This window comes from Condylura cristata, unplaced genomic scaffold, assembly GCF_000260355.1.
Source record: "Condylura cristata isolate star-nosed mole 26May11 unplaced genomic scaffold, ConCri1.0 scaffold00020, whole genome shotgun sequence".
Taxonomy (NCBI): Eukaryota; Metazoa; Chordata; class Mammalia; order Eulipotyphla; family Talpidae; genus Condylura; species Condylura cristata.
Window position 1 is genome coordinate 17,459,951 of NW_004567121.1, and position 71,845 is coordinate 17,531,795.

The 71,845-nt window shown below is 46.0% G+C and overlaps 1 protein-coding gene across 1 annotated transcript; it reads left to right on the forward strand.

The window, feature by feature from the left end:
- The first annotated feature begins 18,946 nt into the window (after window positions 1–18,946).
- LOC101620011 (chromosome unknown open reading frame, human C2orf91) lies at window positions 18,947–47,158 on the forward strand. Its single transcript, XM_004695965.1, is given in 7 exon segments — window positions 18,947–18,955; window positions 41,957–42,004; window positions 42,006–42,040; window positions 42,042–42,098; window positions 46,098–46,107; window positions 47,058–47,085; window positions 47,088–47,158. Coding segments are annotated over 7 exon segments (258 nt in total).
- Window positions 47,159–71,845: the final 24,687 nt, after the last annotated feature.

Below are 71,845 nucleotides of genomic sequence, written 5' to 3' on the forward strand. Positions count from 1 at the left end.
TACTAACTTTGTGTTTTATCTGGAAGGATTTGGAGTATTCTCTCGGATTGAGTATCCTTATTAGCAGATAATTAGTATGATGTATATGGGATATTTATTAATTTTTAATTAAAATACTGCTTTAGAAAGGGAACTACCTCAGCTTCCCTCTTCTACTGTTGTCATACTTGTCATAGTGTGAACATCTTCACTGAGTCAGCCTCTGGTTTGAACGACTTTTCACATGTATGGATTCATTTAATCCACATGAACCCCTGGCAGGTGGTGATTATCGTTCCCATTTTACTGATGGTAACAAAGTTGAGTTCAGAGAAGAGCTGAGACTTAGGCATAGGTAACAAGATTAGTCTGTGCAGGAAGAAGTAAACCCACCGTCTTTTTTCCTTCCTTGCAAGAACTCCAAATGTCACACCAAGTGATTCCTTGAAAATTTTGATGGTGTTTTCAGTGTTCTGAAGAATCTTTTTAGCAATTAAAAAAAGTCAGTGTCTTCAGTGGGAAGTAAAAAAAAAAAAACACAACAAGAGTAACCATTAAAATTTCAGTGATACTTTGGGGTCAAATGGTTTCTTAGGCATTTTCAGTTATATAAATACTTCATTGATGGCAGGTTGAGCAATTCAAGGGACGAGATTCATGACTTATTTATGTGCCACTGATTTTCTCCCCTCAAGACTGCACTATTATGTGGAAAATTATTTCAGCTGTTTAAGTCCCATTTGTGTCTTCCCTATTTTTAGAAAATAATGATAAGCATTTGCCAGCTAAAAGGGTCTTCCCTGTCTCTCTTCTGAATGAGGTCTCTCTTCTGAAAGAGGAACTTTTTACAGTTTTTTTGTTATCAAGTTGTTTTGTCATGTTGCTTTTTATTTATTTATATATTTACTTTTTTAAACTTTTATTTTTTATTTTTTATTTTTTTGCATAGAAGAGCTGGGATGTAGGCTAGATATGGTGGGAGGAGGAGAGCGTTTTTCAGAGATAGAGTAGGGATCAGAACAGGTAAATTGACTGAAGTGCACTGCTGAGGGGAGTAGTGGGCAGGTCAGGAGAGGTCTGTCATGCAATGTGGGTCCTTGGCTGTAGATTATGCAGCTGGTGCTAGCTTGATAGCTCAGAGACTTGAACCCCTGCTCTGCCAGGGAGGCCCTACAAAGATTTTTTTTAAAAAAATCTTTAGCCACTAAAAATCATATGACATTAAAAAAAAAGTGACTAGAGGTTATATGTCCAGAATAGGTAAATTGTGGTGTTTTATTCTGAGGAATACTATATAGCAAAGTGAACGAATTACAATTGTGTACATGAAAAATAGATATGATTCTCATCAATATAATATTGAGCAGAAAGGCCAGACACAAATGAGTACATACTGCTTGATTCCATTTCATCAAAATGTAAAATAGGTAAAACTCATCAGTGATGTTGGTGTTGAAGTCAGCCCTTGGGGGATGGAATGAGGTAGTTATTCCAAGGGCCAGTCGGGGGTTTTGGAACTGCTCTGTTTCTTGAGTATGCTTACATAGATGTAATTCATTGTGTCCATTATACCCTCATAAAATGTGGAAAAACAACAACCCTGCAGGTGCAGTGGGATTTGGGAGAGCCTGGGTCACTGTCAGGCCTCCTGGCATCCTTTGCTTCAGACAGATGGCAGCGCTTCTTCAGTTCCGTCTCAGACTAGAGACGCAGCCAGTGGTGGGAAGGGGTCTTGGGCAGGATCCATGGAGACAGCATGAATGGTCTGTAATTATACTTTTCCTTTTAGAAGAGGCATTTTTGCCCCCAAAAGAAAGACTTTAAATGATAGTTCGTGTAAGAGCCTCCTTGATCTCATCTACTGGAATCCTTCTCTCACTGACAAATGTGTGTGACTAAGCCCACACATCTATCCCCCGCTCAGCATTTCACTCCTGATGGGGAGGGACTTTGGCATCCAGAAGGCTCGAATTCCTCAGGACTGGTCTGCTTCTCACTTGCTTTGTCTTCTTGGGCACAAGCAGCTCTCTAAGCCTCCATTTCCACCTCACAGACAGACACAGAATTAAATGACACTTCCTGAAGGAGACATGTCTAGCATAATACCTGACAAAGGAATAGGCATTTGACAAATTGCTTACCTGGTCTCTAATTTTTTTACTCTGCATAGTAGGTATTTGTTTAATTTTACAAACCAGAAAACTGAGCCTGTATGTAGCAAGATCACCTCTACCTGGCACAGTAGGGTTTGAACCCTGCCTGTCAGCTCTGGACCCACGTGCCTAATCATTCTGATATGTTGCCTCAGACTCTGTGGCTGCAGGAACCCAAGGGACTTCAGACTGGGTAATTTTCTGGGCTCCCTGGCTGCAGTTTTTGCAAGCTCATCTCCCTTCCACCTTCCTCCCCATACTACAGCCTGTTTCCTCCCTTGCCACTGTGTCCAGAGTCCCAGGAGTCCACAGGTCATTCTAACTGTGCTCTGCTCTGGTGTTGCTCTGATTGCCCCTCTGGGCTAGGAGAATATAGTGCCCGCATATACTAGGCTCCGTGTATCTCGCGTTGTCTAAGAGGCACTAAGAATATAGTGCACACATATACCAGGCTCCCTGTATCTCGCGTTGTCTAAGTCCAGACCATAGGAATACCAGTGCTGTTGGGCAGGTATTCCTGCCCAATATAATTATATAATTGCCAGGACCCAGGGCAAAATAAAAATATTTTAAGATAGTGACAACAGAACATTAAACCAAGCATAGTCTCTTCTGAACATGAGACGGGACACAACCCCTCAAATTCTAATCTATTAGATTGGAGGCCTGAGATTTGTGACATGGGTGGGGAACTGGAACCCACTAGCTAGAATCCCTGATCTCCTCTAAAGGAACGAGATTGCCAGTGAGGTCAGTGGACTGTGCGTACTCAGTGCTTGAGCAGAAAGGTTCGGTTCCTGCGAACTTGCAGTCCAGTGATCTATGCCTTTGTGGGGTCATTAACCTCAAGGGTTCTGTCTCTACTGTGTGGCTCAGGCTCCAGGGCTGTGACCTGGCTGATGGTGTCAGAGGGTAGGGGCAGGGGAGTCGTGGGGTGGAGATGAAGTAACTGGGGAGTAGCTTGGGAAGCCAAAGGCAGAGATGAGGGGGTGCTTGGGACCTGGACTTTGGAGGAAAGAGGGAAGTCAGGGTATGAATATTCAGCCCAGGACTTCAGGAAGCTGGAGCTGGTGACCCACATATGCTCAATATCAAATGGCCAGTGTCTTCTAGGGCTCTGGAGGCCATGACCTAGTCTCTGAGATGGAGTTTGGGCCATGCCAGTCCAAGAGCACCCTACTCCCTTGGGTCAAAGTGGGATGATGACTGCTCTCTATCGTTCAGCAAGCTCCTAGATATTCTGTGTCCCAGGAAAATCCTTGTGTGTTGTTAGCACCTCTTCCATTCCCCTCCACTCCCAATGTCTTTGTCCCCCCCCACCCCCCAGACCATCTCTCTGGGATAACTCAGAGGAGGAAGAGCATAGGTTTCAGCATTAAAAGAGCTGAATCTATTCTGGTTTGGCCGTTTACTAGCTATCTGACCTCAGTCAAGTGATGGATCCGAGTTTTGGTTTCCCTATTTAGAAAGAAGGCTAATGAAAATATCTGCCTCGTAAACTGGAGGAAAGGATTAAGTTAAAAAATATAGCCAACGTGCCTGCCAGATACCAGCTGTTCAGCACAGTGTTAACTGTTAGTGTAGTAAGAGTGTAGAATTAGATAATCGATGCGGGTAGGCAATGCACTGGATGGGGATAATACTTTCAATTACAAAGTTTAGGAATAAGACTCAAAAGAAAGTAGTGTGTGTGTGGTATAGAAACTCCTAGCATAGGGCCGTGGGAGCAAACATGTAACCCATTTGTTCATCTTCTCTTCAATTGTCACTAAGTGTTCTGTCATGTACTTGGGATTTCCTTAGGTCCTTTCTTTCTGGTGCTTCTGGAGAGTGTATATCTGATGATTCTCTAGCTCTGTGAGCAGCCTGGTGAGAGGCTGGGCATGTGCTTGGAGTCAGACATATTGTAGGCAGAACCAGAGAGGAGGCAGCCTAGCTGGCCTACTCTGCTCCCTGAACCATGTTTCTGGCCAGACACCCCAATGTCTCTGTGTTCCACCTATCCTAGACTAATAAAAATCCCCATGCTCCTCAAACCTGTGCCAAAACAGGTCCTGAGCAATCCACCCGTTGGCCAACAATGCAGACACACGAAGACAGTCAGGCCTTCTGCCACATCCTTCCTTTTCCTCCCCTCCACCTGACCTTACCCCTTCCCTCTTCATGTTCCTTCCAGCCTTTGCTTTTTTCCATTCCTATTTAATGCCCAGCCTGTCCTATTTCTCCAGATTTGAATTCAAACCACCCCTTTCCTCTCCAGCTGACACCTACACTGTGGCAGGTCTCTTGTGCTCTTCTGAGATCTCTGGAGTGTGTGGAGCCTCTTTTGACTAGAGGAGTTTGCCAGCCATTCCATTCTGGTGAGAGCAGATGTGTCGGGCTGGAATGCAGGCAGTTCCCTTGCCCTCAGGCTCCGAGATGCCCTTGAAGTGCCCTCCTGTTTGCCCTCCTTCATCCACACAGAGGGCCGCAAGGCTCTCGGGTACAGTGAGTCAGGCCTCGTCTCCGCTGTTGTTTATGTAATCCTTCCCTGCAGTAACAAGGTGTTTACTGTTGCACAAACACATTTTGGTTTAACGGCTGACAGTAAAACTGTCTGATAAAGTTTGATTTAGCGAAAGAAAGCAAAATAAATCTGGGGGCACAGAGAACTGTTGGGAGGAGACTCCCAACAGTTTGCGGAAGGGACAAAGGAGGAAGGACAAGGGAAGCTGTCCGAAAGCCCTTCATCATTCTTTCTGCCAGTCATCTGTATCTGACAAGAACTCCCCGGATGGCTCCTCTGCAGGAAGATGCGCCCCTGGACGAGTGAGCTCCTGGTCCTGGCATCTCTTGGCGTGGCAAAGGTTCTGGCTTCTTCCATTTTCAGCCCTCATGAACTGTCTGCATCCTTCAACATTTACTGTAATTTGTGGCTCCCCCAGGGAGGCTCCCCTGATTACCCCAATTCAGATAGATCAGACAATGTAGCTTGAGAGAAAGTTCCTCCAGCTAGACTGATCTAGGGATTAGATCTAGTTCTGGGATTTACTAGCAATGTGGCTTCAGAGAAGCCATTTTGCTTTTAGGGACCTCAGGTCACTTAATTGCAAAGGGCCATGAATGTGTTTAAAAACATACAGTGCTTGGTTTGTGATAACCACCTTTTTTTTTTTTTTTTAAGAAAGATTTGCTTATTTATTTTTGCACAGAACTGGGTGCAGGCCAGAGGTGTGGTAGGGGAGGGTGAGAGGATTTAACAGGCCAGACAGACTGGGGAGCAGAACAGGTAGATCTATTGCAATACACCGCTCAGGAGAGACAGAAGGCTGCTACACCACTTGGGTCAGCTCCCTGGCCAGGATTGAACAGAGGCCACTGTGGTGAGACTTGACTCCTAGGGCACTGGAGAGCCCCTCATATCCACTGTTAAGATACTCCTGTCTTGCTCTCTGAAGTCTCAGGAGGCATGTACTGGCTGTGCCCACTCATGCTCTCCTCACAGAGGAAGGCAGTGTGAGCATCTGTTCTTGTTGCATTATAAACTGAAAGCTGTTGCTTCTCTGGGGTGTTCCCTACTCCTGATTAGTGTGGGCCTAGGGTAAGGCAACATTCACCCATGAAATATTTTTTGAACTTTTTATTGAAGTGCAACACATATGTAGACCAGCATACAAATCAAAGATGGCTTGATAATTTCACAAAATGAACACTTTCATAAAACCACCCTGATCACGAAACAGAACATTTTCCCCGCTCCAAAGCCTACTCCCTGATACCCTTCCAGTTAGTACCTGTTAAGGGTAACTACTGTCTTGATTTTACCATGCATTTGTTCTGTTTTTGTAGTTTACACAAATGTATATAAATAAGTAAATGTGTATTCTTTTGTATCTGGCTTTTTCCACTCAACATTGTGTTTGTGGAATTTATCTATTTTGTTGCATAAAGTGGTAGTTCTTTCATTTTTGCTGATGTATAATATTTCACTATTTGAACATACCAGGATTATTTTTCCAATTGCTTTGTGATGGGTCTTGTGTAGTTTTCAGTTTTTATATGTCATGAGTAGTGATGCTGTGAGTAACTCTTGTATTTTGGTGAGTTTCTGTAGGATATAGACCTAGGATAGAATTATTGGATCAAAATAAAGGTCTGTAGCCTAAAGAGTGACTTTAGAAGATATTGATGAATAGTATTCAAAAGAGGAGATGCCAGTTTACCTTCCACCCAGCCTTTGTTATTTTCTGTTTTTTTTTTTTTTTTAAATTTTTACTTATTCTAAGGAAACTGGAGAGCATTTCATTCAGTTATTGAACATTTGTATATCCTCTTTGTGAGGTTCTTATTGAAGTATATTATGCAATTTTAAAAAGTGGATTTGCAGAAGTCCTTTATATACTCTGGGTCTGCATCCTTTGATATATCTATATTTTGCAAATATCTTCTCCTGCATTGCCTGCGGATTACCTCACCACTCTCTTTTATTTAAGGAATAGAAATTCTCCCTCTTCAAGAAATATCAATTATTTAAGTTTCTAGGGGATATACTTTGACAGATTAAAATAATTTTTTACACTCCTGACGGAATCCATTCTCTCCTTCCGAGTCACCCTGTTTTCCATGTTCTGTGTTGTATTTAGGGGGAAATGAAAACTTGCCTTTCAAGGAAAACCCTATAGTTTATGCCCAAACTGTTTACTATGAAGCTCTTTCCACTGGGAAGTGTTGCGTTAGCTCCCCTGATTCCTGGGCCTGTGACCTGCCAACACTTTCCCATTTTCCTGGAATCTAGTTGAGTGAATTAATCTTCCCTCTTCCACTTCAAATCTGATCAAATCACCCAATAGAATCCCCAAAATCAACAAACATATGAAGAGTTTCTGCAACTCATTAACTAACCAGAGAGATTCAAATTAAAGGAATAATGAGATATCATTTTACAGCTGTTGGGCTGGCAGAAATTAGAAAGCTGGATAACACCAAGCGCTTGCAGGAATATGAGGATGGAAGAATATGGGAGTGTAACAGGACAGCCAGCAGATGTTACTGAATGAAGACTGTCCCATGTGTCCCCCCTCCACCACCTCCTTCTCACACAGATTAGCAAGGGTTTGGTGGGATGTGCAGCACAGCATTGTAGTGTGGTGGGAATAGATGACTGTCACTCCTAGGGGGATGAATGGATGGGTTAGATGTGGTAGTGTGTACCAGCAAGCATTATATAACAGATGGAAAATATGGATTGTCCATTCAGTCACAAACATGGATCAAAGAGAAGAAGGTACACAGCATATTATCATTTGTAGAAATTAAAAATACTTGTGCATAGAAGATAAGTGTTTTTGTGAAAATACAAATAACCAATGGTTGTATGCATGTCAAATACATGATGATAATTGTCTGTGGAGGGGTGGGAGTGAAAAATGTGGATATGAGTGGATTTTTAAGAAGGCTCATACCCAAACTTCTCTTATTTAATGCATCTACTGGCCCCAACTTAAAAAAAAATCACCTTCTCCATAATCTCTTCTGCTCCCCTGGCCCAAAGATCTCAGCTTTATTATCCATCTGTCTTCAGGTCAGGCTCTTTCTAGTCATATCTGACTGATACAACTTGACATTTACAAGTATACAACTTCACATTCACCCTGACCAGCCTATGGCAACGACTGACAGGACTAGAGAGAGGGGAACCAGAGGACTTGAGAAGAGATTCTATTATCCATGATGTCTGACACCTGGGATCTGATCAGTCAACATCTGGGCAGCACCAAAAATATTTTGTCTCTGCTACTTGCTAGCTAAGCAAAAATGCCTTTGCCTCTCTGAGTTTTGATTTCCATCTCTGTCAAAATGGAGATAATGATTATAATTCCTCTTTCATAGGATTAGAGGACATCATTTCTGTGGAAAGTGTTTTGTTAACTAGAAAGAGTTACCCCTCTGCAACGTGAAAGTGTGGAGAATAGAATGTAGGAGACTCAAATCCCAGCACTTCTGTGTACTAGCTGTAGAACTTTAAAGAACAAGCATCCCTTAGCCTCAGGTTTTAAATTCTGTAAAATTAAAGACAATATTCTGAATCTTACAGAGTTGTTGTGAGGATTAATGACGATATGTATTTGGTACATAAGATGGGTCTTTAGAAAATGGGAAGTGTGTTACTCCATTCATTAATTTATTCAGTGAATACTTGTTGAATGTCTACAATATGCCAGGCAGCATCCTAGACAACGAGGATCAGAGCAGTGAACAAAATAGACAAAACTCCCCCAGATCCTTATTTTCTGGTCTGCGAGGAGAAGGTGCCAAACAAAAACCAAAATTAATAAGCTATGTAGAATGCTATGTGATCACAAGGCTATGGCAAAATCCAAGTAGGAAGAGGGATAGGAACACAAGGGGTGAGATGGAAGAGATTTCCTTTTTCCCCAACGTCAGTAGAGGTCAGGGGGAAAAGCTATCCGGGGAAGGTGATATTTGAGCAAGACTTCAAGGAGGAGGGAGAGCAAGCCTCGGGGAAGAGCAAAAGTCTTACTTACTAGTGTGTTCAAGGCACAGAAAGGAGGTCAGTGTGGCTGGGCTGAGCTCAAGGAGGTAAAGGCACAATGAAGCTCATGGTATAAGCCCTGATTAGAGATTGCTATAAATAAAAATTTGCCTCACAGGGATATTTCAGAAAAGGAAAAAAGGTGGGGGGAGTTGTGATTTTCAGGTGAGGCTGGTGGTATATATGTATGGTTACCTAAAATATGTCCCCAAAACGTAGCAACTTAAAGCAATATTTATTATCTCACAGTTTCTCTGGTCCAGGATGTTGGACACAGCTTGGGTCTCTCAGGTGGCAGCAATTAAGGTAAAACTGGGATAGCAGTTGTCTGAAGGCTTGATGGAGAGGGTCTATGGCTAAACTCACTTGTCACTTTTGGTGAAGTTCAGTTCCTCACAGGCCGCTGACCAGAGTCCCTGTCAGAAGCCACCTGTCAGCCTCCTGTAGTTTAGCTCACAACATATAGCTGGCTTCCTTCTGAGAGAGCACGCCGGAGGAGGAAGCCACAATCTATTAATAATATCATCCTGCGTGTGCCATCTCATCACCTCTGCCTCCGTCTATTCAAGAGAAACAAGTCACTAAATCCAGTCCTCCCTGGCTGATGTAAATACCTGGGGAAAGAAGCCAAACCCTGTCAGAAGTGAAGGCGACTACCGCAGGGAGCTGTGGTCTCTAGGTGCGGTGGAGTAAGGGTGGATGAGAAATTATTGTCCAGATTCAGCAGGAACATTTGAGACTTAATTCATCAGCACAATCCAGTCATACTTTCTACAAGGATAAGGAGTAATTGAATAACTAGGAACTCTCTCTCTCTGTGTTATCATCTGTCTATCTGTGGTACCATGTGGCCCTTGCTAACCTGGCTAATTGGGCCCTCTGGCTGCTCACGCTGGGACTAAGTTTCAACTACAGGGGCAAAGGCATTATCTGTGTGCATCCACGTGTGCTCATTTTCTGCGTCTGCATCTTGGGTCCCACCTCTTCTGTGGGCCCAGAGACCCCGGGGTTCACCTTTCCCTGCTCCCCCCACTCTGCCCTTTGTTGGGAGGTCACGTGTGAGGAAACAAGCCCCACGTGGTTTTAATCATTTTGCTATAAAAGCCGAGCTGCTCTCCGCTTTGATCCAGGCTGAGCTGCTGGAGGAAGGGCTGGGGGCCGGGCTGGCCTGTCCACTGAGCGCTCTGTACGCTGCTCCCACATCAGACGGCAGCTGTAAAAAGGAGCACAGCTCATTAATTCTCCCTCTTAACCAGGGCACCTGACAAGAAGTGACTTTGAAAACCCGGAGGACGGATGGGCGGGCGGGTGGGCGGCTCTTGGGCCATGCAAGGAACATCTGTTTCCAGGTCCCTGGCTGTTAAATTGACATCTTTTTATTTGAAACGTTTCTTTTATTTCCCAACTTCCTGCAATTGGCAAGGTCTCTGTGCCAGGGAGTAGACTGTCATGCCTCAGCGGGCCATCTGAGCCGAGTGGCCTCCCTGTCCTGCAAGGCAAGTCTGTAAGTGCCAAAGCGGGCAGCTTGGCACTCTGTCAATTATTAAACCTATGTTTGTGCAGAGAACATCAAACCCCATAAAAAACCAAAATGGCCTTGAAATTGAAAACCCTGTGAATGTCTGTGAGCCTCCATATGAGAAATATTAGTGTTTCAGAACTAGCAATTCACTGGGAGCCTGGTATTTTCCATCGAGTCTCTTCTCCTTGGGACCCAGCAATCAAGTTCCTTAAAAAGAATGTTCCAGCCCCTGTGCCTCAGTCTTCTTCCAGGATGCTGAGCTCACTATTGGTGACCATAGGTTCAATCTTTAACCTTGCCCTGGCAAGGCTCATTAGCAAAGACAGGGCTACCCTTTTCAAGGTGAAAGCTCAGAGAATGGAGTGTCAGAAGTAGATCACACTATTGATCTCTACTTTGTCCTGAAGGCCTTCGGGTCATCTTGGATGCCCGGCAATCTGAGTCATGTGCCCTTTAGCCTCAAGGTCCATTCTTGGCCCCATGGGTTGCTGTTAGCTAGACAGACAGCAGTTAGTCAACATTGGAGAAATAGTGGCATTGCTGATACCCGAAGGAAGGTCAAGAGAGAACTGCATCTCATATACCCTTTGGTGTACATTTGTGTGTGGTGCCAGGAGATATGAGTCTGAATGTTGGTACCTCTGTGTGAAAGCATCAATACTATGATTTGTGTTTCTGATGTGTGTAGATAGTGTACAGCATATCTATATCAGAATGTGCTTCTCCATGTTAAGGAGCTGCTGGGCCTGAAGTGATGGTACATTTGTGGGATGTGCAGGAGTATTGGAACTTCCTTACTTTCATGTTTTCTGGATGTGCAGAGATGTCCCTGTGGGTTCTGAGGGTTCTGCTTTACCAGTGACTCTCTATTTCCCATCTGCCATTCTTTGAAGCTCCATTAAGATGGTAAGCTCCATTAAGACTGTAAGCTCTTGAGTCCAGTGGTCAGGATTAGAATCTTGGTTCCATCTCTTCCTAATCACATGACCTTGTGTTAGTTGCTTAATCTTATACCCCAGTTTCTTTATCTGTAAAAGGAGAGTAAAATGTCAATACTACCAGAGCGAAGAGGCCTATAACAACCTCTTGGTTCTGTGACCAAACATGCAAAGCACTATGAAATTACTTGGCACAGAGGAAGCATTTGATTAGCTATCACCCACCTCATCCATGATCACATCGCTCCCACAGCTCATCGCAAATGCTGTACTTCCATTATGCCATATAGTTTTCCATTTTGTGAATCTCTTCATCACATCATTAATCCCATCAACTTAGTTACCCCAGTCCCACTGTCACTGCTGTTGCACACTATCCTTCCAGTCCAGGTCACCAAATTAGGGAATTTCCAGAAAGGTGAAACTAGCAGGTGTGCCCCAGCTGAGATGGGTCATGTGGGTGGCAGAACCAGCATAGAGAGGCTCCTTGATTTCTCAGCTACTTGTGTGGAGAACAAGAACAGGTGAGCGGAGGCAGGAAGGGAGCTGCCCAAATTGACCCCTGAAGTGTGTCCCCTTCCTTCCTCTCTCCCCCCTCCCCACTTTGGGTTTGGGATGAGGAGGGAGACCCCAGGGCAAGGCCTGTTGTCTGTTCACTGCCAGCTTGGGAATATTCAAGAAAAAAGTCAACATCTTGGTCACTTTGGCTTTTCCATTCTAATTTGAATATATTAAAATGCAACCTTCCAGCTGTGCAAATCCCCAGACCACTGAAATAAAAGGTTTTTAACTCTAACCATTAAAGATTTAACTAGCCAATAAATCTAAGTATGTGGGGGGTTGTTACCAAACATTTATTACATTGCTCTTGCTTTTAACTTAAGAGCAAATGCCAAGTATGGACTTCCAGGAAAAAGACATTCCCTTATGGTCAAAACTGATGTTAGTTCCCATCCAAAAAAGCAAGAGATTCCTGTCTCCAGAAGGGTCCACTCACTTTCCTCCCAAATCCCTTTAGGAGTTAAAAAGGCTATATCAATTTTACAAACCAATTTGCTTGCTGCAAAAAAGGCCTATAATAGCCTCTTGTTACCACGGTCAGAACATGACTGACTAAATTAATCCAAAAGTCTACTTTCAGTTTGAGCATTTTGGCGCCGACTTTTCCAGAACCAGATTTTATAAAGGCACAAAGGGGATATAGCTGTAGTGAAGAAAATCACAAGGTCTTTCTCTTTTAGTATCTTCTCAGCGAGTTGGGTCATCGATGTCTTGGATCACAGTGCTCAGTTTTGCCGTTTTTGCCTTTAAGGCGAGCGAGAGATCTGCTAGTAGTGAAATATTGCTTTCCATTTACACAAATGTAAACGAATAGAACTTAACATATTCATCCTGGACTTAGAAAAATGAATAGAAGCCAGATAAATCTTGGCCATTAAAAAAAAAAAGATCTGACATACATGTTGAGTTATACCAGCCAACACGGGGACAGAGCCCCATTCCAGATGTGCTATTTTCCTGCCCATTGACAGTTCTCCAACCAACCCCAGCAGTAAAAAAGTCCTGACGTGGAGTTTTAAATCTGGCTTAGACTGCTTTTTGCCCAAGAGGCCTGCTGGGTAGGTCCTCTGCATTTCACATCTCACAGAATAAACCAGTGAGCCCTGTTTGTGGGAAATACATAGTAAATCTTGGCTTTTGCGCACAAAACTTCCCTCTGGAGCATTTTTCACATCTAAATAGGAGGTGAATAAAGTTGATAAGCAGTTGTTTTTTAAAAAAATGATTTTACTTTTGGCTTGGTAAGTTTGAGTTCCAGTTTCTCAAGTCTGTGAGACTTACTCTCTGCTCCCCAAATAAGGGAACAGAATGACAATGATAAAACACATAATTTTCCATGGCCGGTCCAAATTGCAGGGGGCACTCACCTCTGCCTTTTGACTAGCAATTCCTCCACGTCTCCCTGACAGCAGCAGAGAAAGGGATATTGGCTGACTTGACAGTTCTTCTATCGAATGGCTCTCCAACTGCATCACACGCTCTTTATTCTATTGATACAGCCCAGAAGGAAGCGTGAATCCCAGGGCCCAGAGCTGCATTTCCTCCAAGGGTCCTAGCAGTATAGCACATCTATACTTACATGGCAGGGAGCATAAGCTGCCTGTATGTAAAGCCTCTCAGATGGACTGGGCAGTAGAAGGACTAGAGAGATCATTTTCAAAGCAAACTGGAGCAGATAGGAAACACTGGCTGATTTGTGAAGAATCTCTCTTAAATCTAGGAGGCATATTCTGAAACTCCAAAGCCCTATTTCAGTTGGAAGAAGTGATGCCACCTCTCGGGGCTGGGGTGGTTTGCTGCCCTCTGAGGTTTCTAAATAGCAAGGATCTTCAATCCATGTGGACCTCACAGGGCATCTCACACCAGCTTCTCCCTGGACCACTTCCACTGACTTTGCTGTGCCTCAACCTTCTCAGATTTTCACACCAAAAGAGAAGAGCACAAGAGAAATCGCTCAACTGTCATTAGATAGTATTGTTTTCTGGATAGTAAACTGTGTTGGAAGAAAGACAAGCTGAATCCCTTGTACCTGTATAACCTTGTTGTGGGGGTATAATCTTGGTGTTCTTGGAAAAGAGATAACCTGTTTCCTCCTAAGAGAATTATAGTTGCTTGGGAGATTTTCATTTCCTTAATTCATTAATCTATTCATATACCAGTTCATCCATTCACTCCATGAATATAGCTGAATGCTTTCTGTGTGTTTCTCTGCCGGATATTTGATTCAAGGTTGTAGACAGAATGGGACCCAATGTCTGGGAGACATCAGAATCCTCTGGAAGAAGAGTGAAACTTGACTTTATGCTTAGCGCTGACTGAGTGACCCACCTCTGGATGTTCAAAAACAGGGGGGTCTTGTACACATGGCCTTCCCTTCCGTCCATCACCCCCAACTCTATGGTCTCCTTCACCTTCTGTTCTATCTAAAGAAAGGAGATGAGGACTATCTTCCTGGTTGACTTCCTAGCCCTTTGCTCCTCCCAGAGCTCTTTGGCTTATCCTAGTCCAGTTGTCAAAACTGAGTCCTCCTATTCCTTTCAGTTTTTGCTCCCACCTTCTACAGAAATTCCCCTACTGCAAAATTCCTGTCTCCTGACTCTGTTCAACATTTCTTGCCCACCAGCACATCCGAGGTTCATCCGCACACCGCATACTGAGCGCCTTTGCTTCTCAGACTCTCCATGGGATGCAAACTTGGACCTGAGGGAAGGCACCAGCTCTTTCTGCCCAGGCGGAGACCATTCCCTTCTTTGCCAGGACATCGCCCCAAATATGTTTCCTTGCGTCTTCTTTTTCCTTTTCCCTGCTGAAAATAGCCACTTAACGGACTGAAATGGGCTTCATGTGCTTTAAGGGGTTTATTAGTTTTAAAAACTATGTTCTCTGTTTGGAGGGAGGGGAAACAGCCGCCTTCTTTTCACATTACGTCAATCCACAGGCGTCTGTAATTTACATTTTTTTAACTCAAATGTTCAGAATAATGGAAAGGCTGCTTGAAAAAAGCAGATGAAATAAAAGCTGGGGGAAATGTGTATTATACAAAAACCAGACCTGTTAGCCTGAGGCGAGACACCCGGATGACCTGGGGAGCTGATTAATGAGGCAAGCCAAAGGAAGCCCAGGTGAGGGCGGATGCCATGGCTTCTTCACAGTCACTGACGCCCTGGTGCTGCCATTTCATTTCCCATGCACGACTTCACGGATGGTTTTCATTGGGAAATTTCTGTCCTGGGAGAAAAGAATCCTGAGCCCTAGATGTTGGGCAGGTGGGGCAGCATGGAGGAAAAGCGTTTGGAGGAAGGGGCCCTCTACAGTCTGTCTCCCATTCTCTTAGTTCACCAAGGCAAAGTCTTTTCTGAGCCAGTCTTGCCCTATTGGGTCTGTTGTTTGTTCCCTTTTCCCTCATTCTCTGAGAAAAAGATGATGACACTCGAGAAAGACATTATTTTCAGACCATATCCTAATATAATCACTTCATTAAATAAATCATTTTATAAACATAAAACCCCCAACTCCTTGTTACAAATCAAATATCTGTTTATAAAATAATTTAATTTTTTGGTACATATAGTTTTTTCTGGGTAATACATGTCTGAGTGCCATGACATTGAACATTCTTTCGATAAATATTTTGAGAGTTTACCATCTACCAAGGGGATTAGGCTATGAGAAACCAGGAGCCCGAAGCAGACAAGGGGCTTGTTGTCGATGCTGTCAGGGCCCACAGGTTGGACAAGCCCTCAGTGGCGGGTGATGAGATCCCTGAGAGCTGAAGTCAGGTATTACAGTAACACTGTGGAAGGAGAGGGACAAGGATGAGGGCCTAGAAAGCTGCCCAGCAGAAGAGACTTTAGCTACCTCAGAAGTAGTAGGAGGTAGTCAGGGAAAGAGTCTTCAGAGGGGACTCAAGGCAGAGGGGAGACTGTACTCCTGGGCCCAGAGGCAGAGGGCACTGAGAATGTAAATTCTGTTCCATGGAGGACCAGCGACTGGACTGAGATGGACCTGGGGGGAATGAATCTGTGTGTGTGTGTGTTATTTACCAATGCAGGCTCTTTCCAAGGTACTTACACTTCATTCTGTGGGCAGTGGAAGTTTTTGAAGAGTTTCGATGGAGAGCTTACATTGCAGAAACACTTCCAAACAGTGACAAAAGTGGCTTTTGAAACTTTAGTCCCACTCTCTTTTTAGATGATGAAATTGAGGCTCAGAGAAGGAAATAACCTCTTTTCCTTTTACTATCATCATGACTGGCTGGTATTTGAGAGTTTATAGACACCAGTACTGTGCTAAATGATTTCCCTGCCTCCACTTCTTCATCTTCACATCACTCTGCAGGGGAGGGATGGGGTTACAAATAACATCCCCGTTTTACAGATGAGGAAAATGAAGCCAGGTAAGAGGAAGTAACTTGTGCAAGGTCACTCAGCTATGGAATATCAAAACCACTGTTTGAAAAAAGGCTTGCTTGGTTTCACAGTCTTAATGCTACACTCTGCTTTTCCAAGATTCCATAATTTATGGCCAGTCTAGACTCTAAACCCAGGCCTCCTGACACCAATCTGCCCCAGCGGGCTAGCTGCTCACAGCATGTATCAGGTCCACCTGCTTTCATCTTTTCTTTTTTTAAAAATTGTCAGCGGGTTACGTAACTGTCTAATTCGGGGAGTTTGACTTCATGTTGTCCTCACCTGCCTCAGTTGGCCCTGCTATTGCTGACTTTGTATCTCTAAACATGCCCTCTTAGCTCCCATTCTTCTTCTATCTCCTTGTATGCATGTCAGGAAGATACAATGCCAGCGGATAAAGTCAGCATCCCAGGGAGAACGAGAACTGAACAAAAGCCGGGGTGGGGAGAAGTTCTGAGCAGTGGCTTACCCATCTTTGTGGGCTTCCTACTTCATTAGTTTAAGTACATTAGTGTGGCAACAGGGCTAACCCCTTCTGGCCCCATCGATGAACTGGACTGTCCTTATGGTCAGCAGCCCTCAGGATGAGGACCTCCCAGGGCTGGTCATTGTCGGGCCAGCTGCCACTGGGACTGCCACCTTCAGGTTCTCTGGGGTTCTTGGCTGCCTGGTCTGAGGAAGTCCCAGACACTTGTCATTGCTTCTCAACTAATGACCTCCTGGCCTGGCCACATCTCAGCTAATTTCTGCAATTAGGGAAGCTTGTTTTCAGAGGCTGAAACAGGAACTTTTCTGAATTAGCTTTTATGGTTCAGAGCCTTTAATTTGAGATTTAAAAAACATCATAGCTGGCCAAAACCAAATAAACTGCAGCTAATGAAATTCACAGAAGTGCTCAGAGAATGCTTCTCACTGCTACTCCTGCATGATTTATTGACAGCTGGTTGTAAAAACAATCTTATTAAAGGTCATAATGTTGGTTAAAAAAAAAACTTTAATTTATAGCATAATTAGGCTTCCTCCAATAGCTCGGCTGCTGGGGCTGTCACTTAGGGCTCCGAGGAAGCACTTGGTGTTTTTCATTATATCACAGCGAAGGAGATCCATGCTCCTCCAGGGCCCACTGACTTTCTCTTTATGGCCCTTTTATTGCTGCTAAAATAGTCAAAACAGGGGGTTGATTAGAGCCCACTGATGCCTACTGATTATGGGAACACCTCTTGAAGGGGGAGGAAGAAAAGGTGGGAGGGAGCGTAGGACTTTAGGGTGTTCCTCTTGACAGAAAGGGATAGACTGTGAAACTTGCCTGGGAAGTGTGACCAGGCTTCCCAGCTCTTCCCCAGACACTTGTGGATTGAGGGCTGACCTCAGGCAGGCGGGGCTGGGGTGATAAAAGGCATGTGGAAGGTGCTAATGCCTTAAGGAAGAAGACAATCCCAGGACAGGATGTGTATGGGAATAAGAACCTTAAAAATGCTAATGGGTCCCTAGGTGGACCACAAGCGTGAAGCCTGATAGTGAGGGAAGGGAGGGGGAATGGTGGAGGGCAAAGAGTAGAAGGTCTGGCTTGAGCTGGCCCTGCAGAATGACCCGGAGACTGAGACTGCCAGGAACTGAGACTGCGGAAAGCTTTGCTACCGTGGTGGGGGCGGGGAAGGCAGACAGGTCCTGTCTCCCTTTCCCATAAACACTAGGCATTGTGTTCTGGAACCTGGGCTTGCTTCTGGGGGTGGAGGTGGGGGTTGGGGAGCAAGTGGGTTGTGCTCCTGGAGTGTGCGGGCATCACCCAATGTCAGCACAGCTTGCGGGATGGGTGATGATGCTCAACTCTGACCAGAGATAGCTCCTTACCCCCAAGCCCTCATTTTATTCCCAAATCTGAGTGTGTGTTAATGATGTGGGGGGTAATAGGGCCATTGACACCTTTGCAAAAGGTGTCAGGGCACAGAAAAAGGATGGCATCTGCTGGGCCTAGCACACAGGAGACTAGCAGTGCAGGAAATAGAATCTGATTTGTCAGCATCAGCTGTGGCCTTGGTTTCTTTTCAGAAGGTGTTGTCCTCTTGGACAAAGAAAGAGAGCAAGAGTTTGTTCTCCTAGATGTTAGTAACTGAACTTAGTGAGTCAAAGGATAAATTCTTGAAATAACTAAGCACTAATAACATCCTGCCCCTTTAAGTGACCGAAGCTCTAGTGAAGGGGTTGTTGTTGGTTTGAATTCACTTCTACAAAATTTGGATACTTTCTAAATTTGCTTTAATTTTTTGAATCAGAAAAAAAAAGCCTCTTTAAAAAGGAAGGTGGCTTTTCCATGCACATGGTGCTTAAGGGGATTGCTTGGAGTGCTGGGATCTGGAGTCTGGGATTCCTGCAGCCCCTCACCCCACTGGCCTGCCTGGGCCTGCCATCCCTGCTGGGGCTAGTATCTTAACCCTTGTTATTTGTCTTTCCCACTTGATTGACAGTCCACTCTGGAGTCACATTTATTTTCCCAGTAGAGCACAACTCTGGGCCTGGGGCTTTCCTGGACTACTAGCCTTCCCTGCCACACATTCAGCCTTGCACCCTGCAGGCTGCAGCCTGGGCATCCCTGACTGGATGTCCAGGGGTGGGAGGAGGAAGAATATTAGGTGAAAATGAAACTTGCCAATGTCTCTTTAAAAATCTACTTTTTCCCTGTGGATTTTCCTGTATTCTCTTTTCTTAGAAACTGGCAACTATTCATTATCTAGAAATTGAAGATAATCCCATTTCCTGAAAACTCTTGGCAGCCCAGGGTCTGGAAGAGAAGGGCTTCTTAAGAACTTTCATTCCAGTCTGCTGTTTGCTGAGGAAATAATTAAAATGCCACCATGTCTCAGGTAGGGGCTTCCAAGATCTAGTCCTTTCCAAATAGATTTCTTATAAAATCTTTCAGCAGGGATGACAGTCTCCGGTCAAATTTTTCAATAAAGGACAAATTTGGTCAAGGCACATTTCAAGCCACCAATGGCACACAGCTGTTGGCCAGGTCATCACGGTGTGGAGTGGTGGCAATTCTCTCCCCAGGAGTCATTCCTGTTGCCTGTCCTTTGACTTAGGATGAGGTTAGAGGTGGAGCTACATTCAGGCTGAGGTGGTGTAGGATTTGTTGAGTTGAAGTACGTTGGTGTCATTTTCGTTATCTTGTTTAGTGTTGATGTCAGGTTGGAAGAGGTCTGGGTTTGAAATGGTGCTGTTGTTAGCAAACAGACTGCGAAGCAAGTGAAGTTTGGCTTTAAGTTGGATCAAGGCCTGGTGCAGGGCTGGGGGAGTGTGTGGCTGCTGCTGGTGCCGTGTTAGTGTTGGCTTATTGTTGGGGACCCTCCAGCACACCACAGTTTTTATCCTTTTTGTATGGCCGAGGCATGCAGTTTGGACAGGATGAGATAAATACATATTATTTTCCTTCTGGTATTGAAGTGCCAAATAGGGACTTCAAGGCACCCTTCTGGGAAGATTGGTGAGACTCCCTATTGGTTTCCGTCTTCAGATTTCTGTGGAGGCAGGAGGTTGGGTAAAAGCCACTGGCCCTGATGTTTGTCTGTTCTCCTGCACTTCTAGCAAGTTGGACAGGACTGTAGTCAGGAACTGAGGGCACCCTCTGGCCAGAAATAAACACCACTGGATGTACCTGGTGTCTCACTGACTGCTTTCTTCTCATTTGAAGCACTCTGTAGAAATACCTGAGAGTGGCAATCAACCACTTCCATTTTCTGCCCCCAGAAGGAGACACGTGGGCAGCATTCCAGACCATTCCTGGGCTATTTTGGTGGAAGTGTACTTGCAGACCCTGATGAAGAACCCACATGGTCCCCAAGCCTGGGGCCTGGTCACCCACAGACATCATTATGGACCTGAATGCTGCCCCTTTTGCTTTTGCTCTGGCCAAGGCCACCGTTTCCCACATTCTAGTCATGTTCACAATACTCTAAAAATCAGCCTCTACAAGCCTTCAAAAAATTTGCTCATGCTCTCCATCAGCCCAGAATCCTGTGCTCGTGCCTCTTTCCTCTATGAGTCCACTCATCTTCCAAGAGCCAACCCTTGTGACATTTATTTGTTGCACTTGTTTGTTTATGGGTTAAATGCAAGGACTCTGTCTTATTCATGCCATCTCCCCCATTTTTAGTCTGGATCTAGAAGAAAGTGGCCATCAAATCAATGTTTGTTAAATCCAAATGAGTAGGAAAGGCCAAGCCATGGATGGATAGTGTTATGAAACAAATCATTTTATGAAGACTGGGGCCATTTTATACAGCAACCTCAACTCCTCCATACTTCAAAAATCTTCATGAATTTTTGATTTGTTCCCTTCATTCTCAAAACTGAAATCATGGAATCTAACAAGTAATGATTCCTAGGTGCTGTTGAAAGCTTCACACACTGCCTCAGTGTCACTGACAAATGGAACAGATACAGAAAGGGACTCATTTTTATTTTCACTAGCAGTACATTTGGTTTTTAGACAAAAAAATTTGGCTCCAATAGTTTTGTTTTTGTTTTTTTTTTTTTAAGATTTATGCATATAGAACTGGAGTACAGGCCAGAGGTGCAGGGGTGATGAGGATTCACCAGGGACAGAGTAGGGAGCGGAACAGGCAGATTGACAAGTGCACTGCTGAGGGGAGCAGCGGGCGGGCCAGGAGAGTGCTACAGGCCATCTCCCTGACCTGGGTGGAACTCGCACTGGAGCAGTTGCAGCCAGTTGCTGTGCTGCGCTTTAACCTGCTGTGCCACCAGGGAGGGCCCTAGTTTTTGTTTTTAATTGTTGAATCTACAACCTTAGTATGTCCAGATTTTTAAATATACTAACTCATTGCATCCATTCAACAACTCTGTGAAATAAGTACAATATTTATTCCCATTTCATAGATGACAAAACTGAGGTCCAGAGATGAAAAGTAAGTTTTCAAGGTTTCACAGTTGGTGTCAGGTGGAACAAGGGTCTCAAGCCAAAATATTTCTTATTTTTATTACTCATCTCTGTTCTTCCCTCATAAAACTACCATCACTTAAGCCCTCAGTTTTTGTGCTTCTTTCCTCATAGGCTCTCTAGCCAATACCACCCCCTTCTTCTTCCCTGGATACTTCAGCCAGGGGTGACCTTGCATAAGCATCCCATCTCTGAACCTCTTCCTCAGGTGGTAGGGTACAACTTTGCACAAGTAGAATTCTTGTCTGTAAAGGTGCATTTGTATGATTCTCAATTAGTCACTTAGTCATATAAATAGTATTTGCATTGCTTGCTTATCTGCTATCCGAGTTCTGTTTCTTTCAGCCTTGCCTCCACACTCCGTTCCCTTCTTCTTGCTCTTGCTCTGGTATCATTCTGTTTCGTCTTACAAGTTCTGACAGGCAGCTTACACGTTCCATGAGTAAGTGTAGAGAAGGCTTGTAGAACAATGTGTGTAATTTCTTACCAAATGTGTAAAAATGGATAACTTATATGGGTGCATATATCTGTGCATGTAATTTATATGGGTATTATATGTGCGTGTCTAATATGTGTGCGGTTGTAACTCTGTACTGGAGTGGCTCCACAGTATACACCTAACTGTATTCTAGCATTCTCAAATGTTGTAGGAAATAAGAAATTCAGCTACAGCGATGGCCACGGGAGGGGCCGCATTCACTACCCCATTTCCTGACCTGTTGGACTTTCTATACCCCGAGCGCGGACACGTTTGCTTTAGAGCTCCCAGGTGAATCGTGTGATCGTCATATATCTCGCTTGAGGAGACTGAGCTGAGTCTGAAGCCAAACAGATTGCTCAAGTTTCTTTCCTGAAAGTCAATAGTCTCCATCTTCTCTTTCTTCCTGCCGTGGTTTAGCTTCAGGCTCTCAGAACCAGCTCCTTGTGCACAATTTCTGCCTCTTGCTTGGGTCCTGCAGTAAGCCAGGAGCCAGAGCCCCCCTCGGAAGCCGTGGGTGGGACCTCAGCAGCCCACGTGCTGGCCACGGCCCCTTCCGCCCTCCCTGAGGGTGATCTATGGCTTGTCAGAGGTGTGGGTTCTCACCACTTGCTGAATAGAAAGCTTCTTTGTTCTTGGGAGTGAAAATAGCCCTAAGATAAATGTTGAGGCTGGAAGAGCCCAAGGAATGTTGGGCTCCAACTGTCCAGAGACTCCTCCTTGGAGCAAAAGGGCTGAAGTTGGACTAAAGGGGAACAGTTTCGCAAGGGAAAGATTTTGGCCATGGGTCCTCTGGGACTGTGAGCTGTGGCCCTGGAAGGTGGTCGTGGCTTATCTCAAATGCAGGGTAGCACATGACACCTGCTTCAGACCAGCTTCTGTGCTCAGTAACCTTCTGTCAGTGCTTGTAAACTTCCTACCCCTCACTACTTATGGGTTGTGACGTGACCAACCTTCCTTTTTACCCCTCCTCTCCAGGAAGCTGCCCTCTGCACCCCTTAAAAAGTCTGCCTTTTCTCTTTTCTCTCCCCTCCCTTCCTACTTGCCACAGAGCCTGCATTTCATTTCTCTGGCTGTTGTTGAGAAAGGGTGGGAACCAGTTCTGCACCTGGCCACTGCAAACCCCATAAAGTTCAGGGTATGATCCTTCCATGGATCATAACCTCCTCCCTCCCTAATCCAGCCCAGGCAGGACAGAGTTGGAGGATGCTGGAGCTGCCAGGAGGGGGGGGGAGTGGTGGCTATGTTTCGGTCTGTTAGTAGTTGCAAAATAAAGCCACAGACAAGGTTTGGGGCTATTTATTTTCACTCTCATTCCTAAGGTTCTGGGGAAGTTATCTATTTTTAACCCAGGAACTTTGGGAGGTGGTCCAGGATCTTCAAAGACCCCCAGAGAGATAGACACCCATGAGAGACAAGGACAAGAATAGCATCTAAGTCCTCCAGGAAAATCAGAGATGCAGACCTCCTACTCACACCCCAAACCTTGCTCAGACAAAAGGAAATTTGGGACCTCAGAATTTGGAGCTGCAGAAAGCTTCATAGCCCACACAATACCCCTCCCTGATAAGCTTGATGCTTCTGCTAGACCTAGGGGAAGAGGAATGGGAGGAAGCAAAAGGAAAGAGAGCAGGTAATGGAAGTAGTAAACAGGACACAAGAGCTAGGCAGGCTGGTAGGGGCACCATCTGCCCAGCCTATTTTATGGGTGAGCAAGAAGAAGCCCAGGACGTGTCTCCAACACAGAATGTGAAGCAGCCCTTCCCTCGGCACCTCTGCTGCTGTTTGTTCTTGAGGCACCAGTGAAACACCTAATGGAGGGGGAGGTTTGAGGAACAGGTTTTAGGACTAACTGGATCTTAAGGACCACAAGGTGACAAGAAACGTCCTCCTAGCAGCCCTCTCCTTCCCTAGTATGGGGGCTGGTGCCTCAGCCCTAGGGGCCTTCCCTGTGCCGTGCCCCTAGGCTGTGGACCCCCAAAGGCAGGGAGTGCTCCTAGACCCTGGGCCAGTCCCTGCCCAGAATTCTTATCAGCGTTGCCTCGCTTTGTCTCTACTGGTCTAGCCGGGATGAGGTTAGGAAGATCTACTTCTGAGTTGGTATAAAAGAATGAAAGAAAAAAGGGATGGGATGAGAATGACCATTTGTTGACTTCTGTGCGCAGACCCTGGTGGAGTGGGGTGAGTGAGCAACTAACCTACTCAAGCTTATTTAAGGCTCACTGAACTCTTTTCATCTTTTACCGAGCCTTTGTGAGTTCGGTGTGGTGCCCAAGGTTGCACAGCTGGAAATGGTGGTTCCAGCTATAAGTGGGGGACGTAGAGTGTTTTGCAGTCCTGGCCAGGCTGCCCTCCTGAGCGCCAGACGGCTTAGAGCACCGAGATGTCAGCGTGCTCTGTGGGTTTGTGATGACCTCTGGGCAGGCTGTCAGGAGAGGAGCCAGTTTTGCTGATAGCACCTTACCAGTCAAACAAAGCACTTTCAGAGGCACCCAGATTCCCCAGAGACTAGAGGGTCAGACTGACCTCTGCAACCTCCTCCACTCTCTTTTTCTTGACACTTCTCCCCCAGCCTGGGGCTGGTGTGGGCTTTGTGCTCAGTTACTCAATCACCGGGAGGAAATCAATACATTCCCCTCTCTCATTCAGCTGGGACTCAGTGGCATGGGTTACAGTTGCAGCTGAGTACTTGCCCTTTCTGAGCAGAGGCTGGAGCTTCAAGTTAACATTTTCTAAGCTAATAAACTGTTCCTCCCATTATGACTTGACTGCTCTCGCCTTCCCCTGCCAACCCCCTAGTTCTCCCTCCACTCCAACCCCTCCCCAAGCCTGACGTCACACTCACATTTTCCCAAATTCCCCAAATTACCTGCAGTCTTGTTAGCCCCTGCTGTTTTCTGGAATTACACATCCCAGACAGCCTCATCATTCCCTCCGTTCTTACCAGGATGCCCGAGTGTGGTTCCTGGCTGGCCTGTGTCCCCCAGGCTCAGTCTGGCCTGGCAGCAAAGCAGTGAAGTGGGTCTGACTCATTTGACTTACTCAGGAGCTCTCCTCCCTTGGTCTAGTAAGGAAAGGGGCCTCTGGAAGGCAGTTTGGCGGTGGCTGGAGTGTATACGTGTGCGTGTGTGGGGTGGAGGGGGGCCTGCAGGGCAGGGAGAGGCAGGCTGACTCTGAAGGGCTCCATTCTGAGTGGGAGGGGCTGACCTTTTTGAAGCCCTGGTAGATGTGATTACAGCGGCCATTGTCAGGAGACCTAGGTTCCAGTTCTGGTTCTGCCACCGCGGGCGCTGCACCCTTGCCCAGGTCACGTAGCTTCCTTGTTGCAGTGCCCCTCTGTAAATAGGGCCTCTGTGTATTTTCCACAAAAGGTCACAGTGCTTCCAGAACTGAGCTGCTTTCCATTAAGAGGTATTGTTCTCAGGGCCTCCCTGGTAGCCTAGGGGTTAAGTCTCAGCACTGTCACTGCCTTTGCCTGAGTTCCATACAGGCCAGGGAACTGACCCACAGCAGCAAACCTCTCCTGTCTTGCCTGCTGCTCCCCAGCTGTGTATTTCAGTAGATCCCCATGTTCTGCTCCCCACTGTGTCTCTGGTGGATTCTGTCACTTACATACCTCTGTCTTACACTCAGACCTATACACAAATAAGTCAATCTTTTTTTCTTCCTACCTCTTTATTTTTTTTAATTTTATAAGTTTATTTTTACATCATTTTGTACATTTTTTTTTATCTGAATTGTAATCTCCGCGGTTTCCCATCACCAAATCACCCATGTGCCATCACCATAGTCCCGTGCACTTCCCTCCCTACCCGTGGCCCCCCCCTCCGGGTTTTGATCCCACTCCCCACTCCACCCCCACAAAATGTCTCTCTGGTATATGGCTGTTCATTATTCTTGTTATTTTCTCGCCTGGTCCATTATACTCCTGCTATGAGCGAAATCATCTGGTATTTTTCTTTCTCTTTCTGGCTTATAAATAAGTCAATCTTTAAAAAAAAAAAAAGTAGATTCTATATTTCTATATTCCCTCCCTGGGGGGAGCGGGGGAGGAGGGGAGGCTCTGTAACTGTGTCAACAATAGAATGTGTCAGGAGTGACGTGAGGCTTCCACTGGCTGGCTTTCGGCCTCTGTCTCTACCTTTGGCTGTCTTTCCCACATTGGAATCCAGCCACCAAGCTATGAGGAAGCCCAGGTCACATGAAGGGGTCCTGCATAAGTTCTAGCTGGGAGTATCAGCTAAGGGCATAGCTGGCAGATAGTGGCTAGATGTGGCAGTGAGACCTATAGGTGACTCTGGCTATCCACCTTCAAGCTGCCCAGTGTGCCAGAAGCCGAGTGGTAGGGTTTCCCCACTGAACCCTGACTAAATTACAGGAAATATTATTCTTTTTAAGTCACTAAGGTTGAAGTGGGGGGCATGGGGGTTGTTGTCCAGCACTAGATGTCTGCAACTGAGTCCTAATGGTAATATTTAGCTTTCAGAGTCGTGAGGGTTAAAGGAGATTCATAGTGCTTTATGGAGCTCTGTGGAAATACAGCACATTGTTGTCATTGGTGCCATCAAAGCACTTCAGTATCCCAAGCCACTGACTTGTGTGTTTGCAATGTGGCAAGAGCTGGGTTTGATGTTTTCCACATATCACTCCATTTAATCCTTGCAACTTTTTCATGTACCATAACCTCCTTCCTTCTCTAACTCAGCTCAGTCAGGACTGAATTGGTTGTTGCAAGGATTAAATTAAGTTGGTATTATTATTTTCAATAATTTGGAAATGGCAAACAGGGATACAATTAGTCTAAACTCAGGTCAAACTTGAATTTGAATCCCAGTCTGCCTTACAGTTAGGGTTTTACTCCTCTTTTTCTAGGAGTTAGATTTGGGGCCATTGCCTAAATAAAATGATGACACCAGGGTATCTCAGCAGGTCCTGGCCTGGGGAAAAGCTTCTGCTTGGCTTATTTAATTTTATTTTCATTTTAACAAATATACTTTGAATACTTACAGTGAGACATGATTTTAGGTAACCATGGATGTACAAGACATGGTCCCTTCTTTGAGGAGCTTGTAGCCCTGGGGGGTTAGGCATGGGAGAAAGATACTTCCTAGTTATATAGCCTTGGGCAAGGTTCTCCCGATCTCTGTGCCTCAGTTTTGTCATTTGTAAAGTGGGGATATTATAGACCCCATCTCATAGGGTTATTGTGAGAATCACAGGGTACATATTCTCCTTAAGGCACTCTGAACATAGAAAACACTTAATATGTATTCATTTTTGTAAGTTTAGAAAGGTTTATAATATAATTAGATACATGCCAAAATGGAGGAAGACATATAATGTGATGGGAGGAGAGGGTGTTAGTAATTAGTTCAGCCTGAGGTGGAAAGTGATAGTAGAGAAGAGGAGACTTTTGTTCTGGAACTTCAAAGGCAAGTAGACATAATCGCTATCTCTGGTGGGACAGTGTTCATTGTGTCTTGGATAAGGCAAGAGTCTCCCCACTCAGGTATAGAAATAAGGTTTTAACTTGAAAATGTCCAGGTTGAGGACCCCAGGCTTCAAGGTACAAAAGCTTGATATGACAATTTTCTTATTTTGAAAAGAGAACAGTTGGGGGGACCATGTGGAAATGCAGGGTGCCTGTTCCCCCTGGAACAGAGGATTCAGAAGGCAGGGTAATGTTTCTTTTTTTTGTTGTTGTTCTGCAATCTTTTTTTTTTTTTTTTAAATAAGGAGGGTAGTGTTTCAAAGGGATACTTTTACTCCTCTCAAAAATCAGCTCAGGGTGGACCTGACTGAATCTCAGTTAAGCCAGATCATAGACTCTGCTGTTGCTAACAAAACACCAAGTCCCCCTCATCCAGAATTGTCCCAGAAATGTGCCAACAGATCAATGAATGACTCTGGGGGAAATTCATCCTAGGAGGCCCAAGGTCTTCAGGTCAACAAGGGGCTTCCTGACTGGTATTTGGTCCCAGGTAGAAGTCTCCTTAGGAGCCTTGGGCAGGCTCTGGGCTCAGCCTGTGCAGAGAACAGCTGCTTTGGTTTAAATATTAATAATGCAAAATGAAATGTGTGGGGTGCCCAGTGCACCAGAGCCCAGCCAGTCTGCATTGCATCGAATGTCCTCTGTGCTGGGTTTGGAAAAATGTGGTCAGTGAATTTAATATACTTTTTGGCAAAGGGAAGACGACAGTTAACTTCTCTCCCGAGTCTCACTAAACTAGGTTTTCTCCCTGGAAAGGGAGAGTGGTTTCTCCCAGTGTGCCAGCAGGCCGGCTGCCCGTATTCTGTCATAACCCCTCTGCTCTGCCTACTTTGACACTCGCTGGGGGCTTTGGGGATCACAGGGTGCCCCACAGGGAGGGAACAGAGAGGTAGCCAGATTTGTTCAAGAACCAGCAGAGCCTGGCTGGAGCTGAAATCCCAGTTTCTGCTGACTAGGGCTCCTCTCCGTAGACTGTTCTCTTCCCATTTTGGACTCTCTTCTTGGCTCACCTCTCCCCCACACTTACTGGGCCTCAGAGGAGCTCATGGTGAGAATCGGTGCCACTTCAGGGTCGCTGAGGCTGGACACGTGACTCAAGGTCACTGGGGGCCAATGTCAGGGTGTAGGGATTTTGCTTCCCTCTGTCTCGCTGCATTTTAAAATCCGGTGGAGTTTCCTGGCCACTGCTTCCCTGAACCAGCTATGGCTAGAGCCTATGTGGGCCTGTCCCCCCCTTCTCCCACATCCCAGACCCTACTTTTCTGTCACCAAATGCCATAGTTCTCAATTGGCTTCTTGAAAAGTTAATAGACACTTGGTGACATAACAGCCCCAGAGTCAGGGAACAAGCCAGCTTCAGAGGCCGCTGTTTCTGAGGAAAAGTCAGAGATTCTGAGCTGGCTCAACAGAGACACCAGCACAAGCACATTCCCAGCCATGGCCCTGCCACCACACAGCTGGGGCAGAGCCGACCAGGCTTTCCCCAACGTTTTTCTCTGGTTTTATGCAACCTGATAATGTTCTGAGCAAATCATTCATCAGTAAGAGTCAGGCAGCCTTTGCTGGTGGCCTGGTGTGGCCTGTTCTGGGGGGCCCTCCCAGGCTGGTAGGGAAAACAGTCACCCAGGGCCTCTTGGGGGGTGTGGAGCCAGTTCCAGGGAGGAGAAAAGTAGCCCTGCGTGGGAGGGAGTGGGAGCTGCAGTCATCTGGGCACTGGGGCTCCAGCTGTGCCCCAGGTTCCAGCTCCCCCCAGCCTGCCCCCTTGGCGTCCAGCCCTGGGGGAAGCTGAGAGAAAGTCTCTCCTGTTCTGGATGCCGCAGGCAGGATCGGCCACAGTGATCTCCTTCATGTGTCACCGCTGGCTGTAAGTGCTGTGTTTGGTTTGGCGAAACGGCTATTTAAATAGCAGTGAAATGTGTCACTGGAAAAAAATTAGCTCATGTTTCCTTTGCCATTTCTTCATGATTTCCATTAAAAGTGTAACCATGGGTAATAAATTAACAAGATCTGTAAAAGCGACCATAGGAAACCATGGATCCAGAATTCCTATAAACTTCTAGCCCATGATGCTAAAATACAAGGCTACTTGGGGGAAGGGAGACTGGGTCACCCATATTTCAGTTTTCTTTGTGTCTGATTCCTCCTTGACCTCAAAACATGAAAAAGCCCTCCGCTTCTCTTAGGGGTTGCTGTGGTTTTGGGGGTGAAAGCTTTTCCTTGGCAAACACAGAACCTTGGGAGCATTTCTTGGTTCTGCCTGTTTCATTAAAAAAAAAAAAGAGCAAAGGAAAACTCAAAAGTGATTTCTCTATCAAAGTGTAATCTCTTCCCTCCAAACTGCCCCACCTAGTCCTCAGTGCAGTCCAGGTATTGATTCTCAACTCCTTGTGGCAATCAGAGCCTGTTCCCATGGCGTCTGGATAGCTTGGTGTCAAATTGTAGCTCGGTTTCACAGACAGGAACACTGAGGTCAAAGGAAAATATTTGCTTTCAGCACAAACCCAACAATCAGTGGAGGTCTGGGGGGGGGCTAGGAGCTCTGGCTCTTCCCTCTCCATTCACACACAACAATGCTTGTTTGTTTGTGCTAGGCTGGGGAGCCCAGAATCATGGAGGGTTCCTCTGGAGGTAGTGGGGTAAAACAGCTGCTCTCAAGGAAGTGAGCCCTGTGGAATGTGTTTGGTTTGACAAACAGCCATGGGGGTGCCATGGAAGTAGAGTGGTAGTGCCTCGCCAGGGGTGGAGGAGTGGGCCTCCGGGGTGCTGCTGAGGATTGGGGAGTGTGTTTGGTGTTACACACAGGGGAGCTGGGTGTGTGTGTGTGTGTGTGTGTGTGTGTGTGTTCATTGTTAACTGAGGGAGTCAGAAAGAGCGTGGGAGGAGAGTGTTCAGTGTCACACACAGGGCTGGGGGAGTTGGGTTGGGGTGGGGGAGTATGATGAATGTTACACAGTCTGGGACTTGTGAGAGAGGACTGGGGGAGTGTGCTTGCTGTTACACACAGGATCAGGGGAGTGTGTTTAGTGTGCAGAGAGTCTGTGTAGAGAAAGATGGAGGGAAGGATGAGAAAGCAAGGCGAGTGATAGGGAATTCATCTCCTTTTGATCCTGGTCCTCTGTCTCCCTCTTGTATTATTCCTTTGACAAGTGTCTCAACCCACCTTTATTAGTCTAATGTGACTGGCTCTTGGTCTCCTACTTAGAAAATAGGAGAGCTAGTAGAGTTTTGTTATTTTCTAAACCACAGATCATCACCCAATTGTGCCATCCTCTAAGTCCTGGGTCATTGTCTTTTCCTAGAGCTCAGCTCCTCTTCCACATAGCCTCTGCGGGTAAGAAGGGCCTTTCTCAGATTTTTACCTCCTAGTCCTCCTCCTCCCCACAGTTTCTAATCTTGCCCACACAGAGCCCATTATCTGCTGCCAGCACCATTTTTTCCTAAGGCTGTTGGACTTCCCCTGCACATTCCTCTCTGTGAGGCCCGTGGGCCTAGCTCCAGGATAAAGGCAAGGGTGCATAGCCCTTCCAGCTTTCCTCAGGGAGCCCAGAGAAGGACCTGCCTTCTATCCCGAGGCCCAGGCCTCTGCCAAGCCACCTGCTGTACTGAAGGAGAAACATCTGCTTGTTTTGTTTACATTTCATCCAGATGTTTGGGTGCCATGTAGACACAGTCCATGGGCTGCCGGAGTGCTGTGGCTGGAAACTGAGCTTCTCTCTGCTTGGAGCTGGGAAAGCAAGAGGGAGGGCCTTGAACTGGGAAGGGAAGCAAGCTGGGCGACAGACACTGCCCAGGGGTTGGGGGTGTGGGGTTGTGGGAGAGGCAGGAAGGAGAGAAAAGAAATCGGGGGTGGATCATAGCCATGACAGCAACGAGAACAAGATTTCTCATAAACACTGGATCTCTTTGCAAAGCTAAGAGTATAAGCAAGTACTGACGGGATGGTGATTTTTAAAATTGCCCTCTATAATGTTCCACACCACTGACTAGGTGCTGAGTAAGGGCCTACTGTGTGCTTGGCAGGCTCTTCCCAGGCTGTCTGCTGTGTTCTGCCAGCTCTCTGCACACCCATGTCAGTGACTGTGAAGCAAAGAGGCTCAAGCTGAGAAGGGCAATTAACAGGGCTAGGCAGTGAGCATAAATCAACATGCTCCCCCTTTTCCTGGGCTCGGGGCTGGAAAATATCAGAACTGTGCAAATGCTTGGGATGTTTCTCTTTATTAGTGATAAAATATTGGACGTCAGCATGTGCCGTTTCTTGCACTGCCTCCGACAGTGGGAGCAGTAATTGTGATGAATTGGGGTCCAGGGGCAGGACTGTAGGCATTTAAGAAAGCTCTGTGGATTGAAAATATTAGGATTGATTAAAGGTCAAATACTTTATAAATTTATCAGTGCTGGATACATTCTTCCGAGGTGGGGGCCACCCTTCCAGCCTGTTGAGAAAGAGCGCAGTGCGGCTTCCCCACTCCTCCCCTCAGGCCCCTGCACATGTAACCTACAAAGCTGATTAAACGAGCAGACGTTTTCCTGTAATTTGTGCCCTTTTGCGTCTCCTGCCAGGAGATGAGTTCAGCACAGACATCTGTGGGCAGCAGTCTGCCCACTTCTCACTGGAGAGGGAAAAGAGAAACTTCCCTTGATTGGAGGATTGATTCCTCCCTGGGGTGGAAGCTGGTCCAGGTTGGGGGACAGGAGGGGATCTCTGACTTCAGCCATTGGGCCGGAACCTCCAGGGAGGCGTCATCAGGATGAGTTCCCTTACTCAAAGCTGGAACACTCAGGGCAAAAAGAGGGTCTCAGCCAATTCCGAGCTTACAATGAGTCTCTGATTTCCTATTATTAGATGAAGAGGTCTTTGTAACTCTTTGTCTGCCAGGAAGCTCCTGTGGTCACAGGAGTAGACCTCAGCTATCTCTTTATGCTAAGTTGCATTTTTTCGAGTAAGTCTGTATGGAGGGAGGAGTCACCCTGGTGCTGGGACTAATGCAGGGAAGAGAATAGATGAAAAACTGTTGACATTCTAAGGGGGAGAAAAATATAAATATTAAATCTTTATGAATTACATAATATGAGGGAGAAAAATGGCGGAAGAAGGGGGACAGGCAGGCAGAGAGAGGAAGTCATTTTAAGAATGATCAAGAAGGGCCTAACGCAGACCTGTAGGGGAGAGTACAGTTATTGCAGAGAAGGGTGTTTATCTGTAAATGGGTTTTCAGTGGACCAGCACAGGGGGGCTTTAGTGTGGGCTGTCCATATGCTTTCCTTTTTGGAATTACGTGTGCTGTAAATAAAAACACACACAGAAAATGAATGTACTAAAGTAGAAACTGTGCAGATAAAGAGACTTCCAAACCCCCAGATTAATGGCTTTGGTCTGAATTACCTGGAGGACTTGTTAAAATACAAATTGCTGGACCTCACACTGTGAATGTCCAAGTCAGCTGAGGTCTGAGCATTTGTGTTCTAGCAAGTTCCCAGATGCTGCTGATGCTGCTTCACAGGCCACATTTGGACAACCCTGCCCTAAACCGACATCACATGCTCTGATTGATTGGATAGGGATTCCTGAAAGAGGTAAAGTTGAAGAAAAGTTTGAGAAGAAGCACACATAGCACATTTTCAAGCTTTCCCTTTATACACATGTGACTGTAAAAATTAAATCAGCCAGAGGGTGCAGCTGGAGGAACAAACTGCAGATAGATGAATTGGCTAAAGTTGGAAACTGACACTCTCTCTGCCTTCTTCCAGCCGAGAGGAGAAAGCAGGAGCCTCCGGGGGAGAGAGAGAAGGGCAGGTGTGTGACCAGATTTGAGAACAAGTAGAAGTAAGGAGTTCCTCCTCCTCCTTGATGTTGGCGGTTGGCGCTCCGGAAGCACTCACTGAAGGGGGGTGCATGGTGAGTGCGGGGTACACACAGATCTCTAAAGGCTGCTTTTCCTAGAATGCCCTCCACTGAACACTCCTTTTGAGGGACATTCATTGGTATCACCTATGAAAAGGGCTTTTCTGCCCACTGTAGCACACTGGGTTAAGCAGGATTCCCGGGTTCTGTAATATCCAAATGTGCCTGTAAGTCTCCCAGGGGAGGATCTGATAGCCTTCAGTGTTTATTCAACACTTTACCATAGAATCTGCTTTACTTTTTCATGGAGAATCTTACAAGACCAGTGTACAGAGTGATACACTCTGGAAAATACTGGCTGTGAGGATTAGATGGGCCTCTTCTAACCCACACTGTTGAGTGAAGAGAGGAAACCCAAGAACACAGAGTTTATCTCTGACAGACAGGAAACCAGTCCTTTGTCCTGTTAAGAAGTCTAGGTTGGGGTTGGATGAGCTTCCAGATGTGCTCAGGCTTCAGTGTCAATCCTTAGGAGCCCAAGTTTCTTTGAAGAGAAAACGGCTACTCCTGGGTTCCTGAACCGTGCGCGTTTGACCAAAGCAAGACTGGAAGGCTGATCCCTCCCAGATACCTGAGTCTTGCTCATACTGCGCCCACTGCTCTCAAGTATCTAGTAGTGTTTCAGGACAAGGAGAGGGACACCTCAGCACCCACAAACCTGCCTGTTGTAAATAGGTTTTGCCATCTGCCGCATCAAAACAAAACATGTAAGACCCTTAATGGAAAGAAACTTTAATACAATGAATGTGCAGTACAGAAAAGACAAATCAAAGCAAGCACCCAAAGTTACCCACCCCTTGTGGGTAAAAGTTCACCCAAACAGGATTGGCCCAAAGCAAGTCCTGAAAGCCTTCCCCAAGTCTAAAGCACCTTCTGGCGGGGACCCATAGAAAAGGGTCAGAAACAGACAAACCTGGGTGGGAAAGAGCAAACTCAAAGTCAAGATAAAGTCTGCCATCGTTAACTCCCCCACAGGTCTCTCACCCACGTCTGTTGCAAAGACTAAAAAAAGGTGCAGTTTTTTCACATCTCTTTGCTCCATATGCTTCTCTCAGGTTTTCTTGCTCTCTGTCCTGCTTCTTTCCTGCTCCAATCTCTACCAGCTGCTTCTCCCTGCTCAGCTCCACCCTCCCTTGGGTGGGGTAGGGAACTTGCAACCTCCCCCTTTCCTGGGGACCACCCTGTTATAGAAGCATGTGTTTTGCTGGCTGGGCCTACAGAATTGGTCAGACAGGGTATGGGGATTGCACTGAATTGGAGCACATGGCTCATCCTATAAGCAGGGTCTGCAGACCTAACAAGGGGAGGGGCCTCGAGGCCCAGCTGTGTCTGGAGAACAGCAGCCCTGATATTTACGACTATAATGGTTCTTCTCTAGTGGACCTGCTTTCGAACATAAATAAACTTAATAGGCTTCAAATAATTGTGACAACTAGTTTAAACCCCAGACTGTGGTCCAAGGCAATGTACGTCTCTCTCCCTAGCCTGATTCCACAGAGCCAAGGCTCACTCCTGAGCTTAGCAGCATCATTGACTTGGTGGGTCTTTGTGCAAAGAGAAGGGGAGGGGAGGAGAGACCTCAGGCGGAAAGCAGAGGAAGGAGGTCCTTTCTTGCAGAATGTCCCAGGCTGAGATGTATTCCTGACCTGGCCCAGTCCCCAGACTGGAGGGACAAATTTCAGATCCTGCTCCTTATATATAGGGAAGGGTGAGTCCATCCCTTGCCTTCTCCCAGTTATTCTCTGGAATTGAGACACGTAGAATAGAAGTTGTGTTCAAGGCACTGGCCTAGTTTGAACACTTTCTGTGTGTAAGATATCATACTAACTGGTAAGAAAGAGAAACCTACCTCTAATGGATAGCAAACTGGGATAAAGGGCCATCACATAAAGTTATAGAGAAAACAAGGAAGTAGCAGATGAGATTAGTTACTGCTGAGCAGGAGGGGACTTTCCAGGAGAGGGAGGAACCTAAACAAAGGCACAGAGATGAAGAGCATCAGGGTTGTTCCAAGAATGGTTTGGTGAAGTGAGGGAGCAAGGAGGAAAACATGTTCTACCCAGAAATTGGGTGTCTTTCCTTTCATACGAAGGGATTTGGACTTTATCAAATAAGTACTGGAAAGTCAGGTTCTATTAGAATTTTTAAATTAATACATGTGTAGAGTAAAATCTTCAAATAATGTAAATAGATATACAGTGAAAAGTAAGTCTCTTTCCCACCCCTATTCCACTCCCCCACCCCACCCCATCCACGCAGTTCCCTTTCCAGAAGGAACTATCACTGGTTTCTTGTGCATTCCCTCAGAGATATATATTGCATGTCTTTGGAAACACGTAATATGTTTCCAAATGAATATATGTCCCAATACTTTCTAAGCATAATTATTAGCATGTTATTTATTAAGATATAGAACTGGCTGACCTATAGCTTGCTCATCATACTTAATTGTAAAGCTTGGAATTTGTACATGCAGTTTGTGTTACATAGTTTATTAAATAAGACTCAACTAATGAACATTTGGTCTTCCCAGTGTTTTGCTACTTCAAGCAAAGATGCAGTGAATATACTTGTTTGTAAATCATGTTGTGTATTTGTCAGTAAATTCATAGACACGAAATACTTGATCAAAAGGCATTTACATTTTAAATATTGCTGGACTTGGAAAATTGAATGCAGAAGATGCTAGGACCAGATCTGTTTTAGGAAGATCCCTTTGGAGACAACAGGGTGATGGGCAGGAGGGGAGAGATAAGTTTGGAGGGTATTTTTTTAACGATTTATTTATTTATGCATACAGATCTGAGGTACAGGCCAGAGGTGCAAGGGCAGTGAGAGGATACACCAGAGACAGAGTTGGGGAGCAGAACAGGCAGATTAGTGAAGTCCACTGCTAAGGGGAGCAGAAGGGAGACAGTGCACCATGTGGGTCACCTCCCTGGCTGGGGATTAAACTTGCGCTGAAGCAGGCAGGGCTAGCTTGCAGTGCTGGGTCCCAACCCATTGCACCACCAGGAGCCAAGTTTGGAGGGTATTATGATTGCACTAGATGAGACATGATGAGGGTCAGAACAGAGTGCTGGCTGCAGAAAGGGAGGACAGGGTGGAGTGGGGATGCTCATAACTGGACGTGTCTGTGTGTGAGAGGAACAAAGACAATCAGAGGTCCAGAGCCTCACATGGGAGGGGTTAACCAAGACCTGGAGGGAGTAGGGTTGATCAGGCTCTAAAATTCAGAAATGTGTTTGCATAGGTAGGAAATTGGGAAGTTAAGAAATCATTACTGTAGTCTCAGTTGATCAGGAAGAAGAAGGAAAAGGTTGAGCAGACCCATTGTAGCTCCAGACAAGAAAGGGACTGAGCATTTGGAAATGTGTTATCAATTGTAGTAATCAATTTAGGCTTCTGGCTGGATCCAACAATTACCAGATTTCACTGATGTTCCCTGATAAAGGCATCTTTCTACATTATATCACCATTCACTGTAAGAATGGTGATAAGGAAGGAACTCTGCTAAAGGCAGTGTTGGAAGGTCCTAGATTCTTCCATGTTTAGCTTCTACCCTTCCCCAGGTCCTCAGCATGCACTCCATTCAGCCACTGGATAGAAATAGAATTATGTGCCAGCAGGTTTTATGGCCCAGAATTGGAAATGGCTGACATCACTTCCATCTACTTTCTATTGGTCAGAATTGAGTCCAGTGAGCCTGGAAATCACTTCTAGTTGTGTGCCCAGGAGGAGAAGGGAGATTCCCCAGGAAGACTAGCCAACCTCTGCTCCCTAAACTATGTGTTCTGCTATTTACTGCTCAGAGGCTCAGTTTTCACATCTCTGAAATAGGAATAGTCACTTCATAGGTAGAACTGTTGGGGAGTGTATGTATGTCATCCATTTAGCCAGACATGGAGATATAGCAATGAGCAAATGATCACAGGAGTGCACATTTATACAAATTCATTGTTGGTTGTGACCCAACAGTGCACATGTGGTTATCTATCTTTCTTGCCCACTCGGGGTCTGCACACACAGGAGAAAACTCAGCCTGTTTATGACTGACCTGATCATTCTGACCCCCAAGTAGATTATTTTTTTTAAATAAATCATTTGGTTTGGCTGACTCCATGGATCAAATTCATGAGATTATTTCCAAATCTCCCTACGCCTGGTCCATGTAGACCCAGCTGCAACCTCTGTCAGAAAGCTCTGCTCCTGCGGGCTGCAGAGTGATTCTTGTTCATTCTTTCATGTTATTCCCACACTTCAGAAGTCTGGAGGGAAGCTGAATGTTTGCTGTTCTGGGATCATTTGAAGCCGGGCATGCAAAGAGTTCCGAGTCACTTTCAAGTCTGCCCGTAGGAAATCTTTCTTGGCAACCAGACAACTAGAATTAGTTATTAAAGGCATGTCAAATGAATAAAGACACCTCTGTGAGGAAAACCGCAAGAGCAGTTACTTTTTCTAATATGAATAGGAGGCTAATATCAAATCACCTTTAATTTTCCACTCTTTCTTTGTTGTTTCGATGGTAGGTCAAATCTAATAATACAGATACAACAGAAAACCATTTCTGTTTTCACCTATTGCAATACATATGCCCACTGCAGATGTGTGACTTAAAGACCAGGGTCTGGAACTTAAATACGTACCTGCACACTAGCATTCTCCCACGTGCCAAGCCTGTGTTGCCCTCACAGGTTTTAAGAAGCCAACCCATGAAATGGAACAAGGCCCTGTTTTGTGTATAAACCATGCATCTCATAGAACCAGGCCATAGTATTTGCAAAAGTGAAGGAGGGCCATGAAGACCCAGCCATAAGAACTTGGGGAAATGTAGAGGGAAAGCACTTGCCTGCTTTCCAGATGGGAGTCACTGAAGACTTAGTAAGCTCTGTTTTTCATGTTGCCTAATTTGAGGTCACTATGGGTATACTTGTGGACCCTGAGAAATGGTGACTATCAGGAAGTGCTGTATCATGACTAGGAGGCTTCAGGAATGTGGCATACTGTCTAGGCTCAAGCCCTGGCACTGCTTTGCTGTGTTATAATGGACAAGTTGCTTGATTTCTCTGGCCCTCATTTTCTTCATCTATGGAAGGGGGACAGTAATACCTATCTCACATGGTTGTTATGTATATTAAAGGGTCAAATTCTTTCAGAGACTCTAGAACAGATGTTTGGCAAGGCATAAATTCTCAATGACTGTTGACAATTATCAACTATATTATTATTATTCAATGGGGAGAGGTATCCATGGGTGAATGGGCTTTATCTGGGGGTGGATCACATATGTCTAAGCAATATAAACTTTGTATGGAAGGGAATGTGGTTGATTGAGAGAATCCAATTTGATCTTTTGCGGTCTATTCACTTTAGAAGTTGTTCTGTTGGATAGATGACTTGAGTCTTCTTGGACAAGGTGAAGCTACTTCCACATTGATGTCCTCCTGGGCAAATCAGTTAACCTTCTGGATGCTGAGGATTTTATCCAGGACCAAACATACAAAAATTGTTTAACTGGTTAAACTCACTTTAGCCTTCTAGAAATTAAAACCCAGAAGGTGGGTCCCGGGGGACAAGCTCCCTTTAAGAGTTTTATGGCATGCATTTTGGATGTCTAAGAGATTTGGATACCTTTTCCTTAAACTACCTCTTAAGAACCAAGAGGTAGTTTTTTGTAGTATTTATCTGTATCTCGGTTCAGGCCACAGTTGTGGGCTTCCTGACCCTAGTCGTTACCTTCAGGTTAACCCCTGCCTCCAGGTCTTGGTAACATCAGAAGCTTGCCTTCCCGGTTTCCTCCCCCTTGACACCAAAGCTGATCATCTGCTAGTCTTGGAACCACACTATGTCACTGTTTGAGGGTGAAAAAGATTTTCTCTGGCCAAACTCTGCTCAATATCCCCTGAACTCTCTTCTGAACTGATCCCTGAATTTTGGGCTTCCATATTTATGATCATTAATCAATTTTAGCAAGAATCCTGCTAAGTCAGGTTAGTCAGAATCACACACTCTATATATAAAATCCTCCTCAACATCTAACCACGATTCCATTCTCCACAATCTCCCAGTGGTGTGGTCTGCCATCGTCAAGGATCCCATAAAGGTAGGTTTAATCAGAGTCCCCCCTTAGACCTGATGCTTTCTCTTAGTCATTTTCCAACCACATACCCTCCTCATCCTGCTTCTTGGCTATCAGTTCTCACTTTTCCATGGTATTTGGAGTTGAGCCCAACTCTCTCCCCTATCACAAAACTCCATTGTAGCTACTCCCTTTCCAAGTAAAGTCTGCTTTACTATCTTTAACAAATGTCATGAATATTTTTTTCTTTTGTGGAGTTGGTGGGTTTGCTCTAAGAGAGTAGAGATTGGCCGTCTGTCATGGTGCCCCGATTTACTAGTACAAACTAGAGGATGGTTAAGAGTTCTGATACATTCTCTGGGGGCAGTTAGTAAAGTGACATCAGGGATTCAAGAGAACTCAAACCATTTGCCCTTGTGATCTGCCTTTTGATGCTTGATATTTTTAGCTGCAATAATTAACTTAATAATTAACTATTAATAGCTAACAGTTAATGATTAACTGATCAATCAATAACACTTGTCTAAATTATGTGCCTAATTTCTTTGATCAGGACTTCAGGATGTGAATTTTAAAAAAAGTAACTTTGTCCTTTTTAAAATATTTATTTTGCTCATTTATACTCCCTCTTTGTTTCAGGAAAGGGTTTGAGGTGGCTAATTTTTCAAGGCAGAATCCAAAATAAAGATGGAAACAGGAAACTTCATTTAGATACAGAGATATGGCCATCTGTATGAAAGTTTGCCTTTGTGAATCACAGCAAGCAGTTGATTGACTGGACCTTCCTTTTTCAACTAGTGGTGGTGTTCTAGAAACAGAGCCTAAGGCTTTGGGCAGAGGATGGAGCCTGTGTGTGTCTGTGTGTGTTTGCATGCAGAAAGTGTATGTGAGTGTGTCCTGACAAAGCCGCCAATGAAATAGCGGAAGTCCCTGCTTACCCTATTTCATCCATTCTTGTGTCAAAATGAAGAGACAGAAGTTATTACATGAGGAAACTGAGGTTAAGAAAGATGAGAGAGACTTGTGACTCACTATAGCCAGCCTGTGCCCATGTGCTTTATTTCCTGTGCTTATTCCAGGGACTTGGGCTCGTGGTTGGAGGTGCTTGGTTCTCTTTCCTCAGTCACCAGGACTCACCAGGAGTCATCCAGATGTAACTATGACAGTGTGTCTTTCATCTACCTTTGGGGGGGACCCCCAAGGGAGAGGAGCTCCTTTTCTGTCCCATAGGCCCATGTCCCTCTTGCCAAGGCAGAGTGCTATCATCCAGAAGGGGAGGTCTGTGAGCTTTCTGCAGCCACTTCCCGGGACTGGGGAATTCTGCAGAACCTCGCTGCCCCAGCACTCCTGAGCAAAGAGCCAAGTCAGGGTAAGCCTGTGCATATAGGGCCTCAATTTCAGATCAGATTCACAAATTTAATTTCCTATTCCTTAATTTAATTCTGCATTTTAGTTTTGTTTTTATTATTTACATGGGTTCCCTTTAATGATTCCAAATTGCTGCTGCCCTCTAGCAGTATTTTGTCTTAGGTTAACTTCTTGAAAACCGATCAGCGTTGGAGTTTATTCCGCACTGGGTTTAGTTATTTTCTGAAACGAAGCACAATTAAATTAGAATAATGAACATGCTCTTTAGAGGATTAATTCATAATAAGCAGGCCATGTGCTACAGCTCACAGAAGAAAGGGCACGAGGACCGAAAGCTGTTTTTTCTGCCTAAATACGAAAAGTACATTCTGCAGAGCAGAACAAATCAGCTAATGACATCCAGAGCGCTGGCCAGCCCCAGAGCGGCACAGAGCTGGCATCTCGAGTTAGCGCAATCCCCACCAACACTGCTGCCTACCTTCTCTCCCTGGCAGTGGGTGGGCAATTTGCCTGGCTCCTTTCTCTTCTATACAGCTGATAGAGGTCACTGAAGCCTTCTAAATTCTACCCTCAGAAGCTGAAATTCTACAGCCTGTGGCTTCCCAAAGCTCACCCACCCATCTATGTATCCATCCACCCATCCATCCATCCATCCATCCATCCATCCATCCATCCATCCATCCATCCATCCATTCATCCATCCATTCAGCAAATGTTTTATTGAGCTCCTGTTCAACCATTCATGGACATATCCTTGGGAGATATCAATGAAGACAATAGATTAAGATTCCCACCCTTCTGGAAGTTACAACAGAGACAGACAACAAACAGTAGAAATAACAAATTAAATAGCACCTTAGAAGGTAGTGAATGCTGAGGAGGAAGGAAGGTTCAGAGTAGGGTATGTGTGTGGCCCACTTTTAAATATAATGTGTTAACGTAGATTCATGGAGAAGATGTACATTGACCCAAGATTGGAGGGACTTTCAAGAGAATCCCAGAAGCACTCTTAGGACTCAACAAACAACTTAGGACAAAAGCTTTAATGTAGAAATATGACTGACAAGTTGAAGAAGAATGAAGCCAATGGGGCCTGAAGGGAAGGAGAGAAGGAGAGACAAGTAGGACCAGATCATGGGAAATCACTCAGAGGTTTGAGCAGAGCTAGACCATGAGCTAGACCATGATCTGACTCACGCAAAAGGCCTTCTGACTAGGTGAGAGCAGACTTGGTGGAATGTTATGGGTTAGGGTGAGTGGAAGCTGGGAGAACTGTCAAGAGGTGAACAACTTAGGGCTTTAACGAGCCTAGAGTCCCTTCATACTATTTTCTCTGAACTCCCAACATGTTGAGTCTGGCCTCACAGCCAGGCCTGGAGGCTTAGGGTCTCCTGTAGCCCCCTTCACAGAAGGCCCAGGAAAGTGCTTTTCCAGAAGCTGTGAGGCAGGTTCAGCAGCATTATTTCTGGTTTGGCTCAGGAGACCCCTCTGTCTCCCTGTTCACTGACCCACAGACCAAAAAGCCAGAGCCTGTGATGGAAGGGTTTGTGGGCAGGTGGTAGCTCTCTTCTGTCCTCTGGGTTTTCTTAGGTGCCTCTGAGAGAGAGACACCCTCTCAGCCAGGTACCTGACAAAGTGACATCTGATGTCTTCTGCTGTGCAGCTGCCACTGAAATGGGACAGATCAAAGCAGGAGAGGACCAACATCTGTGGCCACCAAAGCAAGAAAGAGGTGCAAACAGACTGAAGAATAAATAAGGAGATGAATGATTAATGGATGGGGGATGAATGATTAATGAATGAATGATGAGTAATTGAGTGTACAGCCCAGACCCAACTCCTCCTTTCTGCTCTTTGGGTATGTTCTCTTCTGGGAGTCAGGGAATAAAGAACTTCCCAGGGCCCTGACCTCCCTGCTGGAGTTAGGATGTCACTGCTGTTTTACTCTGAAGGTGGAGGAGTCTTGGTGATGAGTGGGACCCAGGGCTGCAGCAATTGAGGCAGGGGTGGGAGATACCTGGGGCAGCCTGTGGATTCTGTGGGAGAGCACTGAGGATCTTGGAGCGGGGGAAGATGTGGGGCGAAGAAGACGAAGGGGTACTCATCAAAAGATGAGTATAGACGATTGCCACTGAAAAGATAGTTTGTAATAGTCATAGGCTTCAGAGAAGGGACACACCACTCCATGGGGGGCCACATTGGAAGCAGCCAGGAAGCAAAGAGGAAACCTGGGAATGTAGCCAGGCAGGGTAAGCAGATTTATGATTGGCTAGTTTGAGTATTTTCAGTAGGCTCTGGGGCATGGGAGGAGGGCGGGGGGTGGGGGGCTGTTCTAGTGTGTCAATAATTGTCTGGTTAGATTGCCAGGGAAATTAGGTTGTCTAATCTCCCTAGGGAGATTAGGGCCAGGGATAGTGGCTTGGCATGTTGGGGGTATGGACCCTGGGATGGTTGGTGTGCATAGGAAAGGTGTGTTGGTAGGTGACACTTTCATTCGCTCTAGGAATTGGTTAGTCCTAAAAGGAACAATCTCTCCAGCATCAGTTAGGCCCTAGACACCAAAGCATCAGACATAGAGACAATAAAGACATCAAGGAAAGAGGAGAGATTAGTTTTGCTTTTCTAGTCCCACAGTAGACATTCTGCTGGTGCTGACTCTTACGTTAATCTTGTTCTAGAGACTATTAGGATAGAGAAATCCATTTCAACTGAGAGTGTGAGTATAGTATCCCAATGGGCAGAAAACATCAGATACTGAAATTTTCAGAAACTTCCATTGGTGAATCAGTCTGGTCATGACTCCAGCCTGTGTCCAGTAACTCTCCGCTGCACCTCCATCACCCAGATACTTCATGTGCCCTCAGTGGGGAAAGTGCAAGGAAGCAGTGTCTGGAGACCCTGGTGGGCCTTCTGGCTCCCTTCTGGAGAAGGGTCTGGCTACAGGTCTCCCACAGAATCTAGACTGTGAGTTTGAGATTAAAATATCACTCAGAAGAATGTGTGCACTTTCACTTTATTTTCTGAACTTGAATACTACTAATAAAAATGGATTCCATTAATTGAAAGTTTATTAAATATTAGATGTTGGGACAAGGGCTTCACATTCTTTGTCTCTTAATTCTCTTATCCACCCTAGGACACAGTTATCTTACCTTCATGTTGCCAATGAAACTGAGTCTCAGAGAGACTAAAATACTTTCCGGCAAGAGGTGGAGTCAGAATTGAACCCAGACTGGCCACTCCACGCTGAAAATTGAAGGGACTTTTCTTGGAGGCATCATCTGACAAGCCTATTGATGTGGAATCCTTTGGACATATGTGTGTAGAACTCCTTCCTAGACATGCACACATGCGCATTTTTGCTAAGACATTTCCCAGAAATTTCAGGGTGTCGCTGGCCCTCTGGTACTCACAAGCCTTGCTTTTTGGTATTTCACTTTCTACAGGGACCGTTTTTTTTCTTTCTTGTAATCCAAGGGCACAGGGCAACCCTCAGGTTCCCTAAAATCAACCCAGTGGGGAATGGAATCAGACAGGACAGGTTAATCAATGAAAGCTCACCACATGCTCCTTCCATAATTGCATTCCTGTCTTTTCATCCTAACAGCCAGCACTTAGGATAATTGCATTCCAATAAGGCTCCCAGGTCTGGGGCCTCTGGGGCCAGCCCTGGAACCTGTTGACATGCCATCTGCTTCCAGAGGGGTTCTGGAGACCCAGACAACCTTTCAAAATTCTTCTCTGTTGTCTTTGCCATAAGAGAGACAAAGGACCCTGTAACAGATCTTGTCCCAAATCCCACTTTCTTAACCCACCCATGTCAGCCCTAGAGCTAAGGAGGTATCCTCTGTGTTGGGCTGACTTTCTGAAATCAAAAAAGCAGCACCTGTTACTCCCAGTGGATGACCTTTCCAAACATCTGGCTTTGGAACAGGGTGGCCCCCACAGGGCCCAGATCAGCAGAACCTGCCCAGGACTAAAGAAATAAAGGATTGGGAGGCCTCTTAGGGGCTGGATAGTGTACTGCCAATTTCACACACTTATTCATAAGACTTACTGGAACCTTCCTAAAGAGGTCCCATTCATTACAAAGAAAACCCTTGGTATGAGGAGGGAGGGAATCTTCAGAAACAGTGATGTTTTATGAATCTACAGAATGTTATTTCCAGAAATATAACTTCCTCTAAAGAAAGCCCATACATTCTCCAGGCACAATGAAATCCATACAATTAACGAAAAAAGTGCAGGGATCATGGTTATTTGTGTGTCACTGTTTCCCAAACCGAGATGGTGGTGCTGCGTACCCCCACCAAAGGAGTGAGGTATAAGATGGAGAGGTCTCCTGTTTGTTGCATGACTTACAGATGCTCTCTCATCCACCACAGCCCTGGACCCTATTTTGCCTGTGAAGATAAGACTCCTTTGAGGCTCTTCCTCTTCTTGAATTTAGCCCCAAGAACTTCCCTCTACCCTCACACATGCCAAGCTTCCTTGTGCTACATCCTTAGGCAGGGCCGAGAACTGATTCCCTCCTCTCTGCTGAGACCTTTCTGCCTTGGCTCAGAGGAGACAGGTTGTTTCAGGATGGCAATGTTCTTGCTACCAGAAGGTGAGGGAGGGAGGTTCGAGGATTATTCTTGGGTGGCTAATCCTCTTCTATCATAATCCCTGTGGCTGATCTGTGGTTTAGCAGAAGGACCATTGACTCTTCAGCAAGGGAGGCCAGTGTTTGAATGCAGGCTCTGCCAATCACAAGCTCTGCGTCATGAGGCAAAATATGTCTGCACTCTGAATTTCAGTTTTTCCCTTTGAGGGGAAATGTGAAAATAAGATTAGTGTACAGGGTTGATGTTGAAGAGATGGCATGTGCCGTGCGCCCTGCATTTGATACTTGATCTTCTTACCCCGTGTGAAGACACACATCTCTAAAGCATCTGGCACATGTCAGTGGGTACAATTGGGCTGTTCTTTGCCAGCACACTTCACTTTATTCCATTCTTGCTTTATCCTGAATCCTCTCTCTACTTACAGCAGAGAACCTGAACTCTAAATCATCCCTTTGGGCTTTTCCCAGAGACCTTGGTTCGTATTTAAGAGGTTTAATTAGCATCTCTCCTGGAGTTCACACCAGTGGACAGTGCAACCTCAGAAATAGGAATGGGGACACCCACGGACAGGTCAGTTTGACCATTCCTGCCTTTACTAGTTTAACGCCAGGGTCTTTATATGGGTGAGTAGGAGCCATTGGGACCATGGGATGGACACAACCACCACTCAGGGCCATGTGTACTACCCTCGCCACTGCAACCCGTCCACTGCCAGGATCACACCATCATGTGTCACCAAGAGCTGACACCCTAAGTCACAGCAAACAGACCCTCAAAGAGGATCCCAGAGCGACCATTTTTGGGCTTTATATGCTTGCAGGTTGTGTTTAAAAGGAATCCTGAAGTTTCCAAGAAAGTAGAGGGGGAGGGGGCACAGTGAAAGGGGTCAGAACTGGCCAGAGGAGATTACGAATTTAATTAAACTGACTGTTTGGGTAAGAGCTTTTAGGTGCAAAGCTGCTTTGCATGATAATGGAAGTTTATCTGAGTTCCATTCTCCTGAAGGAAGCTTCCTTTACACTTAATTACTGTGGCCTGTAAACCTGGCTGCTTGTTAATGCCCCACCCTAGGGTAAACAGGGCCTCCACACCGTCAGCTGAGCTGGTAGCTGCCAGTTAGTTAGCTGTCCCAAAGTGAGGCCTGTAGTAGCACCAGGCCATATCTAGGTGAGCGAAGGCCTTTAAGATGACTCGGCAAAGCGAATTCTGGCTTGGTGGTAACCTCTGAAAGACCCCAAAGGGCTCCATAGTCACCCAAGCCAGCAGAGAATGACTCAGATTAGGCTGCTGTTACGGACCTGGGTCTCTTTTCTCCAAACCACAAACGGGACCGCACTCATCTGATAGGCTCCTACTGCTGACTAGTGGCCGGGTCGGGCTGAAGAGTGTGGGCTGTGTGCTGGGTGTCTTTGGGGCCACAGGGAGACTGGCTGGCTGGTCAGGGTGGAAGGCAGAAGCCCTGAGGTAGAAGGACTGCATCTTGTGTTTGGTGGTGGTAGTAACCGTTTTTCTAGGTAAAGAACAGTGTTCACTGATGCATCAGGAAAAAGCAGGAGAAAGAGCGGAGGTTGGTTGGGGTGGGGGTGTAGGAGGTGTCAGAGTGCCTGACCCAAAGAGCAGGGGACACACAGAGATGGGCTTGGCATTTAGACTCCAGACTCAGGCAGACTAGGGAAGGGTTAAAGGGTTTGGGAACTCCTGTTTCCAATCACTTGTCAGCCAGCTTTGCTCTCATCCTTATCAGCAGGGATAGGGCCTCGCTGGGAGAGGTTCTGAGAGTTGCACTTCCCAAGCTCCCAACGTTCTCATTACCTTCTAAGGGCTCCCTGGCTGAGTGTGTGGGGGTGGGGGGTGGGGAGAGGGCAGTGGGTAGGGGCTGGGAACCCAAACACATTTAATGGAGTGGAGTGTGAGTTACTAAACACAGCCCTCGGGTGGTGGGGGGCTGTAGAATCTCAGCAGTAAACCCTCAGTCAAACTGCCCCTCCTCCTTCCCCTCCTCAGCCGAAAGCCAGATTAGTGCAGGCCAAGTCTTTGCTCCTATTTAACTCACCACTGTTTTTCCTTTTAGAGCTACCACCTAGTCATAAATCTCCATTGTGTATTTGTGCAGTGATTTTGGAACTCAAGTAAAGGACCTTTCATTTCAGGTGAAGTTCATCTTGGTGGGTCTGACCTGGGGTAGCCCTTGGAAAGGCCTGCCGCTTACATTTCTGCCAGCCTTCCCACCTAGTTACTAACCGTCCCAGTTTCAGACACTGGAGAATTTGAGAAAGCTGATTTCTATATCTTCATTCAAGGCATGGATTTGAAAGATGTTGCCTAGGAGAGGGCTGAGGGCAGAGCAACGGTCTCACTAATACAGACTTCAGCTCTGTCTGCTCTGGGTGTGGTTATTAAACTAGAGACTCATCTCCCATATTGTGCCTCTCTATAAGCCACCCATGTGTGCAGAAGGCTACCCTGGAAAGGAAATGTGCCTTTCTGAAATCCAGTATGTCCCCTGAATCTCCCGGATGTGTCATTCTAATAACACTGCTAAAGAAGCAACTAAGGTTTGTGTGATATTTTGCAGTGGACAGAAGATAAGTTATGAATGCAAATATTCACACTCTTGGAAGGAGCAAGCATTGCCTGCCAGGAAGAACGGGTATATGTTTCAGATTTGCCAGGAGTCTGACCGTAAAAGAGAACTGGCCAAGAACAGAAATGGGATCTAAAGGAGAGTGACTTAATAAAAGCAGAAACTGGGGCAACAGTGTATGGGAAAGGCACCAATACCAGTGATTGGGGGGCACAAACCAAGATTCTCTCCTGAAGAATCAGCCACAGGCCTTGATTCTTCTAAATCTAGAAATGCCAGTAAAGACTGGATTCCCCAGTCCGTTTGGGCCTTCCTGTCTTTGGTAATGTGGTTCCTCCTGGCATCCCTTCCTGCTGCCTTCCTTTGAACCTCTGGCCATCTGTCATTTTCATTACAAGTTTGACATCCTCTAACAAGTCTCTTCTTCCTCTCCATCACCTCTATTTCCAGATTTTTCAGCTAGAACTCACTACTCCCAACGTGACCTTCTTTTCCTTATGTGTGCTCCCACTTGCATTCCCAAACCCCAACTGTATTGTACAGAGTTAAGAATAGTTTTGAAGTCCTGAAGGCAGGCAGGGCAGAAGATTGTCTGTGGAGGAGAGGTGCTAGGCAGGAATTTGTTGAGGAGCAAGATCCTAACTCCATGATTTAAAGAGTGAATCCACTGCTGTTTGATTCCCAGGCTAAGACAGACATGGGAACCTCTTGATGTTTTTGTCACACTCAAATTGCTAGCCTGACGACTCATGTGTCCTTTTACCAGGCAGAACAATCTCTCTTTCTAGAAGACTGCCACACATTTCTTGCAGTTAATTAAAAGGCGCACAGAAAGTTTCATGTCAGAGACCTGCTCAGCTAGTCCTGCCCTTTGAGCAGCAGAGGATCTGAGTCTGAAGTAATTGATACTCTGGGCCATATTGAGTTTCTAAACATTTAGCTCAAATGGTAAGCATTGCCTCTAACCCCCTGGGCTCGAAAGTTCACCAATTGTCCTTTTTGCACAGACAGAGCCCTCTGTCCCTGCTGGTGCTAGGCTTCTTTGCTCCACTTTCCACTTAAAGGCCACTCCCATGGGGCTGCACCTCCTGGAGCCTCAGAGACAAAAGCTGTCGGAGGAGCAGATGTCCTCTCAGAAATTTCCCATGTAGATCACATTCCCACTTGCCTGCGGTCCCATTTCTTCCCATTCCTTGAAATCTCAAACAAGTGATTTTAATGGCTCTTCTAGGGTGAGTAAGGCAAGCTTGAGACTCTTTCTGTTGGGGTAGAAAGAGCTTGGTTGCACTGATTGATATCTTGCCTTTACAGAATAAAATGATTTGTACATGAAAATTATAGATGGGTTGCACTATGGGAAACAGATTCTTCTTGAATTGCATCTAAACCAAGCCACGTCACCAGATGAGACACTGAAAGGAAATTGAAAATCCTTTTTGATAAAAGTTTTTGAAAATACATTAACTGAGTCTGATATTATAAAGCAGTGTCCACTGTAATGAAAGGAATGACTCCCTTCTTGATTGAGCTTCATTTTGGTGTTTATTTCACTTTCCATTAAGATTTGACAAGAAAGAATATTTTTGATAGAGCACAGAGAAATAAGGATAGTGGGAGAGGTGCATATGAGGAATTTTGGGGTGTAGAATAGAGATGATGTGACTATTGGTTTTCAAATTCCTGTTCTGTATAGCTGTGGAAAGAACCGTGTTTTCCTAGTAGAAAACTCAGCCAGATTATTCCCTTGGAGATAACATAGAATGAGAGAAAACACACACACATTTTGGGAAGTCAAAAGAATGTTAATGAAATTGTTGATTGTTACCCAAATAAGTTGAAAATAAGCCCTTATGATACCAAATATTAAAAGCAAAACTCTAAAACAACAACATGGATTCATTCTTTTCTAAAGCAAATTATGATTTGAGCAATAGGGACACAAAATCCATCAGGCTTGGGAAGACTGTACTGTGTTGGAAACGCTATATTTATGAATGGCATCTCTCATTTCCTGCCTGATTATGAAGGTAGTTCTTAATCAACTAACAGTCATTTATTGAGCACACAGTATTACTGCTTATTACATAGACATATAATGACGATACCTTTAGAAATCCTTACAACATTTCTAGGAGCAGGTGTGTAGTTATTAACTCTTTTACCAATAAGGAAACTGAGGCCTAAAGTGGCTAAACACTTGCTGAGCTTCATAGGAAGCATCCAGCGGGAAAAGCAGAGAACTTAGGAAGTCCTATAAGCCACTGCACACTACTCCTCCTTTTCGAGTACCCAAGTGCAAGATAAAAAGAGAAAAGGGTGAACCCAACACCTGGGGAGTGAAGTTCTAACCTGTGCAAAGGATGGGAATGGTGGGAAGGAGAAGCGTTTGAATTGAGCCTTGCACGGTGGGTGAGATTTCTAGAAGTGGTCACAGGGGAAACATTTTCAAGAAGGTTGACATGCACCAATGTACAAAACTGGAAATGAGAAAGGTGCATTGGGACTTTCACCATTCTGTTTGTCTGGGGAAGTTTTCTTCCCCTGTGATAGCAGCAGATGAGCTGGAACTGGGCGGATGCAGGAGGGATCAGGGCCTCTCATACTGCCAGTCACACGGGCCACCTCAGGCGTCTTGTTAAACACAGCTTCTGCTTGCTTTAGCAGATCTGCAGTGCCAGCCCCCAGGGATGCCTAGGCAGCTGACCTTGAACTACAGGGGGCATCTGAGTCTTGCTTACCTAGCTCAGGGTATTGGTCCTATTTGGTAAGCCCAGGACTGCAGGGAAATTAGGTTTTAGTAAGATGTTTGGTGCTAGTGTGGATGCTCTGGAGGGAGTTCAGGCTTAGGAAAGCAGAAACTGTCCCACCTAGTTCAGAGGGGTAATTTCACCCTTGGCCTCCAGTGGTCACTTATGCATCGAGCTGCCTCTAAACTGGTCTCTCTCCTCCAGGACTAGTCAGGAACAAAATCTGTCCTTATTCTCTTGGGATTGAAAAGGAGATGGAATAGTGGCTCACTGTTGGGGTGTCCCTGTGGGCCTGTCCAGGTAGTCTGGACCCTGTCACCCAGCACACACTGGCTTGCTTTTCTACAGTCAGCAGATCTGCTCAGGGAATGAAAAATGCTGCTAATATCAGCCTGAAAAAAACATCATCAGGAAATTAAATCTGCGGCTTTAAAAAATCCCACACTACTTTCTGGCACTGCTCCGCCTCAGCCTCTCAACTGGGATCTCTCCTCCGGTCTGGGGGCCTCCTTCTGTGCCCTCCCTTTCCTATCTGGTCCTCCTACCCTGTCTCCCAGCCCCCAGCCTTCCCTCCTCCTCTCCCTCCCTCCTTTCTTATCCCACAGGACCTCCAGCCCTCCTTCTTTCTTCTCCCTGGGCTCCTTCTTTGTGGCTTCAGGCTTCTCTTCCTGTCTCCAGGCCTCCAGCGTTTCCTCAGCTCCACTGAGGCATCTGTCTGTCTTCTTTTCACTTCCCATCAGGGAATCCTAAATGCTGAATAGGCCCTTCAGATCAGGCCCTGAAGGGGACTTGGCTGCTGCACTGGGGGCAGGGGGAGGGGTGTGGGGACCTGCCCGGGCCATACAGAAGCCCATTGATAGGCAGCCCCTCAACACAGACAACCCAGCCCAGCCTCTATGGCTCCAGGCAGAGAAAGGTGTCCCCTGAGGTGGTGGCCAACATCCCATCCTTCGTGAATGACCTTAGTGTCTCTGGCTGGTGAGGGACCTTCACTCCCTTCCCTCCAAATCTTTCAAGCCTATCAACCCCACCATTGGTGTGAATACATTCATCCTGAAAATAATTTGTCAGTACATCTCCATCAGCGGTGCTGATTTCATTAATTGGAAGAATTAGCTCTTTGTGGCCAATGGAAGAATATGGAGCCAAAACACACGGTATGCTTTTCCCCAGTGACCCGGAGACCCTTGGACGAACTCCTGGGTGCCATGAAAATGGATCGGTTTGCAGAAAGAATATCAGTGGGTGTTTATTTAACATCACTCTCCATCGGTCCCCCACCCCCCAAAGACCTTCGAATTGCTCTCACATCTGGCTGCTTTTCTTCCTTCACGTTTTTTGTACAGAGCCAGGGCAGGGAGGAAACTTCATCAGTCCGAAAACATCCAGCAGCAAAGTGTAAATTAAATGTGCAGAGAGGCCAGGGAGGGGGAGATTTTATTCTAGGGGTAGAGGAGTAAGGAGACTGTCTTTAGTCCCACTCAGTATGGACAGAGCTCTTTCTGGACCCAGAGTCTGTCATTCGAGCTGTGTGACTTTCACAGAGATACTTAACCTTTCTGAGCCTCAGTTTCCTTCTGGTGAACTAGAGAAATAAATACTCATAGAGTTGTTGGAGGCTTAAAGGGCACAATATATGTTGAGTGTATGGCACAGAGCAGGCATGTGATTGAGGGCCACTACTACTAGTGGTCAAATTCGGAACAGAAAACCAACTGTTCCCACATCTCAGAGCCCCACCACTGCTAGCCCCACTCAGGGAGACAGATGGGCCACAGTTTATTCAAAGATGGGGGAAGGGGAGGCAGATGGACAAAAAAATGATATCAAGGGGATCGTAGGGGCTGACAAGTCAGTGGGGTGATGGGCAGATGGAGTGTCTCACGGGGAAGGTAGATTATGACAACCCATGGGAGACACTGAGCCTCAGTTGTCCTGTGGGAGGGACAGATGGATGAGAGTTCAACAGGGGAGAAAGAGATGACAGGTCAGAGTGGAAGACAGACAGATGGCAATTTCATAGTGGGGTGGGGGAGGTGGGGTGGGCAACCCCATGATTGGGGAGAACAGATGGACAGCATGCTGATGATGGGGCCTGGGCTTCCTGTTTAGTCTCTATTCCTCAGGTCCAGACATCTTTGAATTCATAAGAACCCCAGGGGCTCCTAGGGCATTTGATGGGGAGGGAGGTGTCACATGACCTGAGAAGACACTAAGGACTCAGGTCAGCCTGGCCTCCCTACCCCCCTACCCCCAGAATCCCTCCCTGGGTGGCCCCACAGATAAAGTCTCAGCCTTGATGAGAAGGAGGAGTTGGAGGAGGGAGAAAGCAGCATTTTGAAAGAAAAGGGAAAGAAAAACTGGCTAAAAGTTTTATTTATTTAAAATAAAGGTTCAGTTATGCTTGACTGTAAACATGCTGGCCCATCCTTCCCTCGCTTGTCTTCCCGTGGTAGAGGGCTCAGACCACACAGCAAGCTGGGGGCCGGACGCAGATAGGCCAGAGCAGGTCATGGGGAGGAGTGGGCCCGGGGTGTCTCAGGTGTGGGGAGGAGGCACCTCGGAATTGGAACGCAGTGACCTCCCCAGCCCAGCTGCCTGGGCTGGCCCTAATCCATCGGCCGTGGGCTCTTAATTCTTCAACACACGGGGCGCCCCTCTCTGTGTTGTCTACTCTGCATGTGGCACCGAGCTCTCAACATAGGCCTGGCAAAGCGGGAGCATAGAGACTCAGGAACACCTACTGCAGGCCTTTCTCTCACCTTGGATTCTTGCTTTGTCAGTAGCTGCAGCTGTAGAGGGGGTGGGCAGAACTCCAGCTTTGAGTCTCTGAGAAGTCTGTTATTGGAACTGAAACTGCTCATCTACCTTTCTTTTGTCCTTTCTTTCCAGTTACACCTGAGTTCCTTATGTGTTTTCAGTGACTGAGTTGTTTGTAAGAATCCATGTGCTCCCTGGGAAGGAAGACAGCATGGATGGGTTAGAATCTGGAATAGAGACAGCTCTGGGGGGCCCTGTCATGCAGCTTCCTTATGAAAAGGTTGCTAGAGCCGCTGTTGGTGGCCCAACTGGTCAGAGAAGGGCTGTGGCATGCAGGGTCCAGAGGGAATAGACAGGAAATGTTTGTGATAAGAGGCTTCCTCTCTTGCAAACTCCCCTGTTTCCACACCCAGCTGTGGGGTGATGGCTGGGAGCTTCAGAGGTGGCTGTGCTACAAGAGCTGGCCTTGGGGACTTCAGCAGGAAGGGCTGCATTTTCAGGGGCCCCAGAGCTCAAGGAAAGGCAGTGCTTGGGGGATAAAAATGACCCTGGGAACCCAGCCAGGGCTCCTTTCCTTTGGGATCAGGAAGCTCAGTCAGACATCAGAAGGCCAAATCAATCCGTTAAGAAAAAGAAAAAAAAAATTTGAAAATCCCTGGACTTAGTTGCTGAGAGGTCATAGCCAGTCCAGGGCATTTGTGCACTGGGATGGTCCCACTGGAGCCTTTCATTACTGTTAGTGAGTAAAAGTGGAAAATGGAAGTCTACTGACTTAGTGGGCCAGGGAGTTCTGACAGGGAGCCCTGCCCGAGGGAATCTTCCTTCCAGGATGGAGTCTCAGGCACTGTGTCATGCAGTGGTTTGCAAAGTGGGTTCCTTGGGCTCCTGCTATCTTCTGTTTGCACAAGGCCAAGCAGCTTCACCCCCCCAGAGGTTAACTTGGACTGCTAACAAAGGGTGCTAGAAGTGTCACAAAGCAGCGGCCCCTGGGGGAGGGTAAGCTTCAGGGCTCCCCTGTTGTGCCAGGGCCCTTCTTAAGGGTTAGCTACTTTATCTATCGCTAGGGTCGGCACTGTAAGTGCCTGTGTCATGCTAATTTGTGGTTGGCAAGAGGTTGATGGGGAAGGAGCTGAGCAATGGCCAGAGGAGGCTGAGCTCTTTTCTGCTTCAGGACTGGGTGTGTGTGTTTGTGTATGTGTGTGTGTCTTTTAGCAGAATTTAACAACAAGGGTACAGAAGGGGTGATTGAGAAGATGAGATTAAGTCATTGATGGCCAGAGTGAGATTATTTGAAGCACAAAGTCAGGAGACATTTTTGATGGAAGTGACATCCCATCCCTTTTACTATATTATTCATTAACAGTGAGTAACTGCAGTCCACACAGAAGGAGAAGGGATTACACAGGAGGCAAAAGTCAATGTGAGCTTTCTCAGAAACTGCTGAGTACACTTACAAAGCTTCCAGAACAGTGCTTGGTCGGTAAGTACTTGGGGAAAAGATTTTATTACTTGGCCTAGTAATGTGATCTGGAGTGGACTCTGGTTTCCCCTGGGTGACCAGAGCCTTTGTTGAGCCATCTCTATCCCTGTTGGAATTGCTGGATTTTCCCTGAAGATTCACCCCTGTGCATTCATGGTGTGGGTCGGCAGACATGAGGATAGATGCTGAGGCCTGTTCACACTGGCGTCCTCAGCTTCTTCATGAGCGTGTGTGGTCTTGTGTTGTGGTCAGTGTACAGATATTTTAATTTCCTGTTCACCTGTTCAGTGGAGGATCTGATTTCTTCCTGCATTTATCCCCCAGCGGCCTGTGGACAGGTATTTCAGTGTAACCATCTGGTAGCCATTCACCTTTATGGTGGCTTGAGAAAGAAATTAATTTCACTTGTTTCTTTAGTTCTATCTGTCGGCTTTGACAGCAAGTTACCTTTATCACCTCTTAAAATTCTTACTAGTTGGTCCTTCTGGTACCTGCGTTACTCTTTTGAACCCTCGGCTTTGTGCAACTGCGTCTTCTTCCTTGGTTTGGCTTTTCATCTCTTTCTTTTTCTACCAGTCTTAAACAGCTTAGATAGACTTGTACAGATTTATGTCTAATCTCTCTCTCTCTTTTCCCTCTTCCCCTTCCTCCACCTCTCATTCTCTCTCTTTCCCTCTAAGTGGATATATGTAAAAAATTCTCTCTATATATCTCTATCTCTCCCTACCCATTGCCCACTGAGAGTGATAGACTCAGTTGCAATCAACAAACCTAGTAATCAGAAAACAATCAGCTGAAAGAGAAAATCTGTTCCTTCCTCCATCTTGTACCTTAACGACTTGAGAGGCCTTTGGCCTTACTCTGGTGGGGAATTTGGGAAGGGCAGATATGAAAAGTTAGATGAAGTTCCTGGGCAATAATGAGGTGGATTGCTCATTGCTCTGGCTTGTGTCCCAAGAGTGTCAAGGGCTTTTTGTCAACCAAGACCTCTGCAAGGTAGAAAATCAATGCCACTGAAGAGAGAAGACATCAAGGTCTTTCCTTCAGGGATCTTAGCCTAGCCCACAATGCCCTGTGGTGTTTTGTTGGGAGGAATGCTAGCACAGCAGTGCTGTGTGCTGGGCCAAGAGGCCACAGAAGACAGACCCTATAATGAGTGGCACGGCAGGCCTTTCCTGAGAACGGTGCTGCCAGCACAAATGCCCAGTCAGAATGGAGTCAGTGACTGCCTTCCAGGATCCTGAAGTTCCTCCCAATACCATAACATAATAGTTTCGAAGCTCCTCCCAATACCATAACATAATAGTTTCCAACTGGCTAATGGCATGGTCATCATTTCTAAGCCTGTTGCTCGACTGTAGTGTGTGTGCTCACTGGTCAGATGGCCTTGCTTTGAATCCCAGTCTCTTGTTTGCTGTGTGACTTTAGTTGCTTCTCAAAGTCTTGGTTATGATTTATAGGTGGACATGTGATGGTTTTCACTCCCAGAGTGTCATTAGGAGGACAACCTGAGGTAACACATGTGACAGTCCACGGAGCATGGTGTGCCCAGCACATAGAAAGTCCTCGCTGTCTGTTATTAGTTTTATTCTTTCTGCCTGCAGGACTCACTGGGGGAAAGGCTCCCTTTTGGGAACTCACCGTCTTTGTTATACATCTTACCTAGTTGGGGAAGGTCTCTTCCCTGTCCCTTGAAAATTGCACACTGGATGACCCTTGTATCAATATCCCTAGACATTCTGTGGCTGGAACCTTGACTCCCCACCGCACCCCACCCCCACCCCCACTAAGCTTCCCCCCACCCCCACTCCTCACAGCATATGAATCAGACTCCAGGCCCTGCCAGCTTATCATTGTGAAGGGTCCTCTCAGGGCTGAGGGACAGTTCAGTTGGGAGGTTCTTGTTCCTTATCATTGATGACCTTGTGGTGAACCTTAGTGAGGCATGAAGAGAAATGTAAAAAGTTCAGACAAGTTATTTGTCATCCTTCTTATCCTACTCCCCTACCCCCCAAAGTTGATGGAATTTAACTCATGCCTTAAAACACAGAATTGAGTCAAAACCCTTTTTGTCCACAGGCAGAGTGGTGATTCACTTGGCTGGAGCTGTGCTGAAGAAACTGCCCGGGAGGCCAGAGGAGATGTCTCTGGTGGGTGGGATGTCCAGCATGACAGGAGGGTAGCTGTAGTGGACAGGCAGGGAGGTGTCAGTGTGGCCTAAGGCTCCATAGGGATCCCAGGCTGTGTTCACAGCCACTTCAGGCTGGAAAGAGCTCTCTCAATTACTGCAGGACACCCTGGCCAAACAGTGACCCAAGAACAAGGAGTTGTTTTCATTTGGGAACTGCCACACTGGTTTCCATAGCAACAGGACTCCTTGTTCCCCCACGCTGTCCTCGCTGAGCCCCATCCTAGGAGTTTTTTGGCTTCCATCTCAAGGCCCAGGGTGGATAGTCTTTTCAGAGAGGATGAGTCATCTGTATAGTTTATCCAAAGAGAATTGCACCTTCTAAGCCCAAACTCTCATGTGATGTAAACAGTGAAACAGAGGGCTAGGATGTCGGGGTGTTAGGGAAGTTGGCTATGCTAGGAGAGCAGGAATGCTGAGTCAGTTGATGGAGGCAGATTTTGATGAGTGTTGCAAATTACTGGTTTGGCGTGAAACACGAAATGGCCTTGTACCAAGTCATTGGGGGGAAACAGGGGCTGGCACTAGCAGCGACCCTGACGGCTTAGGTAGAGCGATGGCGTCTGTGAGTAATTTCTCAGAGAAAGCTGAGTAAGCCTGAGTCTGGAGAGCTTGTGGGGTGTTGCAGAAATCCCCCAAGGGGTTTGAAAATAATTAGTTGTCCCCTACAGAGAGAGTGGGGCCATTCATCTATCTCAGTGGCTAGAGTCCTGCCCACAGAGGTGGGTAAAGCCAGTTTCTCATGGAGGACAAGAGAAATGAGGGGTTTGGGGTGTGGGGATGTCTTCAGGTGGGTCTTCGAATATCTTCGAATGGAGTGAAGATACTTTTCCTTTCTGATTATTCCACAAAAGACAAAATGGACAGGATGGTGGGTGATAGCCGCCCTTTGTTTGGAGTCTGCCCAGTGAGGATAGTGCTGCAGGCCCTGCATGCTGGTTACTTCACTAGAGAAGCCGAAACCAGTCACTGACATGGGCCTTGTTTTTGATGGAGAGCCGGAGAGCTGTCCCTGTTTCTGTGCATTTATGACAAATATAGGGAGAAGGAGGAATAAGCTGAAGTTTTTTTTTTTTTTAAAGATTTATTTATTTGTATATACAGAACCGGGGTACAGGCTAGAGGCTCAGGGGCGGTGAGAGGCTTCACCAGAGACAGAGTGGGGAGCAGAACAGGCAGATCGACGAAGCACACTGCTGAGGGGAGCAGCGGGTGGGTCAGGAGAGGTCTGCCACACCATGTGGTCACCTCCGGGGCAGGCGGGAATCGAACTCATGCGGAAGTGGCCTTAGCTTCTCAGTGCAGTGCTTCAACCCGCTGCGCCACCAGGGAGGGCCCAATAAGCTGAAGTTTTTATGCTAGAAGATCCTGTTGATGAATCTGTGATGTGAGTAGTGAGTGAGATTCCTGATTTCTGTAATCATCTGTCTGGAGGCTTATCCAGGAAAGGGCAGACATTGGGGTAGACGTGATACATGTTGCCCACAAGTGTGGAGTACACTCCTGAGACCATGGGAACAACTTCCTTCTGACAGCTGGAGACCGCCTTCTGTGTGGGTGGGTGCGGACATAATCCCTTTTATCCCTACTTTGGTTGGCTTAATTACCTCTTTAGCAATGCTGTTCATGACTGCAACAGGTGTCAAGCACTGCAAAGGCAGAAGCTGGGACGGACCAACAATCTGGATCATTCCTGACTTGTGTGACTGGGCCTTCACTACCACAAAGTTTTGTGCCCAACTGCAGTCTCTTCTGGGCATGAGAGAAACGTTACTGTGTTCATTTAGGAAAAAAGTCTCCATACCAGTGGGCAAGGGCGGCCCCTTCTTCTGAATCTGAAAAGCGAAGCTGTAATGAAAGTTCCGGGGATGGGAGGATGGATGCAGGGGATGGAGACCAAAGGGCTTTGTCACTGTTTTGGGAAATTGTCCCGTACATTTGCAAGGCACAGGAAGTGAGCAGAGAAGAAACAGCTGGATTCTTTTCGTCACTTTAGCCCACATATTATCTTGAGATAATATACACTGCACTACACTTTGAGAGAGTGTAGACATGAAAAGTGCAAGATAGTGGGAGTCTGGCTGGTGGGATGTTAGATTGCCCCGGCTAGTCATAGGCCCCTAGAGAAGTGCTGTGGCTCCTGGTTCCCTTGTTTTCTTCTGTTTGTGGATGGACAGGGATTAGGTGGTCTCTATTCTCCCACTCACCGGTCACAGCTTGACCACGTCTCACACACACAGGCCACGATGTTGATTGCTCTCAGCAGCCTTGCACTCTCCCTCTCTGACTCCCCAGTGGGTTATCTTGCTGACTTGACTAACACAACCTCCATCTGGATGAAGTCCAAACGCCAGATGTGCCCCCGATTAGTGTCGGTCTGGGGAATGTTTCCATGACTGAAAGGTCAGTATCGGCTGCAAGTGCCCAGAGTGGGTGTCTACCCTCCCACCCCCCATGTCAGCTGCTAGAGCAGAACCTTCCATTATCTCACTGGCCAAGGAACTTAGCTGGGGTGGTGTGGGGGCGGGGGCTGTTCAAGTTCAGGAAGGCCTTGTTTTCCTTGCTTTCCCTCTTTGCTCTCAGCTGAAGGCCAGAGCATGATTTTCCACTTGGAAGAGGCTCCAGGGGTGTGCAAAGAGGGAAGTCCTGCTGGTGTGTAACCGAAAACACTTTGTTCGCCTTTAGATCTGCAGTGTGCTCCTGTCTTTTCTGATTTTCTTTGGGGCTGTCACCTCTATTATGGAGGGAAAATGAACATCAGTTCTCATTGTGATGGGCTGGGCTGCCATGTTTTACCATATTTACAGGTAATTTCAAGTATTGTTTCTTCATTCTCAGATGGGCTTTCATGTTTAATTTCATTCGTATAGGGCTGTGCTAGGCTTTCCTCTAGGTAGCAATGAAAATTAAACACAATTGAGTTTGATGTGTACCTTATTGGTTCCAGACCCAATGCAGTAGACTGTGACACTTCAGTGACCTGCAAATTCTACACAGGAGAGTTCATATTTTACACAAATGCCATCTACCCAAGATGAGGACGCCATTTCTACCAGCAATAAGAGACACAGGCCCTGTGAGCTGATGAACACTGATGAAGATGCATTATAATCATATTTAAGGTCAGCTCCCTGGCAAAAAACAGATTCATAAATAACTTCATGGAAATCACACCAAAAGAAGAATAATAATTTCCTCAAGGCTGGGTTCTCCTTTAGGTTCTCTGTGGGCCCACAGTTACCACAATTTCACTGCCAAAAGATGTGACAGTAGGAGAGGGGAGGGGTAATGTGTCAGGCTGACTTGGGAACTACAGACGGATAAAAACTGTGTGCACTTGGATTGATTGTGTCCTGCCAAAGGGGAGTCGCTCATCTTTGTGTGTGACTGGGAGGGGTAAGAATGCTTTTCTGAGGTCCATGGTTCCTCTGGCAGAAGCAGAAGGAACAATTGGCAATAGAGAGGCAGGATGGGCCAGTTCTGGGCAGTCATTGGTTTCGGGGTGTGGTGTCAATCACCTCTCTTTTGCAACTGAGTTGGGAATTGGAGGATTTATTCAGCCCGAAGTGGGAGAAGGGAATTTTTACTAGAGGGCATGGCCTTTTGAAGCAAGTAAAGAAAGTATCTTCTGCCAGCTGGGGCAGGGAAGCAAGGTGAGTCAGAATAGCGTGTGGAGAGTGGTATTCCCCTCTGGGGGCCACGGAGCCACTTGTAAAATACCTAGATGTTGGTTGACAGCCAAGGTTCTCAACCTTGGTTGCACATAAGAATCACCTGGGAGGCTTTTACAATCCCAGTGTCCAGGCCCCGCCTCAGACCAATTACATTAGAATCTCTGGGGTGGGGCCCAGGCCAGTGGAGTTGTTGGGTGATAATAGTGTGCATCCAGAACAGGGGCTGGCTGATGCAGGACCTTGTTAACCAAAGGGGAGCTTGTGGACCAGCATCATCAGTATCTCCTGAGACTTGGTAGACATGCACAATCTCAGGTCCTACCTCAGACCTACTGAATCAGCATATGAATTTGAGCAGGGTCCCTGGAAGCTTTGATGTCTAGTAAAAGTGTGAGGAGCTGTGACTTTCAAACCTTGCTGTACATTAAAATCACCTAGGGAGCTTTAAAATTCCCACGGCCCCAGCCACACCTTATACCAATTAAATCAGAATTTCTGAGGGTGGGACATAAGCATCCATAGTTTTTTATAGGGTTTCCGGTGATCCCAGGGCTCATGGTGTGCCTGCCCCAGCTACATGTTAGAGTCCTCAGGGGAGCTTTTCCATCCCACTGTCTAGGCCCTATTCTTAGAAATTCTCATTGACTTGGTTTGGGGTAGACCACAGAAAGCTTTCCAGGTGATTCTAATATGTGGCCAGCAAGAACCTCTGTTCTGGAACATCTAGCTTCCCTGAAGGGACAGCCAACAGTTGACCTTGCTACCAGTTAGTGGATCCCAGAACAGCTGGACGAGAAGAATGACTGAACCATGTTTAGATTTAATCATATTTGGGCTCAAGGTTTGGCTAGTTGATTTCCTTATGTTGGTGTTTACTATACTTTTTAATAAATTCAAGCATTTATATGTTCTTTATTTTTCTAATAAAGATCCTTTTGGAAAACTCAAGCTCAATTCAGCTGAACCAACATGCAAAAGTTTGGTCTACAGCTGGACCACAGGAGTGCAGAGCAGCTGAGAGATTGGATAGGATAGTGACAAGAGGTCAATGGGAGAACTGGGTGAGGCGTGGTGAGATGAAGAAAGACGCAGGGTGGGGGGAGAACAAAAGAAAGGTGAACTGATTGTGATTTCTTGTCCCTTTGCCCCTCTGGTCCTGTCACCATTTCTAGTGTGACTGTGGAACCAGGAATAGTCCAGTAGGTTTACCACATTTAACAGGTAGAACACAGGAGCATCCAGATAAGTTTGAATTTCAGATAAATAATGAATTATATTTTAAATAAATGTCTACAGCATGCAACAGTTGGAATTGCTAGTTGTTTATGTGAAATATAGTTTTAATAGCTATCCTGTATTTTCTTTGTCATCTCTACTTGATAGCCAACTCTAAATTCTCAGTGTCTAGAAATCTGCTCTGAGAGCAGAACTTCCTGCAGGCCTTGAGTGGATTCCTGCCATCTGTGGGGAGGCTCACTCATGTTTGGAGATTCACTATTCTGTGCCCTAAAAGGCTTGCTACCCACAACCCCCCTCTCCTCCGAGGTGTATGTAACTATGGAAAACATGTCTGGGCTCACATGTCCGCTTTGCAGTTTAAGTTGGTTCCTGGGAGTACTCTGGGAGATTCCCCTTCTCCCGGTGTCACCTGCCCAATTTAGACTGCATAAGCCCAAGAGAAAGGCAGTGGGGAGGCTTTGGTGGACTAGACATGACTAACAGTATTGAGTTGATGGTGACTCAGACTTATGTGGGGGCTGCTCCCCAGAAGCCACTCACTAACAGCATCCTCTGTTGGAAGCATCTCCATTTCCCTCCTGATACCACCTTCTTTCCAGAATAATAAATCACCCCATTTAAATGAAGGTCACAGACTTTGTGTTTCTTCTGGGATTCAATCCTTGGGAAAGTCAGAATCTTCTCTGTCTCCCTGTTTCTCTTTTCCCTCTTGCCTCTTTCCTGATGAACTGCAGTGTGGAGAGCTGAGCTTTCCAGAACATCTCCCACAGGCAACTTAACTGTGGTATGGAGAAGACTCTCCAAGGAAACCTCAGTATCTGGTAGCAAGTTAAAATGATAAATGGGTACTTTGCTTCCCTGACCACTTAGTTGAGGCCAGGAACTGTGAAGGGCTCTGTGGAAGGTTGGGAGAGAAGACATGGCATGGGAGGGAAGTGGAAGGGAGGAGGCAGTTTCAGAACAGGCCTCCTCAGATCACACTTGTGGGGACCCCTACCCATACAGGGTTGATCCTGGTTCAGATTTTGCTGAGGACTGGGCATCTGGTTGAGAGGTGGGTTCCAGATGAACTGTACTGATTGGAGATGGAGCTGGCCATGGCTGAATTTTGTTGACTGTTTGGGACTTGGCTTATCAAACCTTGGCCAGAGTCTGACTTCTGACACAGAGCCAGTTCTCTGGAACCAGAGTGAAGATTTCCTTGGAGTTGAGAGTCCTGGTGGCCACTGGAGAAAAGTTGGCCTGGGTGAGAAGCTCCTCCTTTCCAACCCCAGACTTAGTGGTTGCAGACAGTGCCCGAGTATAATTTATCAAACAAATATGATTCTCTGCACCCTGCAGGACCCAGGGCTCACTAAGGCTACTTTGGGAAGTCTTCTTTCAGCCCTGTGTCCACTCCCAGCCCCATCCCTTCCTGGGCTCTGAGGGTGCAGAGAATGTGTCTGGCCTCACCCAGCCCTGAGCTCTTCTGGTTTCCACAGTTAGTCTGTCACTTCCCAGAGCCCAGACTCTGGAGTCAGTCAGACCCAGGTTCAAACTTGCAATCTCTTGCTTACAAACCCTTGAGATAATTTCTCAGAAACTTAGTTTCCTCACGTGAAAAGGGGGATAGTAATACCTTCCTCTCTGGATGATTGAGGAGAGTCCTGTGTTCACGGAAACGAAGTACCTGGCAAGGTCAGCACTTCTGTTCTCCACTCTTCTCGCCTCACAGTTGTTAGAGCAGAGCTGGGCTTGTGGTCAGGACCCAGGGAGTAGCAGTGGCTGATTAATGATTATGGAGCCTGCAATTATTGGGATGAAGTCCCTAAACAGGGAAACAGCTCTAAGCAAACCCATTAATTAGGGGCCTGTTTGCTGTTCTTTTGTGCTGGCTTGTCATGTGTTCCCCTTACTCCCAGAGGTCATTCTGGGAAAATAATGACCAAGGGGAGGCTTGGCCTGAGGTGTGCAATTCCCACCTACTTGTGACCTTCACGCCCATCCTCCCTCCCTTCCCCAGAGCTGGTGCAATAAACAAGTTACCAGGTGACAAACACAGTCCTAATAAAGAGGGCGACTGGCTTTAGGACAGCATTAAGCCTGAGCTAATAGACTTTGCCAGGGAGCAGGGACTCCCTGAGGCAGTAGAGGACTTCTGACCTCGAGTGACCTCTGGTCAGGGGAGGTTTACGCCAGCAGCTTTTTTTTTCAGAATGGGGATTTTTTTTTAAAGGAAGAAGAAATGTGAAAGAAAGCATTACAAAGATAACATAACTAACCTGTTTACATGTATTGAATTAACAGGTTTAAATCCCCAATGCAATAGTTCACAGTAATTCCAGGACTAATCAAAATACTAATTGTTGTGCCCTGCAAGCAGCAGGTGGGATGAAGAACTATGGGGATAAATGTTTAAAGTAGCATGATGGGCCTCTGCGTGTCCTGAGTCAGCTGTCCCCCTACTCTGTGGAGGTGGTCCTCAGGGGCAGTGCAGAGCCTACAACTGTACTTTAGAGTTGGGTGGGGCCCTGGTGACAGAGACTCAGAGATGACCTCATCCTGCTGAGGAACCTACAACTGTACTTTAGAGTTGGGTGGGGCCCTGGTGACAGAGACTCAGAGATGACCTCATCCTGCTGAGGAACCGAAGCCCATACACAAGCCACAGACCCATAAACAAGAGGAGGGGCCTGATGCCTTCAAAGGCTGTGAGGTGCTGGGGGGTGTGCATCTGGGCTATGCAGGCTCCAGAACCTCGCACCCCCTGGGCCCTGACGAAATAGGCTGCAGAAGACCTCGGTCCTCAGCGGCACCTCAATGCCTTCACTGCTTGGTAACGGATGCTTTCCCATTTGATGGTAATTACGGTAAACTGGAACTTCGTCTTCTTTCTCCTTATCCTTGCTGCATAAGGAGCACCTCATCAATAAATGTTGATGTGCTGAATCAAATCTCTGGGAAGTTCCCTGATTCCCACCCAGACTGTCAGGCCTCTCTCCCCAGCCTCTGTCCTCCATTTCAGAATATGACATTCTGTGTTGTAATGTTATTCGTTTCTTTGCCTGCAGAGGCTATGAGCTTCCACTTGCAATCCCAAGTGTCCAGCCCAGCAACTGGCACAAACATGGCACTGACCAAAAATCTGCAGCAGCAAAGAAGGCAAAGTGGAGGGACTATGTGTCTGCCAGGGCAGGCTGACAGAGGCAGCCTCCCTTCAAGCCCTAGGCCCAGCACGCTTGGAAGCTACATTTCCTGATGAGTGTTTTCCTGTTTTATGAATCTTTGTCTGTCTCTGGAAGTCGATGTTCTTTTCTCCCAGCATTGGGGCACATCTGGTTGTTGGTACATGTTGCTTAGTTAGAAACTCTTAAAACAGCATGAAATTGTTAGCACGTTGCTCCTGCCTGCCAAGCTGTTCTCAAGACTCAAGCTTTGGTGGATTTGGTTTTCTGTTTATTTTCTGTTTTCATGCAGTTTAGAAAATTGGTCTGTGACAACCTTGGGGGAAATAAGCCTGCTTTGAGCTCCGCCAAGGAGAGAGCAGGCCTGAGCTGAGGGTTAGGGAGGTAGTGTGGGGGTGGGTGGGGAGACTGAACTAGCTTGAGAGGGTCTGGGAAGTCACACCTGCCTTTCCTTTCCTTGTGTTTTGGGTTGGACCCTCAGGCTAATTTGGGGTACAGAAATAAGGGTGCCTGAAGGAGGTAGGTTGGAATTGGCAAGAGGCCTATCTCTGTCTGGGTCCTCACAGGCAGATCAGCATGGACCAGGACAGCATCTTGGGATTCTAGAAGACACAGAGACACTCCAAATAAACCCCTGGAGGGAGGGCTATGAAAGAAGACACCCCTTCCCTGTGAATATGATCTTTGCTATCTCTGGGTATGGGCAGCACCAGAAATCAGCTTTTCCTACACAGTGCCTCCATGCCATCTCCTATCCTTATTGTGGTATCTTGGGGCACATTTCCTTTCTGGAAATAAACTCATTGGGAAAAGTCTGAGCTGGTCTGTTCCACCTTGGGAAGTGGTCGATATTGTTGCTGGGTATGTAGGCACAGGCACTACTCAGAGATGGTCTGAAGAGCAGAGGAGACAGGCAGGAAAGGTCTCTAGCCCAGTAAGACTCAGTTTGACTTATGGTAGTGGAGATGGGACTTAAATATTTTTCAGTCAAATTGCAAATAGCAGCCACTCCTCTCCTCCCACCACCACCATGACTTGTCTTTGGTACCCTCTGCTTCATCTTTGGCGATGCTTTAAAAAAAAATCTTTCCTTTCTTCTTTTTCCAAAAAGATGTGACTTTCACTTCAGCCTTTAATATCTCTTCACAAAAATGATTCTGGGCTGTGTTGCTGGTTTCTGACTCTTTACAAGTAAGTCTGAGACATTTACTCTGACCCCTAGCACCCAGAAAGACTATCAAGATGCACCTTCATTGCCTTGGGCACTGAAGGCATTGCCTCCCTTGTGGACTGAATGTGACCTCCCCAAATGCATATATTGCAACTGTGGGGTTAGTCTCCCCAAAAGGATCAGGTAAGCTTTTCTCACTGTGCCCAGGGTTGGTCACTTGTCATATTGCTGTGGGACTAGAGATCAATTGAGGCCTTGGGAGCCTCAGAGACCTACACCATTACCTAAAGAAAGAAGTAACTGCCAGTTTCTTTTAGGCAGCTAGAGCAGAATTTCTGTCCCATAGTCTCTGACACTAAGTGACCCAGTAGTCATGCATTTGGTTTCTGGGGTCAGATCACTGGGTTGAAATGCCGTCTTCATCATTCCATAGTCTCCCATGTATGAAGAAGCTCAAGCTTCTAGTTTTCTTGGCTGTGGAACAGTGGTCATGATTGTACTTACCTCATGGATTTGTCATCTGTGTTAACACAATACAGTGCATATGAAGTGCATGGTGTCTGTTCAATACTCAATACATGTTGTTACTACATTTTTCCCCCTTAGTATCATCATCACTGTCATCAGCAGCAGCATCCCTGGACTCCAACTCTTGGGAACTTCCTCACGATGGCTGATGGGAGCCTGTGAATCTTGTGGTCAGGTTCTGGAGACTATGTCTCTCAACCTCTCTCTTAAAGAATGTTTCACTCATAGCAGGAGCACAAGGGATCAGAAAAAAAAAAAAGCAATTGTAATAAAGTAAAAATGAAAAACAATGAACAACTATAAACCAGAGACATTGTATGGGATTAGAGAGAGGAATAGGATTGAAATTGGGGCAGGAAGAGTGCACGGGACTATGGGGATGGCACATGGATGAACTGATGGTGGGAAGTCCACTGGGATTACAACCAAGATGAAAAAATGTACAAAATGAAGAATGATGTGAATACACACACATATAAAGAATTAAACGACTCATCTATGCATGGAAGTCTCTAACCCTTTCTACATCTAGGAGGGGGCTAATAAGTCTTTGTCTTTGTAGGTTTATAGCAAAGATTAAATGAGAAAATGCATGCACAGTAGCCAGGGCTGCCCAGGGTGTGCATTCCACTATGGCAGCTGCCATCTCTTTGTCCCCGATACTTACACTGTGGAGATGGACATGGGGGCCCCTTGCTTGGCCTCTCTGGCTCTACTTCTAGCCTGGGCAAATTACAAATTTACTTTGGCAGTTTGGTAGCTGTAGGTGAATCCAGCTGATCAAGAGCCAGAGGCCCAGCCAGCCGGTATTATGCAGCCCAGTGATGAAAACTCTGTCCAGCAGGCAGATGGTTGTAGGTGGCAGGAGGTTTCTCAAGGGCAAGGGTATGCAGAGGGGAGCACGGGAAAATGGGCAAGGTTTAACAGCACTTTGGGACCTTGTGAGAGGAGACGGAGTAAGGGCTCTTTCTTGTCCTCTTCAACAGGGACTCCTTTTTTTTGTTTGTTTTTGGCAGATCCAACTCTGCAATTTAAGGAGTGAGAGGCCACAGGCAAAATAGTAATCTCCGTGAAGACAATAATATTCATCTTAAACAGTTGTTTATGAGGCTCTAACTAAATGAGATAATTTATATAAAAGCATGTGTGACACAGAGTTAAGACTGCTCTCTCTGACCCCATGTCTCATTCATTGCAGTACATTCTTGGCTCCTCATAAGCTGGCTGCACCTGAATGTGCCTCTGGGGTCTCTGGACACCATCTGCTAGTGCTGGGGTCGCCCCATGGGACTGGGTGGTTTCATGTAGACTGAGCACAGGCCTTATAGGAAGTTGTACATAAAAACAACCAGATGCGAAGACCAGGGCATGGTGGGGACAGGGCCTGGAAGCAGCTGCACTGCCCTCCAAGCCTCTCACTTCCCTGCAATTTCTAGAAGTTTCTCTCTGGACCAGATCTTCCTTGCACAGCACAGGTGGTAGGACAGAGGTGGCTTCTCTAGTTTCTCTTCCACTGCCTCTTAAGCAAACACAAAATTCCTTTGGGAATTTAATTTTTTTTTATTAAAAATTAAAAAAAAATTTTATTGAAAAATTCAAATTACAGAGAGCTATAAAAAAAATAACATAGCAGTGTCTCACTGCTAAGTTTAAATTAGTGTTAACATTTTGCTTTAGGTCTTTTCCAGAGTTTGTTTTTCAAGAGAAGGAAGAAGTTATTGATAATGCTCATCTCCTCATTGAGTGGCTTTCCAGTTCCTGCCAGGAAGAGGCATAAAATTGATGCCTGCAGTTAAGGACTTTTACCCCCACTCTACAAATATATATCCATACTGAGATTTTGTATTTTTCCCCTTGTCCCTCCTACTTTGGAAATGACACATTATAGTTCTACTCTTGTAATTTCCTTTAGTATCCAGAATTCATATATTTTTTTAAAGATTTATTTATTTATGCATACAGAACTGGGGTACAGGCCAGAGGTGCAGGGGTGGTGAGAGGCTTCACCAGAGACAGAGCGGGGAGCAGAACAGGCAGATTGATGACGAAGCACACTGATGAGGGGAGCAGGGGGCCGGTCAGGAGAGGTCTGCCGCCATGTGGTCTCCTCCGGGGCAGGCGGGAATCGAACTCATGCGCAAGTGGCTTTAGCTTTTTAGTGCTGTGCTTTAACCTGCTGCGCCACCAGGGAGGGCCCCAGAATTCATATTTTAAAGCAAATTTTAAATGAATCATAGTCTCTAGTCTTCCTTTAAATAGGACTTTGGATTTAGAATGCTTGACTTTGGTTCCTACTTCCACACTACTACTTTAGAATCTATACCTATTTAGATTTACTAGTGTGTTTATATACTTTTTGCACACATTGTTTCTTGCAATCCCATTTCTCTTTTAGGAAGTAATCCTTAAGTAGTTATTTCAATAAAGATCTGTGTTTAGTTAACTCCAAACTGTTTTTCTGAAAGTTGTCTTCTCTTTTTCCCTAGTCTCAGATGTGGGTCAGCTGGACGTGGAATTGCTGGTGGATTAGTTTTTTTCCCCCTCTCAGCACTTAAAAAATATTATTCCTTCATTTTCTGGCATCAGTAGCTGCCAATAAAAGGGGCAAATAACAAGAAGGGTGATATCAATCTGATAGACATGTCTTTGAAGATAATCTTTCTGGTGTCTTTAAAAATGTTATCTTTTCCCTTGATGCTGTGGTTTTATAATCATGTATATAAGTGTGTACTTATTTTCATATATGCTAATCTAAGACACATAATCTTTTTTCAAATCTGGAAAATCTTTAGCCATCAACTCCTTAAACCTTCCCTCTCTGTTCTCTGTGGTCTGTCTTTCCAAAGCTCCTACTGATGGCAAGATAAAGGAATATGAAAACATAGTCTTGATAACATACATTTTTTTGGGTATATATTTTTCTTTGTCATATTTAATAAATGTCCTTATTTTATTTGTTTTATGTCCCGGGTGATTTTCTCAGGCCTGTTCTTCAAGTCACCAGTTTTCTCCACAGCTATGTCACTGGACTATTTAACAGGTCTATTGGAGAGTTTCATTATTTTTTTTTTTTATTTTTTTTTAAAGATTTATTTATTTATGCATACAGAACTGGGGTACAAGGCCAGAGGCTCAGGGGCGGTGAGAGGCTTCACCAGAGACAGAGTGGGGAGCAGAACAGGCAGATCGACGAAGTACACTGCTGAGGGGAGCAGAGGGCGGGTCAGGAGAGGTCTGCCACGCCATGTGGTCGCCTCCGGGGCAGGCGGGAATCGAACTCATGCGGAAGTGGCTTTAGCTTCAAGTGCTGTGCTTTAACCCGCTGCACCACCAGGGTGGGCCAGAGTTTCATTATTTTTTAAGTTCGATGATGACTTTTGATTTTTAGAACTTCCATTTTAGTTCTTTTTCAGACTTTTATCTAAAGTTTTGTTCTTGCTATATGTTATTAAATTCTTCTATGTTTAGAATATTTTTGACAAACATTTCTAATGCCTTTCCAGTGTTTTGATAATTCCTTGGGAGTGATTTCTTCCTGTTTTTAAATTTGCTGATCTTCTCATGTGCTTTGCAATTTTCTTCTCTTCCTCAGCAGGAGTTTTCTTTTGTAGAATCTTGAATATTCTCTAGGCCTTGGTGTGCTTCTATATTATAGGATTCCCTTTTCTAGATCAGATTTATTTTACTGGCTTTGGGCTTTTAGTCCAGGTAAGAAGTGTGAGAATTTTGTATAACATATACTAGTAAAAAGGGACACAGACATATTCATTATGTCTGTGGATGCCAGCCAGCTTCTCTGCTATAACCGTGAGTAGTAGGAATTTTTCTGATGAGCTCATTTTTTTTCCAAAATAATTTCTGTCTAGTTCCAGTTCCTTCTGATGCATGGGGAATATGGCCTTGCCTTTTGTCACTCTGTGATACTAATGCCCTCCTAAGGCTGTGCCTCTCACACTTCAAAGTGCCTACGAATCATCTAGGGAATTGCTAAAGTGAACTTTCTGCTTTAGTAGGTCTGAGTTGGACCTGAGATTCTACATTTTAAGGAACTTCCAGATCTCAATATTGCTGCCTCAGGGAGTGTGCTTGGAGTAGCAGAGTTCTCCAGGCTCTGGTTAGTTAGCCCTGTGGCCCGGAGGCTTTTCTTTCATTCTCTGTCTATACTTCTCTTTGTTTTGGTGAGCTGGAACTGGAAAATTCCCTCTCCAGGATCCTTTCAGCCTCAGCTGAACTCCTAGGCTTTTTCTTATAAAATTTCAGTTACCCACTATTTTAATTAAGACAAGGTATAGCTGTGAGTTACAGAAAATTTCTGTTAGAGAAAAATAACTGATGCTTAAACAAGGTGAATATTTCTCTTTCATATCAAGGATCCAGAGTAGGGAGTTGAGGGCCATGTGGTGGGTCATCAGGAACCTATGGGCTAATTGCTTCTTGTTTTTCTGTTACGCTTGGTGAGACACTTTACAGTTTAAGATGGCTACAAGAGCTCCAGCCATCACATTCACATTCTAACAGGCAGAGAAAGAGATAACATAAGAAAGGCCAGCTACTAAGAATACTTCCTAGAAGTTACAAATGCCAGTTCCACTTACATCTCACAGATGCATGTTCCCTTGCAGTTGCAAAGGTCGCTGGAAAATGTAGTGTTTATTCTGGGTGGCCAGACGCCAGCTGAAAATTGAAGCTTCTATTGCTAAGGAAGAGAGGGAATTGACAAGCAATAGTTTCTGCCATAGTCAGAATACCACTTTCTAGAATCTTAAAGCTTTCCCATAGCCTTAAATTCAGAAGAGTATGGGGGTGGCGGTGATGGGAACAAACAACCTCTTTGTTGGCAAAGTGGCAGCCTTCGAGCTCCAGCAAGCAATGAACACAAATTAAAAAAAAAGACAAATATTCCAAGAGGAAATTATACCCTCTGATTAGTCTATTCCTTGCACAGAAAGGAAGCAGAAACTTGACTACCTAGTGATGTCTATAAAATACTGGCCTTTTCCCTGAAAGTCTTGAAAAAACTGCCAGATTTAACCAGGTGACCAAAAAGGGAAAAAAATGGAGAGATTTTGAGAAGTCTGAGCGTTAGGGACTGGGACAAGAACAGAACTGTGAGATGAGGGCAGAGCTAGTGTAGGAGAATGGAGAGAAGCAGCAGCCACAGTGGTGTCTGTGCTGAGCCAAGTTAGCGGGGCAGGGAGAGAGAAGAGGAGAGAGAGCCAAGCTGAAGACCCCACAGCCATCGTGTTACACAGTTCAGGACCTCTGAGGTCTCAGTACGGGAGTGCTGGCCAGAGGTCTCAAGGTAGGGGAGAGAGGGCAATTCCGATAATGATATCA